General features: G+C 36.1%; 3 protein-coding genes across 5 annotated transcripts; 2 read left to right on the forward strand and 1 right to left on the reverse strand.

The window, feature by feature from the left end:
- Window positions 1–18136: 18136 nt before the first annotated feature.
- Window positions 18137–18720, forward strand: LOC147525206 (uncharacterized). The gene is made up of 2 exons (XM_086578627.1): window positions 18137–18222; window positions 18318–18720. Exons 1-2 carry the CDS (start codon window positions 18137–18139, stop codon window positions 18718–18720), a joined length of 489 nt encoding a protein of 162 aa, XP_086434753.1.
- A 515-nt stretch (window positions 18721–19235) lies between these two features.
- Window positions 19236–19775, forward strand: LOC147525207 (uncharacterized). Its single transcript, XM_086578631.1, has one exon. It carries the CDS (start codon window positions 19236–19238, stop codon window positions 19773–19775), a length of 540 nt encoding a protein of 179 aa, XP_086434757.1.
- Window positions 19776–28757: 8982 nt separating this feature from the next.
- On the reverse strand, window positions 28758–32934 carry LOC147525208 (uncharacterized). Of its 3 annotated transcripts, none has more exons than XM_086564646.1 (4): window positions 31846–32934; window positions 31621–31734; window positions 29933–30044; window positions 28758–29265 (listed from the first exon to the last, which is right to left on the reverse strand). In XM_086564646.1, the coding sequence occupies exons 1-3, from the start codon at window positions 32068–32070 to the stop codon at window positions 29982–29984; spliced, it is 402 nt and encodes a 133-aa protein (XP_086420772.1). In that variant the 5' UTR covers window positions 32071–32934; the 3' UTR covers window positions 28758–29265; window positions 29933–29981. The 3 variants fall into 3 exon arrangements, with proteins under 3 accessions (XP_086420772.1, XP_086420792.1, XP_086420782.1); XM_086564666.1 differs by having other exon boundaries at window positions 28959–29265; window positions 32522–32934; XM_086564656.1 differs by lacking the exon at window positions 28758–29265 and having other exon boundaries at window positions 29838–30044; window positions 32522–32745.
- Window positions 32935–72089: the final 39155 nt, after the last annotated feature.

Below are 72089 nucleotides of genomic sequence, written 5' to 3' on the forward strand. Positions count from 1 at the left end.
CACCCACTTTCTTCAAAAACAAAGTATGATCTGCATCACTTTGCAAGTACCCATACTTTTTCATAGAAAATTGAAATCTACGAAACCAGGCTCGCGGAGACTGCTTCAAAAATATAAGGTCTTCTTCAATCTACACACCATACTACTAGAATTATGAGGAGCATCATATCCTGGTGTTAATGACATATATGTCTCTTCTTTTAGATCTCCATGAAGAAAAGCATTCTTCACATCATACTGCTGTAAATGCCACTCAAAATTGGTAGCCAATGATAACATAACTCATATAGTATTGATTTTTGCCACAAGAGCAAAGGTTTCCGCATAATCAACACCATACGTCTGAGTAAACCCTTGAGATACAAGTTTTGCTTTGTACCTATTGACCGAACCATCTGGCTTTTGTTTAATGGTGTACACCCACCTACAACCAACAATTTTCTTCCCTTCTGGTAGTGATACTAGTTCCCATGTCTTATTCTTCTGAAGCGCTGCCATTTCTTCTTCCATAGCTGCAGCCCATTTCACATCCAGTAATGCCTCACTTACTTTACTGGGAATATGCATTGTAGACATATTGTTGACAAAGACTTTAGAAGACTCTGATAGTCTGTGAGTATACACATAATGAGCAATCAGATAGGTGGATTTCTTCACAGGTTTATTTATAAGTTTCGGTGAAACTTTCTCCGCTGGTACTCCATGAATACTCTGTGGTGGTACCTGATATTTGTCATCATCAATAGATTAAGAAATATTGTTAATCATAGATTCTCTACTTACCTCAAAAATATTAGTTTGAGGAGGATTGGATATGGGAACTATTGGTGATGAGAGAGAGGGTTCGTCAACAACATCAGTAACATCAACATCACTATTCTGGGTTGGCTCCACAATTTGTATTGATTCAAATGCTACTGGAAACAATTTAATCCAATTCACTTCTTCAACACTGTTACTCTCCCCTGGAAGATGTGAATTTGATATGGAAGGAGCATAAAACAGCTCGTGTTCAGAAAATGTAACATCCATGGAAACATAAAATTTACGGATAGTAGGGTGATAACAACGATATCCTTTCTGAAAAGGATGATAACCCACAAAGACACACTTCAAGGCACAGGGATCAAGCTTTGTATGCAAATGTTTTTGTAGGTTTACAAATGCTGCACATCCAGAAAAATGAGGAGGAATAGTAAGATGAGAGGGAATAGCCACATACGCTGCAAGTTTATCTAAAGGTGTTTAGAATTTTAGAACACTTGTAGGCACACGGTTGATGAGATAAACAACAGTAGTAATGGTTTTTTCCCACCAATGTGGCATCATACTTGCACCTATCAAATTGGCACGCATAATCTCAAGCAGCTGTCTATTTTTCCTTTCGGCCACACTGTTTTGTTATGGAGTATCAACACAGGTAGTCTTATGGAGAATGCCATGCTCCTTAAAATACCCCTGCAAATATTTGTTAACTAATTCTCTGCCATTATCAGATCGAAAGACTTGTAAGGAAGTCGAAAATTGTGTCTTAATAATATTGTGAAAATTGAGAAAACGGTTAACTACGTGCCTACATCACTCTTTTGTTTCATTAAATAAAGCTAAGTCATGCGGGTGCAATCATCAACAAATATAACAAACCATCGAAAACCCAAAGTAGTTGCAATTGGGGCTGGTCCCCAAACATCTGAATGAACTAATGAGAAAGGGACAAATATTTTTACTAGAACTTGGCGGATAATGGACACAGTGACTTTTTGCCAAAATGCAAGTTTCACATTGAAAATCTGAGGGTTTACATTTGGAAAATAAAGCAGGAAACAAATGTGCTAAGTAGCCGAAAGAGATATGACCTAACCGTCGATGCCACAACCAAACTTAATCTTGTCCAACACTAGACCTCTTGCACCAACATCATCAACATAGTACAAACCCTCTCTCTTAGTACCACGCCCAATTATCTCCCCGATGTTGATATATCCTGAAGAAGACATAAATTGGGATAGATTAATACTAAACAATTTAATTGTGATCTTACTTGCGGTATAGATAATAAATTATTAGAGAAAGCATGAATTAACAAAGTGTGTTCCAATAATAAAGATGGAGTCAGATCAACTCATCCCGCTCCAGTTACGGGATATAAAACACCATTAGCATTGACAATAGAAGAACATTTAGGCAAGCACTGATCACATAAAATGGATGCATTAAAAGTCATATGATTTGTGGGCACCGGAATCAAGAATCCAGCCATGATCACTTGTTGAATTAGTACCAATTAATGCTTTATCGATATTCCCTGATTGTTGTAGAAGAGTAGAGTCTACCACAGAGTGAGAGGGTGCTATTAGGTCTAGCACCGAAACAGAGGATGGTATCGAAGTACACACAGCCGCTTTGTCTTTGCTTCTTGCCTTTAATCGTTCTTTATGATCATTGCACCTTTCCCGATACCCATTTTTCTTAAAACATGATTCGTCAAGGTGTTTGTCACTTCCGCAATGAGAACATTGTCCACTAACTGTCTTTGTAGGACTATGTTGAGAAAAATAAGATGGAAAAAAATTTCTTAGCTGCCATAGCAACTTGGGATATATTTCCTTGATTCAAAATAGTATTCCGACGATGCTCTTCACGTCGCACGATTGAGAAAATGATTTCGGTACCAGGAAGTGGATCAATGTGGAGAATTTCCCCTACTACCCCGTAAGTGGTAGAAAATCCATTATACTTGAACCCATGTTGATACTGAAAAAAGAAGAAGAAGAGTAATTAGTAGTAGGAAAAATTATAAAAATAAAAATTAAATAAAAATTAAAAAATTAAAAAATTAAACTTACCATTGCACCATATACATTCACATAAAATTCGGAAATAATCACCGGATCATGGCTTCCACATCCTCGAAGATTACATTCGTGCGATTGAGAAAATGTGGTTTTGCCTTGCATGGACCACACTGGTCATAGAAATGCATGAGTGCATTTCTAATAAACCTAAATAAGCCACCGAAGCCATCTTGATATGAATTCCCTTCTACTAATAAAGATTGTAGATAGAAATCATTAAGGTAAGGTGGCATCTTAAGTGTACTAATCCAACCCTTATAGTTACTATTAAAAGCATTTGACCTTGATAAGTCTTTTGGGAGCTGAGGCACCTGTAGAGTGGGTAATGAACACTTAGTAAACCCTGACCAAAAGTGTCGATATCCGAATCAATCTAACATGAAGATCATGTAGCTTCAAGGAATTGCATCGCATCTATCAAGTACCTCAATGAAGTGTGATAGATAGAACCATAGAGAAGGATGATTCCTTAACTCATCAATGTGTCTACAGAAAAAACATTTAAGAAACTGTCAGTGATTATAAAAATTAAGTGCAAAATTATATCACTACATCATAAGTTATCACATCATACCTGTTTCCTCCCATAATGAGTATGAATTTTGTAACTTCAGATCGAAGAGAACTGTTCTTTTGGAATGAAACTTTCTATAATAATCTCTTGAAGAATGGTTCCTAAATTTGATAAGGAACTAGGGCAAAAAGTCTGCTTTCCTTTATTTCTTTCTATATTCTCAAGAGATGGAACTTTTCTTAATACAATTTCCGGATATTTGATAAGCGTATAAATGAATAGTTCTACTCACGAATAAATGATAAAATTCAAACGGAAGTAAAAATAAAAGTGAACTTGTACTTTATTTATCAAAGATTTATTCTACTCTTGAATCTATCGAAATAGAGTGGGGTAAAAGATCCGTTCCACTCCTAGTTCTTTAACATTCAATGTTTTCTAATATTATCATTCTAGCCAAAGTTAGTGAGAGTAATGGTGGGAATTTATACTACGATGTGAATTCAACTAACAAGATACGAATAACGAAATGACAAAAATACTAAGGTTTGAATCTAGATAAAGAATTAGGGGGGATTGAATCCACCTTGAATCCAACTTAATAAACTAGCATAAATTGTTGTAATCAAATTCTTACATTCTTACGATAAGAATTGGTTGTTCTAATCCCTAATCATTCATGGTAATCTCTACCAACTAATGACTAGTATGTGAGGAAGTTCTACCCATTCTCATGGCGAATCAACTACCTTCTAGAGTGGAATAAACTCTTACAACAATTCTACACTACACAATCAAGTTTTCATCAAGGCTTCATCAAACCCCTCAAATGGAGGTTTAGCCTTGATTCATAAAACTATCATTTCTCATGGAATTCAAACAAGACATCATATAAAGATTCTAACTTTACTAAATGGAACTAATCAATAATTCAAATCTAAATTAACAACTAAAAAATGATTAACAACTAAGAATCGAAATTATATATAAGTACTTAAATAAATCAAAACTGAAATTATGAAGAACTAACTATTTTTATTAATCTAAATAAGAATTAACAATCATTCAACAATCAAAATTAAAACAAGGTAATATAAAACTAATTAATTTAATGGAAAAACTAGATCTATAATTATGCTCTAATGGTTACTTGCTACCTAACCTAAGTATATTCTCTGAGTTCAGTCTTGTGTGTTGAAATGGAGGAGACCAGATCCACATTTTCGTGCATGGGCTGAGGAGCCATGTTTTGGGCCGGAAAATCGAGCCCAAAACCCAATCTCTTTAGTCCACAGGGCCCTTTTCAGTGGGATCTGACTTCAATAGGCTTATCGTCCACTTTTGCTCTTCTGATTGGGTCAAGGTTTAGACCATTGGAAAGCTCTTTCCGAGTCGGTCATTTTGACATAAGGTAGGTCCAATTCCAAGGCCTGAGTCCAAAGATACGGTCTTTGGAATTTCTGCTGGCTTTTGTGTGCTGTTTCTGCCCGCGTTGACTTTGATTTTTCATCTTTTGACTAGGCTTTACAAAGGCTTTTTCTCCTTAAATCTTGGCCTTTAATCATAGAACTTCTTAGCAACCAACCCTTGATCCTTTATCTCACCAAAGTGGCACATTTCTGCACATAATTGACTTCAATGCCTGAAATACATAAAAGCACGTAATCAGCATTAACTCTTATTTATTACTCGCATAATTGGTCTAAAAATATTATTGTTAAGGGGTTAAAACTATAGTTTTGGGCTCTTATCAAACCACCCCCAAACAGCATTTTTCTTGTCCTCAAGTAAATATGAGAAATTAGCATAAGTGACCAAAAATAGAGTTCTAACTAATCTCATTTCGCCGAGTGCGATTGCATTGACCATATGCAACAAAGCCTTAAACTACTAGGAATTCCCTATTGGACGAGTTATAGCCTCGTGAGAGTTTTCCAATGAAGGTACTCACAAACTTCATCTATACTACAACGACTAAGAAATAAAACTATTGTTTCCTTATTTATGCTCCCAATTATCTATATATCTCACTAGCAATGAATAAATAATAATCAAGTCGAAACCTAAGCTAATATATGCATAATAATCATCTACGAATAAACATATATACAATGAGTAATACTATGAAATGCACTAGCAGGTCCGTTTATGGAAACTCGGAATAGCGTCCTTAAGTAGGTCCTCACATAAATGTCAAGACAAAAACCACTTTGATTTTTCCGCTCAAGTTTTGCTACTCCAGTGTGTAGTGGGCACACATTACCTTACAATCTCAATGACACACAAGGAAGCCGGAGTCGATCAAACACATCTGCCACTAACTATCACACTAACCTATTCCTAATTAAGCTAGAGGTCTTTATTAGGTGTTGCGGGGATTAGGAGATGGTTTAAGAAGGATGGAAATTGATATTCAAAAAGGACAAGTCTAAGATAATAGAGTCTTTATATTATGTAACTAGAGAAAACCTTGTTCTTTACTTTTGCTTCTACACTTTGTTTCCATCCCTAGCCTTTTTATTTTGGCTTTTTGACTCATTTTATTCTATTTTTGGAGTTTTTATTTTGTTTCTATTTTTATTTTTCTTTTCTTTGGATGGAAACTTCTTTTCTTTTTCTTTTCTGAAGCAACTAACTAATTTTTGTTTACACAGGTTTTTCCTTTATATTTTATTCACTCATCCTATTCTTACACTTATTCTATAGTGGGTAGGTTGATTTTTTTATTTTGTTTAGTTTTTGTAACAGGGTAAAGGATTTGCGGTTTATGAAAGGCTAAAGAAAGGCTCAAAGGGGTGATTAGCAGAAAATAATTTCATAAGGTTTGAATTTCTGGCTATATCGATCCAAAGAGGGTCTAAATTCTCGCTTAGGATATGGTATAGTGATCAAGAAAGTGGACGTGTGATTTCTCTATCTGGATTTTACTTCTCCCTTGTGTCATTTCTCAAATGTTTCACTCATATAAGGCTTTAGGCTATATTCTCACAGGATTTGTAGAATAAGTACTCTAGCCTAGATTTCAGAAACTTACTGCCAACAATCATAGATACTCATGTAATATATTTATAGATAGATGGAAGGATTATTACCTACATATTAACCTAAATTTCTAAAAATTATTCTAATGCAAAAGTTACGTGAGACTTCTAGATTATTTAGAACATAGATAAAGAAAACAATACCAATATTCCTAAATGTATAGCATAACTTTTTATTTATTTTTTTCAAAATTTTTGAATTTTTAACTAGAAAACAAGTGCATATTATACATATCTATATCCTAACAGATGCCTTAATTACATGTGTTTCTATGCCCCCCCCCCCCAAATAAGAAACATGTTTTGTCCTCAAAGTATTTAAATAAAAAGGGTAGAGAAATACCATGGAAACGCGTGAAATTCTGGAACATATGCAAAACAAGGTTAAAACATACTAATATAGAAAATAAAAACTGACGCAACTCGATATGAGTTCCACCCGTTATGGGGTTAACAAGAATTAAATTGCTTGGGACATAAGCAGACACTAACTCAAATAAAAACTAACCTTAATTCCCGTTTAAGCCTCATCCTCCTCATCTTCCTCTCCAAAGAGATGAGGTTCCTTCGCATCCTGCCATGCTATGATAACTTGCCAAGCCCGCCGCCGTGTGTCATCAACTTATGCTAACCTGTCGAGTGTTACTATGTCTGATGGGGTGTAAGGAGCAACCAAATGAGGTTGCACCTTCCATCCCAGCCAAGTCATTACTCGGAATGAGCGAACCACCCAATTGGTGGGTCTCATGACTTCAACCCTTTTCCAATCTGTGAACTGGGTACAGAATTCAGGTAGACAACTGAGCATGATACGGCAAACCAAAATAGGCATAAGAAGATACTTATGCCTCATGCTTTGGGCTCTCTTAAGACTAGCCACTAATACTCGGGGAATGTCATATCGGGCGACGCCCCCGCTAAAAGCAAGGAAAACGTCACCAACGGTACTATTTGCAGAAGTAAACTGCCAATCCCCTAAAATATTCATCAGGATGAATAATATGGTGGTGCCTACATTGAGGGACAGGCTTCCAAGGGCTATGTTATAATTCCCTTGGTCCATTATACGAAACACCCCTCCCCTATAATACTCATGGAAATATATATAGTCATAGAGGTATGCATTATCGGTCATATATTTCCACGTGTGAATAGGGTCGGGTATTAGTATTCCCGAAACTAACGCTACCAAATACTTATTGAATTCTAGTGGCGTGTAATCAACCATGACGGAGAATTCTTGTTCTCCATCCTGGTTACAATAGAAACTAACATTTTTGTAAAAATATTCAGTAAGCTTAGGTGAATACGAGTCGTCTTCACTTACCAATAGATGCCTCCATCCTAACTGCAAGATCCTTTCGTGGAACCAATTTCCATAAGTCTCGCTTCCCAACAAGTGTTCGAAAGACTGTTCCGGTATCACTATAGGAGAAGTCATCACAAAACTACTCTCTAGAACAGCTGCAATGATCCTGGAACAACCCACAAAAAGTTGGATTTTTTCATGCCCACGGGTGCGGCGGGTGCGCTCAACCTATGCGGGTAGGGGCTGGGTGCGCTTTGGTAAAATTACGAGTTCAGTGTACTTAGGCGTGGTGCTCACTTTTTGCCTGAGATGGGTGGGGGTTGCGCTCAGGTAAAAACTCGAGTTCCAGGCACTTCAGCGCGGGGCGCACTCACTTGTAGTCTTGGTAGGGCACGGGTCGCGCTCTGAAGAAATTTTGACTAATAGTGCCTAGGGCGCAGGTGCGCTCTGAGGTGCTGAAATGCGGAAGTGAGAAGGAAAAAGAAGGAAAAGTTAGGAGTGAAAGGTGAGAGATGAATGTGAGAGATGTGAGTTTTGTGTGGATAATGAATAAAGTTTATATAGGTTTGAGTTTCCAAAACGAATCGAGAAGTTTCCAAAACGTTTTAAGGAAATTGCCAGAAACAGAAATTTCTAAAATTGAAAACGGAAACTACCTATATTCTTGATTCTAATACAAACCAAATATCTCTTAGGCTGAATTTAGAATAGTAACTTCTAAACTCTTATAGATTTCATCCTACCACCACATCTAATCCTAGGCATACCAATATCGGCAATATTCTCAACCATCACTCCAAAACAACTTCTAAAATAGAGGATCATTTAACAAATTATGCTAGAGTAAATAATACCACCCCCAAACAATTTGGGAAGGTGGGATTAACAATAAAAACAATGCACAATTTGAAAAGAACCATATTATATTAAAATTGAAATTCAAACAACATTTAACAACCAAATTCAAATTTAACTACGGAATTCAAAAATCAACATCCGAACTAAATAAAACAAATGCAAAAATAACATCAACGCATAATATCCCTAAAGAACGGGCTGCTGGTAGTGGATGGCACATGGGAAGGAGATGACTCCTGAGTTCCCGATTGGCCAGAGCCATCTGTCCTTCGGCGATGACGCTCATGCCTCACAAACACCTCCTCAGAAGAACCCCCGTGGGGTGGGAAGCGTGCAAGCATATCTTCTCGGAACTTGTGCTAAGCTTCCAGCTCGACCTTTATCTCTTCCCAAAGCTCATCCTCGCACTGGGCTCGAGTCTCGAAGTTATGATGCATGGTAGCCTGCCGAGTCTGGAGATCTTCGCAAATAGTATTGAGGGAATGCATGCCATGATGAAGCATCGACATGCGTTCTGCATCTAACCTACACCTCTCTAAGGTATCGACATCAAAACATGTCGTGTCCTCCTCATCCTCCGAGTCAGTCTTTTTCCCTACCCTGTCTTTAGGTAACCTCCAAACCTTCTGAACACAGTCTGTATATGCTACGACATTCATATGTATCTTAATCATAGTCCGCTCAGTTTTCGGAGTTGCTCTAAAACTCATCATGATCTTTGTTATCAAAATGAGGAGAGGTGCAATACTATTCCTAACTCCCCTAATCATACTAATCAAAAACTCCAGAATACATAATTCAAACTTCTGCTCCTGGAGTATCCATAACATGTGAAGACAGTTTAAATTGATGTCACTTACCTTCTCTTTTCCCGTGACATTCTTACCAATCCACTGAGCTACAACCAGCTGGTTGGTTTGCAGTGACGACTGGTGAACACAATGTGAGCTCGCATTGTAGTTTCCTTCCACAATCGTCACATTCATCAAAAGCTTGATCCTAGTAAATTGGGATTCCTATAATGTGGCATCGAGATGGCGTCTAGGCGGAATGCCTAAAATCTCAGCCAACAACCCTGTAGATACTTCTCTTCGCGTCCTGACCACTAAATCAGAGTTATAGAAATCATCTGTCGAGTACCACAACCTACTCCAATCCCTCCTAATCATCTTGTCACCGTAAAACGGTGCGAAGCGGTCGGTTGTAAACGATTGTTCCGGCAAAATTCTCCGTCTTTGAGCCATTGGAAGTTTGAACTGATTTGAGGGTTTGTAGAAGGTGTAGGAAACAATGTGAAACAACCTTACTTAAAAAAACGATGGTGGTGGCGCGGTGGTTGCGCGGCAGTTCAAATTTTTTTTGAATTTTTCTAATTTTCGGTGGTTGAAATTGTTGGGGATGGTGGTGGGAGAGGTTTGGAGAAGATTTGAAGTTGGGATTGTATTGTGGGTTTGGGTGTAGTTTTTTTTTTTTTTTTTTTTTTTTTTTTTTATTTTGGTTCTAGGGTTTAAAGCTTGTTAATGGCGGTGGTAAAAACAAACTCGCGACTGTTGGTTTGAAGATGGAGATGCACGTGAGTGGCACGTGCATACTATTTTGGGCCCAAGCCTAATTTGATTTTTCGAATTTTTTTCGATTTTTTGCGCAACTTCAAACTAAATTTGCCGTTTCGTTACCGGTCCGATTTATGCAAGTGAGATATGGAAATGATCAGGAGAGAATTTCCAATCCAATAATCCATAAAACACTCTATTCCAACCTTGGGTGACATATAAGAAGATGGAAAATGCCTCGGAGTACGTGCATGATGTAAGTTTTGTGAACGAATAAATCTAAATTTATAGATAATGTCAGCCCGAATCGGAATACGATTAAATGGCCTAAACAACACAAATAGAAAGTTAAACAATCAAGGACAGAAAAACGAACACCCTACCCCCAAACAAATTTTTGGCAACAGAGTTTAGAAAACTTGTTTTAAAAGTGGGTCTTTTAAAGTCAGATTCCCGAGACTTTATCTAACACATATGTATATAATGAACATGTAGTTTACCATATATCAATAACCTAAAGAGTTGTGGGTCTTTCCATAAATAAATAACATGGAATGCACCCCCAAATAGAATCAAGCACCAAGATTTTTGACAACGCAACTTAGTGAAATAAAAGCGAAGTCTGATAGATCTAGAATGTAACCGAGCATGCACCTTCTTTTTCCTCCAACGAAAAGGTGGCCAAGTGAATGAGTGTGAAAAAATGGACGGTTATGGAAGATATGGTGGATATGGATGAATTTTAGAGGTAAGGAATTGAAAAATATGAGAATGTGAGTTTAGCATAAAACTCATTTGTGGCATGGGTTGGTATTATCACACAACTGAAAATGAAGGTGTCAGGTGGCTCTTTAGGTAGTATTTTCTTAATAGGAGAGTTTAGAAAATCATGAAGCACAGGAAAAACAAGAGAATCAAGTGCAAACTTTAAGTTCCTTTGAAAGGGTGGAAGGAGGGGAATTGAGGCGGTTAGTGCGCAAGATAGTTCTTAATAGGGTGAATCATCACCTGCTCTAAAAAACTCGTCAAGTTCCTCATCTAGCTTGGTCACATCCACATTACTATGGTATTCTTCTGTATCTTTGAGAAAGTCCTCAATCTTATCCTCATCTATAAGATGGGTATCGACTAGTGTAGGGACAAAAACGTCGTTGTCTGAACTTCCAAAGGAAAGAAATTTGGGCATCTGATTATCAGGAAACGTGCTGTCAAAATAATCTCGAGCGAAGCTCTTGATCATGCTAACCTATCCATCGACAGTTGTATCTGGGTACTGATGAATCGTCTTAAAAACATTTACCTCAATAGAAAGATGGCCAAAGGATAAGGACATCGAACCATCGTGGTAGTTTATGAGCGCGTTGACAGTAGCCAAGAAGGGACGCCATAAATGATAGGAACAGAGTCGTTAGCGACTTCTGTGTCGAGGATAATGAAGTCGGCTGGGTAGTAAAAATTTTGAACTTAAACTAGCACGTTTTCAACCACACCCTTAGGATACTTAATAGAACGATCTGGTAATTTCAACATCATTTTCGTTGGTTGCATCTCTTGTAGACCGATTTGTTTATATAAATAATAAGGGAGTAAGTTAACACTTGCCCCCAGGTCTAATAAAGTAGTGGTGGTTTGATTATCCCCCAAGGTGCATTGTACAGTAAGACGACCAAAGTCCTTGTACTTAACGATTCCATTATTTTCAGAAAGAGTTGGGAACTGTTCAGTTAAAAAGGCATCTTTAGAAATATTTGTCTTACGCCTAGTAGTGCACAACTCTTTAAGAAACTTAGCATGGTGAGGTAACTTTTTTATCGCTTCAAGAAAAAGAAGGTTTATCGTTAGATTTTTGAAAACTTCCCTAATCTCATTGAAATTCGTATCCTTGGTTAACATTGCTAATCTTTGGGGAAACGGTGGTTTCTCTCTATATTTAGCATAAGGGTCAACAGGATGTTTAACCTTGGCTTTTTGTTTCTTAGGTTGTGGTTTAACTGGTACCTCTACAAGGGTAGTCTCTTCAGTTTCTATTTCGGTATCTAGTTCAATCTCCGGTGTAGGGACTACTTGTGGGGTAACTATAGGCATAGTTACATTGTTATCAACCACTCTCCCAGAACGGAGAGTGGTAATGGCATTTAACTCACCTACGTTTCCATTTCCATTAATAGTATTACTGATTTCCTCAAAGGCTGTGTTTGGTGTTTTAGGATTAAGTAACGCTTGATCTGGAAACACGCCTTTTTGTTAGGCTTTCTCTTAGGCTAACTGTTGGGTTAAATGATTAATAGATTGTAAAACCTGTTGGTTAGATTGAGCCATGGATTAGAAAAGTTGTTGGTTAGATTGAGCCATATATTGTTTGGAAAAGTTGTTGGCTAACCTGTATGAAAGCGCCAATACGATCCGATTGTGTAGGTGTAGTGGTTACAGGTGATGTGACTGGAACTATCTCACGTTGATTATTTATAGGTGGGTTGTGATAGTTATTATTAACCGGAACGATACCTCTATTAGTATTATAATTATTATTGTTATAATTATTATAATTACCTTGTCCTTGTCCTTGTCTCTGGGGAGCTTGGTTGTAATTGGGTGCTGGCCTAACATTTCGATTATTATACCCTGGAGGTGTAACTTGTTGATTATTTCACCAACCGAAATTGGGGTTTTGTCTCCAAGGTGTGTTAGGTTCACTATTAATGGAACAAACATTATCTTGTTGTGATTGTTATTGTTCATAAGCGAGAAGACAATAAGAGTTGGGATGCTCTGGACTCAAACAGAAATTACATGGATTGGAGTTGACATTCATGATGGGAATAGGCTTTTGTTGAATAGAAATAGCGTCTACCTTTTTAGTGAGAGATTCAATTAAATTTTAAGTTCAGGATCGGGTTCCATCTCAAACATGCCGACGGCCTTAACTATTGTAGAAGAACTAGCGGAATGGGAGATATCGTCACTACCCCCCCAGTTATTATTACGCTTAGTTTGAGCTTCTAAAAATTTATAAGCCTCTGAGACTCCTTTAGTTAGGAAACTACCCCCATTCATTATGTCAAGGACTTTTTTATGCTGGTGTAAAATTACCTTGAAAAAGGCACGAACTAACGTGTCTTTCGCGAGGTTATGGTGTGGACACTCTATAAGAAGATCGGTGAAATGATTCCAAGCCTCTGAAAATGATTCATAAGGATTCTGTCAAAAGAAATGAATCTAGAAAGCATTTCATCGATCTTCAGTGGTGGGTAAAAATGTTCTATTAATAGTTGAACAAGTTTAGCCCATGAGTCCACAGAATTAGGTGCTTGGGCAGTTAACCAAGACCCTGCCTTATCGGCTAAGGTGAAAGGAAACACCCTTAGTTTAATTTGTTCAGCACCAACCGTAAGATGGTGGAATGTAGTAAGGACTTGGTCAATCCTACGCATGTGCTGAGAAGGTTTTTTATGGTCTAACCCATGAAAAATGGGTAACAAATTAAATATATTTGGGGGGATTCGGAAATCCCCCACTGGATCTGATAGAACGATGCAAGATTTAGGGCTATCGTTCAAGGCTTTGTAAAAGTCAGAGAGAGGGTACTCTTTTTCTTTAGTCATTATTTCAGGTGTGGTGTGTAGTATATTAGCTAGAGGTGTAGTGAGTGGTATACTAGAAAGGCGTGTTTGTTGACATTGGCGGTTAATTACGTTAGGCGTTTTTCTTCTGCCTGACCTTAATCTCATGCAAGGCTAAGACCAATCTTAACTAAAGACGACAATACTCCAAACAATCCTGATATGCTAGTATGAACCTCTAACAGGAGATGCGAAGTGTGGAAGAAAGAAGTACCTGAATGCCTCCTTGCTTCGCTTATGAATAACGTCTTGAATACGCGTGCTCAGTGTGTATAATGAGTTAGAAACACTGAATAACTTGAAGTAATGGAAGTTTGAACTAACCTGTGGAAATCGGGCAGTTCAGAGTAGAGGGCGCAGGTCGCTCTCAGAATCAACCTAGGTAGGGCGTGGGTCACGCTCAAGTCCAACTTGAGCTCCAGGCGTTTAGGCGCAGGTGGCACTCGAACTTTTTTTCCTTGTTAGGGTGCGGGTGGGCCTTCGGTAAAACTCAAGTTCCAAGCGCTTTAGTATGGGGGTGCTCAAGTTTTGCCTTGGCAACACGCGGGTCGAGCTCAGCTAAAAACTGGAGTTCCAGGCGTTTGGGCACGGGTGGTGCTCCAATTTAGCCTGCCTAGGGCGCGGGTCGCGATCCGTGTAATTCTGCGAGGAAAATTTTATTGCTGAAACGGACAACCATAGTTAGAATAAAAAAAGGGTGGGTGGGTTATGGGACTTTGGAAGACTAACAATTCTAAAGAAAACAATACTAAAGGGAACTAAGATGGCAGCGGCGCCATTTGATAAAGGTAAAATGATTAGTTCTACTCACGAATAAAAGATTGAACTCTAAACGCAAGTAAAACTAAAACTCTTTTGACTAAGTGTTTATCAAAGATTTTTCTACTCTCGAATCTATTGAAATAGAGTGGAGTAAAAGACTCGTTCCACTCCTAGCTCTTTAGCATTCAATGTTTTCTAATATTATCGGTCTTATCCAAAGTTAGTGAGAGTAATAGTGGGAATTTATACTACGATGTGAATTCAACTAACAAGATACGAATAACGAAATGACAAAAATACTAAGGTTTGAATCTAGATAAAGAATTAGGGGGGATTGAATCCACCTTGAATCCAACTTAATAAACTAGCATAGATTGTTGTAATCAAATTATTACATTCTTACGATAAGAATTGGTTGTTCTAATCCCTAATCATTCATGACAATCTCTACCAACTAATGACTAGCATGTGAGGAAGTTCTACCCATTCTCATGGCGAATCAACTACCTTCTAGAGTGGAATAGACTTTTACAACGATTCTACACTACATAATCAAGTTTTCATCAAGGCTTCATCAAACCCCTCAAATGGAGGTTTAGCCTTGATTCATAAAACTATCATTTCTCATGAAATTCAAACAAGACATCATATAAAGATTATAACTTTACTAAATTGAACTAATCAATAATTTAAAGCTAAATTAACAACTAAGAAATGATTAACAACTAAGAATCGAAATTAGATCTAAGTACTTAAATAAATCAAAACTAAAATTATGAAGAACTAACTATTTTTATTAATCTAAATAAGAATTACCAATCATTCAATAATCTAAATTAAAACAAGATAATAGAAAATGAATTAATTCAATGTAAAAACTAGATCTAGAATTATGCTCTAATGGCTACTTGCTACCTAACCTAAGTATATTCTCTGAGTTCAGTCTTGTGTGTTGAAATGGAGGAGACCAGATCCATATTTTCGTGCATGGGCTGAGAAGCCATGTTTTGAGCCGGAAAATCGAGCCCAAAACGTAATCTCTTTAGTCCACAGTGCCCTTTTCAGCTAGATCTGACTTCAGTAGGCTTTTCATCCGCTTTTGCTCTTCTGATTAGGTCAAAGTTTAGATCATTGGAAATCTCTTTCCAAGATGGTCGTTTTGACATAAGGTATGCCTAATTCCGAGGCCTGAGTCCAAAAATACAGTCTTTGGAAGTTCTGTTGACTTTTGTGTGCTGTTTTTGCCGCGTTGACTTTGACTTTTCAGCTTTTGACCGGGCTTTACAAAGGCTTTTTCACCTTAAATCTTTGCCTTTAATCACAGAACTTCTTAGCAACCAACCCTTGCTCCTTTATCTCGCCAAAGTGACACATTTCTACACATAATTGACTTCAATGCCTGAAATACATAAAAGCACGTTATTAGCATTAACTCTTATTTATTACTCGCATAATTGGTCTAAAAGTATTATTGTTAAGGGGTTAAAACAACAGTTTTGGGCTCTTATCAATATTCAAAATTGCGGTCTTAACAAAAAAAATACTATTGTTGTTACCAAGATATTGCAAAATTGCAGTCTTAATACTATATTTTTTGATGTTGCGAGATATTGTAGAAAAATTCATCTTGTAAAAGAAAATAAAATGTGATGAGAAGTTTTTGGATAATCTCCTTCAGAAGAGAAGAAAAAACATAAACATATTTTGGCTCACCATTTAACCAGACTTCAACTCTCTCAAAAAAACTCACTTCTCAAACTTTTTTCTGCCACTAATTTTGCCAAATTCATGGTTACTGGGTTTGTTTCGAATTGGCGTACAAAAGACTTATCATTGTTGGAACCTTTCGGGCTCTAAAATATGCATCACAAAAATCTTGAATGTAATCCTCTGGTATTGGAATATTAATGACGTCTTCAACATGAGGATCATTCTCGTCATTGGTTAAAGAAATCTTCGCCGCACTTTCGTCATACCTTACCAATAAGTTTTGGATGGGTTTGCGCTTTGTCTCGAACTAGTCAAACCAACTAGACGACATTTTTTTGTGAAAGAAGAAAAGAAGAAGACGAAGTAAGAGAGAGAGAGAGAGAGAGAGAGTAGAACGAGGAGTGAAAAGTTAATTGGTTTTCCTTGTTACTCTTATGTTGTATCCACATACTTTTAGCCATAACCATGTTGTACATCCTCTCTCCTAATTACTCTTACCTAACTATGGCAGTATAGCAAGTACTAGGGAAAATAGTAAGCGTAGAATAGGCAAACAAAAACTACACAAGGGCCGGTGAACTTCATTAGTTTTACTTGTTACTCTAATGTTGTATGCATACTTTTAAGGGTCTTTTAGGTTTTGGTCCTCCTAAATAATTGGGATTTGGTCTGCACTAATTGCTTTATTAGGTTTTGGTCCTCCTGACTAAGTTAACTGTTTGTTGGATGTTGGTATTTTATAAATACCCATCATACCCTTACGTGTGTGAGGCACGTGACTGTTAGTCAGGAGGATCAAAGCTTAATAATCCTAATAATCCGATTAGTGTGGACCAAACCACAAATACCAATTATTTAGGACAACCAAAACCTAAAAGACCCAAAAAAAAGATAAACACGTGTCAAGATCTCTTTACTTCAAACTAATGGTTGTTGTGATACTAATAAGTTGATTAGTGATGCAAACCAAACCCCAAATATTGATTATTTAGGAGGACCAAAACCTAAAATACTTGAAAGAAATAAGTGTAAAAGTTTAGTTTAGTTTCCCACTTTTTTCCTGCCGTACTTTTAAGATTGTGATAATACACGTGTCTGTATAACAATATATGGTTTAGATCAAGTTAATTTATGCAATATGGCTATCAGGTTCCACTATGTAAAGAAATCATGAAGTGTGATTAGATTCTAAAAAACAATAACACATAAATTTCTTAACACACACTCAAAAGCTTGTAAGAAATAATATTCACCATTGATGTAGAAAGATAACTGCATAACTAGCCTTCACAAAATACCTATAACTAGTGTAGTCAAGGCGTTAAAGCGCACCTAAGGCGCAACACCCTCTTTGTGCCTTAGGCACAAGACGCGAGGCGTGGCACACGCCTGATTAAAGTGAGGTGCGTAGTAATAAAAAAAAATAGATATATCAAATAAAAAATAAAATAAATATTAAATATGACATGAATTATCATTGATTTGCTTAGCCAAACATTAAAATTAATTATATGTGAAACCGTTGTAGTCATTTAAACTCTTTTAGCAAGTGTTCGGGGCTAGAGGCTAATATGTAGAAAAGTCAGTTGTTCTGCACTGGGGTGACTGAGCACATATTTGAAGAAGTGAGACATACTCTAGAGTTTCCACAAGGGACATTACCAATTAAGTACTTGGGTGTGCCCCTCATTACTACAAGATTGTCCTTTTTATATTGTATGCCTTTAATGACAAAGGTAACAAATAGAATACAAAGCTGGAGGAGCAAGTTTCTATCCTATGCAGGAAGGCTTAAGTTATTCAAAGCTGTGATTAACAATCTCAGTGTCTATTGGTTATCTATTTTTGTTCTTCCTAATAGGGCTATTTAAGAGATAGATTGGTTATGTAGAAACTTTCTGTGGACAGGACCAGATGGGGGAACCTCACATGCCCTACTTAGTTGGGATGATATATGTTGTCCGTTCAATGAAGGAGGGCTTGGGATCAGATCTTTGGAGGTTACAAACCTTGCATCAAACTAGAGGCACATATGGAATATTATCAGTAATAAGGATACTATATGGGTGCGGTGGGTTCAAAAGAATTTGACCAGAGGAAGGAATTTCTGGGATTTGAAAATACCGAATGACTACTCTTGGTGTTGGCGGAATGCACTCAAGGACAGAGATGAGGCCAAGGGTATAACATTGCACTTGATTGGTAATGGGAAGAACACGAGTTTATGGAGTGATCCGTGGCACCCAACTAGCATTTTAAAGGAATTGTTTCCACTGAATTTCACTTATGGGTCAGCTTGTAATAGGAATACAAAGGTGGATAACCTTATAGAGAATGGTCTGTGGCAATTACCTCAAACATTTCAGAGACATTATCCTGATCTGGTGCAAGGTATAGATGAAGAGGTGAAGCTGCTTACAGGAGATGATGAGGTAATATGGTCTGTCACTTTGCGAGGAGATTATGGGCTAAAAGAAACATATGAGAGTATGAGGTAGACGTGACAAAAAATTAATTGGCACAACATTGTTTGGTTTGTGAATAGGATTCCAAGATTCTCCTTTATTAGTTGGTTGTGATTAAGTGAGGGAATGAAGACAAGACAAAGAATGAAAGAATGGGGCAAAGTGGAGTCAGACTCATGTGTGTTGTGCAATAGTGGCATCGAAATAGAAGAACGCTTGTTCTTTTACTGTAGCTATGGTCAAGACATATGGATGGGGTTACTTGCTAAGGCTGGTTATAACAGAGTGCGAGCAGTGACATGGTAGCAAGAGGTGGACTGGATAAGAGAAAAAAGCATGGAAAAGGGTGGGTTTCAGGATGCGATATGCTTAGTGTTCACAGGATTCATATATTGGACTTGGTGGGAAAGAAATTAGAGAATTTTTTAGCATCAGCATTCTAGTGCAGGCCAAGTACAAGAGATGATTATCAAGGATGTCAAAACTAAACTTTAACCAGTCAAGGTATGCATCGAAGAGGGCCCAGCTCGAGAGAGATTCAAGATGATATGGAACAAGAACTTGAATTAGTTCGATACAGAGAGATTAGGTGCAAATGGAGGAAGCTAGACCATGAAAATAACTTACTAAACACAGATAGGAGTGTACAAGGCAATAAAGTTCAATGGGCAGCAGTGATAAGAGACAACACAGGGATAGTTCTAGCAGCAACGCATGGTATCTCGGATTACACAGCCATAACACTAGTGGAATTACAAGGCCTTGATCAAGGAATCAGCTTGGCTCTAAGGCATGGAATGAACAAGATTGAGGCACAAACGGACTCAGAGAATGTGGTGGCATTCATGAGCAAACAGAAGTACCCATGGCGAGCAAAGAAGATGATGAAGAGTATACAAGATATGCAAGCAAAATTGGCTTATTTTTCTTTAGTACATGTCTATAGGGAAACAAATAAACTAGCAGATGCACTAGCTGCTAATGTACCTAATGTAATATTTATTGAAATGGTACCTAGTTCATTTGCGGAGGATGTAAGAAAGATTGCATATGATGATGCAATGGGGAAAGAATATCTGAGAATGTAAGGACAAGTTTTATTAATCAAAAGGGGTAGGGGACCTCTCTAACATCCTCGCTTACTGATAAAAAAAAATTTGTAGTCATTTAAAAAAAAATCTTAAGCAATAAGTAAATAGCAAAATAAAACTTGTATCTCTCAATACAATCTAGCTCAACTTAAATTAACTAAAATAGTGAACCAATCAAATTGAGCCAAATGAGTTCTTCATGAAATAGAACACGTGATTCAAATTTTGGAATCCTGTAAAACTTCATTTAATCTATCTTTGTGTCTTCTCTCAATCCATACAACTTAACAAATACTAGTCAAAATTAAGATTAGAGTGTACTCTAAACTGAAACTTACTAAATTTGTACAATTTCTTGTACCATACAACAATTGGATTGAGTGTAAATGTGTCACGTATAGCAAACATTGTAAAAAAAATTAAAAAACTATAAAAGTTGACAAAGCGCGCCCCTTGTGTGCCTCAACAAAAGGTATGCGCTTTATGTTAGCTCTAGTGCCTTGGTCAAGGCGAGGCACTACAGTGAACCTCTCTGCACCTCGTGCCTTAGGCGTGCACCTCTTTGCGCTTTGACTACACTGCTTGTAACATCACCTGTGAGTCATTGTAATAATTGATTCCGCATAAAGAGAATTGTCCCAAATTTAAGGGTCTTTTAGGTTTTATTCCTCCTAAATAATTGGTATTTGAGGTTTGGTCTACATTGATCGACTTATTAGTATCACAATAATTGTTAAGGAGATCTTGACACGCGTTTTTTTTTTGGGTCTTTTAGGTTTTGGTCATCCTAAATAATTAGTATTTGTGGTTTGGTCCGCACTAATTGGATTATTAGGTTTTGGTCATCCTGACAAATAGTCACGTGCCTCACGCACGTAAGGATATGATGGGTATTTACAAAATACCAACGGCCAACAAACAATCAACTTGGTTGACTGTTAGTCAGAAGGACCAAAACCTAATAAGCAAATTAGTGCGGACCAAACCCCAAATACCAATTATTTAGGAGGACCAAAACCTAAGAGACCCAAAAAAAAAGAGCACGTGTCAAGATTAGGGATGTCAACGGGCCAGACTTGAACAGGACTCACCTATGTCCACATCCTGTTCAAATTATATTTACATTTAGAAGGTCCAAGTCCCGGTCTAGGCCCTGTTGGACATGATCGGATTCGGGCCTAGCCTAGGTCCAATAAGATTACATGGAAATAGTGTATTTTTTTTTTATTATTATTTCTCTAAAAAAAACTGAAATAGAGTGTAGTAAGACTCGAACCCAAGCCCTATATGTGGTACTACAACACTAATCCATCAAGCCTCTTAACATTTTATGTATATTAGTAGTTACAAATTTAATAATACTTATTTGAAAAACTAAAAAAATAACCTTATTTTTCTGGCCGAGCCGTTATCGGGTCGGATGGGGGTATGTCCATAACTAGCCCAATAGTCTTATCAGACAACATTTAAGTTCTAAGTCCCTATCTTATCGGTTTGGATTCAATCGGGCTTCAGGCCTGGCCCAGCCAATTGACAGCCCTAGTCAAGATCTCCTTACTTCAAATTAATTAACAGTTATTGTGATACTAATAAGCCAATCAATGTGGAGCGAACCCTAAATACCAATTATTTAGGAGGACCAAAACCTAAAAGACCCCTAAAAGTATGCATACAACATAAGAGTAACAAGTAAACTAAAGCTTTATATAGTGGTAGTAACTTCAAAAGAGTTTGTTTTTAGAAGTGAGGTTCATTCTAAATTATTTAGAGTTTGAGTGAAGGAGATGTGAAGAAGAACGGTAGACTATTCTATGGATTAGAATGGTTATAAGCTAATGAAAACTTAAAAGCTTTGATTGTTTGTATTGAAATGACTTGAAAACATTGAAGAAAGATTGAAACAACTTGAAATAAGAACAATAAGAAGAAAGGAAGATTGAATTAAGAACAAGTAAATAACAAGTTGATTGAAATAAGAACAAGTAAATAACAAGTTGATAGAAAATAAATATAACAACAAGAAAACAAAAATATGAATTGAAAAACTAGACAAGAAATTAAACAAATTAAAGAGGGGAGTAGTCTATATTTGTTTAGCTTTAACCCTTTTTATATAGGAGAGGGTTAGGTTTACAATTTAGTGCATGAGCTTTTAGGCTAGGTTATGGACCCATAAATCAAGTCTATAACCTAATTGGTTGAATCCAAGACTTCCAATTCTGGCCGTGTTACTGTAGCACACATTTTCACTAACTTATACTGCTCTGATTGAGTCAACACCTTGACCATTGGAAAGGTTTTCCTGAGACGATCATTTTGATATAAAATGGGCCCAAATCTGAGGCCTGAGTCCGAAGATATGGCCTTTTGAAGTTCTGTTAACTTTTCTTCATCTCTCTAATCCGGTTTGACTTTCACTTAACAGTGTTGACTTGAGTTTTTTAAGGGCTTTTTCTCTATTAAACTTGGGCTTTCTTCATGGAACTTCTCTAGCAATCACTTTAGCTCCTTTTAGCGCCTAATTAGTAACGAATTGACATTTATTCAACTCCAAAGCCTGAAATACTCAAAAACACATAATTAGTGATAAACCTATATTATTAATAACATAATTGGCTAAATAGAAATACAATTAAAGAGTTTAAACTATAATTTTAGGCTCTTATCACATATTGATAAGACATGAATGCTCAATCAATGATGATGCACAAACAGTAGAAATTTTTTTTTTGAATTTTTAAAAACTTTGTTTTGGTCTATAATTTACTATGCCCTGTTTAGAGGAACAATTGAGCGCGAGACTAGGATGGCTTCTCTCCAAGTATGAGTTAGTTTCCAGTGCTATAGAAGTGTAATCGCTTGCTTCCATCTTGCTCTTAACACCCATGGTATAACATCACAATTGAAGCCCTTAACAGCAGCTTCTGAGTTGGCCTCAATCCAAATGTTATTCCAATTCATTTCCCCAGCTTTCTTGACTGCCAATACAATGGCAATGCATTCTGCCTCAAAACTGGTAACTTAGCCTAGTCCTGCTACAAGAACTCCCACTACTACTAAGTCTTTGTTTCTGCAAACAATCCCAACCCCTCTTCTACTTGGAGTTCCTTGTGCTAAACCATTCGTGTTGCACTTTATGACATTCCCCTGAGGAGCCTCCCAATGTACCTCATGGATTTTTTGGGCTGGAGCACTCTTTGGTTGTACATTGAGCCTTTTTAGAATTCAAAACTCTTTCATGTCATTTCGCTTCCTTCCATGCGAGAGCAAACCCGAGACTTTCATGCCCCTTAGAATCTCTCGCTTCATGTTTCCCATGTGAATGGGTTGTCCTCGAAGTGCTCTTTGTTTCTAGTCTTCCATACTTGGACCATGATGTGTATTCTAGCTGCATTCCACAGCTCTTGAATGATGGGGCTGCTATTTTCAGTCGCCTTGATCAGTGCCATGAAGTTAAACTCTGAGAGGGTTACTTCAAACATTTGTGCTGCCAAAGTCCAAACCTCTCGAACTTTGGTGCAATCCCATAGAAGATGTTGTACGGATTCTTCCTCTTGATGGCAGAAAAGGCATCGAGAAGCCAGCTGTACCCCAACCTTTTTCACGCGATCATCAGTTGGCATTCTTTTTAATAAAATTTCCTTACTTGTGTGCAAAAAAAAAAGAGAGAGACTAGGATGGCTCTACTACATGTCTCAGAAAAGTAGGTAGTCACTTCACCAAGTGGTGTGTTACCAAGAATCTCACTCATGATGAATCTGGGGGAGGGAAGTGAGGAAGGTAGTTGGTCCACCGGAATCTGGTATCTGATTACTCTAAATCCTCGTGGCTATATTTTTGTCCTTTTCTGGAGGAGCGTGACTACTTTGGGCTCTAGTTGATTGGTTTTAAATCATTTTTTTGTTCTAAAGCTTCAAGAATCAAGCAACGTCCAATTTACCTACATTGGGTAATGACTTCCCAATGGTTGTTATGTGGCTCGGGTTCAGCCTTATGCGCGAATGTAAATTGCAGTGCGGAAATTAAATTTCAAACAATCATGTAAGCATGCTTGAACACACAAGTATCCTCTTCCTTGGGCTTCGAGGAGGTTTAGAATTTACCTCTCAAGCCATGCTTACACGCTGCTTGAGGAGAAGGCGATATCGGTTGGCGTGTTATCTAAGAATCATGCCCAACCTTTCAAGCTTTACCCTGTTTTAAGTTACAATAAATGCCCATTTAAAAAGCCTACAAGTTGGTTTTTGACAATTTATACAACTTTGTCTTCAAGGGCCAAAGTTTAAAACTAACTAATATTATACTAATCTACAACTTGCCTCACACACTTGAATTTCCCAAGGCAATTAAAACTCTAATCTCTTGGTAAGTATATAACTTAAACCAACTTTAACTCATGTTCATCATAAGAAATCAATTAAAAACTAATTTTTTCTAATTTTTTTGTTTTTCTTTTTATCTCTAACTATTACAATCAAGTTTCACTATTTTATCCTACTCTATTACAAAATTTGGGCTCGGAGTGCCACTGTTCATCAAAAACCAACTGAGCTACAAAAAAACTAGACACACTTCTCTAGAGGTGAACTCTCAATCGCCCCCTTCCAAGCTCGCGGTCGCCCGCCGACGTCGGTGAACGTGGGTCGTTCTTTTGTTGTGTCTTCAGCTCCTTTCCAGCTTTGTTGTCCCGCAACCTGAATTGTAAAAAAGTAGATCAGTACTGAGATACTGAGAAAAATAAAATAAAATGACAAAAAATTGAAAAAAAATAGAAATGGAGAGATGAGAATGATGCTCCATTCTTAGGTTCTCAACCAATCACTTTTACTCCTTCAATCCATGACGGCGGCGCCATTTAAAGCTTTAGATAGTGGTAATAACTTCAAAATAGTTTGTTTTTAGAAGTGAGGTTCATCCTAAATTGTTTAGAGTTTGAGTGAGGGAGATGTGAAGAAGAAAATTAGACTATTCTATGGATTAGAATTGTTCTAAGCTAATGAAAACTTGAAAGCTTTGATTGTTTGTATTGAAATGACTTGAAACTATTGAAGAAAGATTGAAACAACTTGAAATAAGAACAACAAGATGAAAGGAAGATTTCAATAAGAATAAGTAAATAACAAGTTGATTGAAATAAGAATAAGTAAATAACAAGTTGATTAAAAATAAATAAAATAACAAGAAAATAAAAACATGAATTGAAAAACTAGACAAAAATTAAACAAACTAAATGGTTTGGATCCTAAGACAATGGATGGTTTATCTCTCCCTTGCTTTTAGCTTATATACCCCTACTTTTGCCTTTTACAAATTTACCCTTCTCTATTACAAACTAGACACCTCACACTTCACTTTTACTTTTGGTTTTGTTTTTGCTTTTTGGTTTCTTCTTGACCAAGGTAGATTTAAGGAGAAAGTCATCATATTTTGAGATAAGAGCCTCCATCTCTGGTCTTCTGATTTGAGGGCTTTGACTTTTGACTTTGACCGATTAACTTTGACTTTTTCAGCACTTTTCCATAGTGGATACTAGTTTTCATAATAAGTATGATTAAGACTCATTTTGGTGCTAAAATACAGCTTTTATGATAAGTGGTCTGAAATACTTCTTAACCTGAAAAAGACAATAAAAACTATGAGTTGTCTTTTCGTTAAGTATAAAAGAGACTGTAATGCAGCAATATATGAGTAATAAAATACACATTTGGGAGCTGATCATAAACCAACTACTTAATTGGCACGTGTCTACACCACGTGTGCGGTCAGTTGGTTTGGGTCAGGCAGCACAAAAATTTAACTTTCGGTTAGTGGCAATCTCATAATTGTTTGTAAAATTGGGGGCAATGTGATAAATCAAGAGAGACACGTCTGAATTTCACTGGACAAATGGACGATTTTACCCCTCCTTCACATATATTATTACACAATTATCTTTTGAACAATTATAGTAATATTTGAAACCGAATGGGGGTATAATGGAAAATGAATACTGTTCACAAAACCATTCTCTTTAAAGTAGTTAGATGAAGTTCTCCTGCCTTGGCCAGGTGGCCCTTGTGTAGTTTTTATTTGCCTATTCTACGCTTACTATTTCCCAGCTGTCATCCAAAAATCTAGTAAGAGGTTGTGCATCATGGTTATGGCTAACTTTCAACGGAAGAGTACAAGGAAAACCAATTAAGTTCTCCAGCCTTGGCCACGTGGCCCTTGTGTAGTTATTGTTTGCCTATTATACGCCTACCATTTCCCAGCTATCATCTAAAAATCTGAGAGGATCACCTGGTACTTGGCTATACTGCCCTAGTTAGGTCTCTGTATTATTAGCCGTTCACAACTTAGTGAACCTAGTCAACTACCAAGGACTGCTATTACAAATTTACAACACATCTAAAAACCTAGTAGTAAATTAGTAGTTGAACCATTTCTCTGTAGTCTGAATATATCGGTGTACCCAAAACCGATATATATCGGATATTCGGATATTTGCGTCAAATTATTTAAAATATGTTGTCCGGAAACGGATATATTTATTATTGGAAATAATTTATATTTTAAAATTGTCAACCGATATATAAATACCATCTTACAAATATTACATTCGGTGGATGGTAACGATGTTTCGAACAAATCATATCGGATATATCGGCGATATATTTTGGTCCACATTAGACATTTGTGCGTCTATGTTGTCCAACATTTATTAGCAATTATTAATTGTCAAATACCATCTTACAAAGTTACAATGGTAACGATGTTTCGAACAAATCATATCTCACAGGACATTCAATAATTACCATAAGATCTCTTGTTATAGTTTAGCACGTTAGCTATTTAATACACTAGTTTGATTTCTTTATTGCCTTTAACCTCGTACATGTATGACGTATGAGCAGCATGGAGATAAAACAATGAAGCTTAGAGGGAATGAATTCAAATCATTTTATAATTGATTCACAGATATTTTATAGTACACATGAGAGAGTAGGATGGTTAAATACAACATCATCAGTGGATCATTATCACTAGGTTACAAGTACACAAAAAAATATTAATACTATAGTACTTTAAGAAAGAATCAAGCTTGATAATATTGGAGGCAAACATCACCATTAATCTACAGATTTAGCAATCATATTTCCATCTTGAGGCTGTTAGCAGCTGGGTTGCTACAAGATCATGTAGGAGTATTAGCGAATAATTTCCAACCGGGTGACATAATTTACAAAAGTACAAAACAACCACTAATAGACAGTGAAAGAGGGATTAAAAGCTGCATAGGATGTCATGGAAGTAACAAATCCTCAGTTGAATTATGGCCTCATCTTGAAAATCCTACTTGAACACTAGTATATTAGTATATGTATATTGCCACATAGGAGTAATAGGACATCTATTGCAAAGTATCGATTGGTGAAGGCGTATGAAGCAATATCAAAGATGGGATTATGTAATCACTGTATTCTTAGTTGTCTATGTACACGCCACGTGAAGGCGTGAAGCAATATCAAAGATGGGATTATGGAATCACTATATTCTTAGTTGTCTCTGTACATGCCACGATTATGGGAGCAAATGCATGTCCTAATGCATATGGACCAGCGAACTAGTATAGGGAGGGAGCAGTGTCATTGGGAAAATGATGTTTTTGATCAATTAAGAGGGAGACGTTAGGTTTGGCGCAGATCTCACAATCTATGAAAGTACTAATAAGGCCTGCAGTAGCAGAGAAGCTATCATTTCTCTAGTTCCTGGGTGTGACAGGTAGATAGGGTGCCTAATTGAGCTCTTACGTATAGTTCTACATATTATTACAAATATTATTCCAAATATATATCTATTGAAAATTATCAAGAATAGTTTATTACACATATTATTATGGGTCGCGATATTGACATCCTTCCATTAATCACATAAAAAAAACTCACGACAAGAAATTGCTACGAGATTGCACAATCCACGGCATTGGGTTGCCGCGAGATCCCATATCCCAGGGATGGTTGTTGTCGTGGATCCTTTTTTGTTTTAAAAAAAAAGTTAGTTGCCGCAAGATGGTTGTGTTCACTAAAATGGAGTCTTTGCTTGTGTTAATTATAAAAACTCTTCTTCATTAATTTGATCACAAGTTTTTCTTATAGCATATGAAAAGATTTGTCGCAAGATAACAAAATTATGTCTCGATTATATATATTATATTTTTTTTATGATTTTGGTGTTGTTCTTAGAGTGTATAAATAAACTCTAAAGAATAAAATCAAGTATTCATATGTTGTGTGTGCTTAATATGCAAAATTTGAAGTGAAAAAAAAAAAAAAACAAAAAAATCATCCGCGACAACTCCCTACCGTGGGATATGGGATCTCGCGGCAACTGCCTACCGTGAAATATAGGATCTCGTGGCAATCCAATGCCGTAGAACTATTGGGCATGTAGAGGTGTAAAATGACATATAAGGAATAACTATTATTGTTTTACTTTTTGCCAAAAGGTGCCAATCCAATCAAATGAGGTGTCAATACCGCGCCCCTTTTTCTATATATGTATGAAGATTGGGTTTTGTTTTGTTTTTGTTTATCTACTAGTTAATGCCCATACCTTCGGCACAGATTTCATAAAAAAACATCTTAAATAAGTATAAAATTACACATGCATTTATTGTAATGGAAAAAAAAAATCGAAAAGTAGGCAACTCGGAAATAATAATGTGCTAGAAACCAATAACTTATTTAGTGACGAAAAATAGTTTACTTTTAAAAATAATGTCACTAATTCATTGAAAGCATTCTAAAAATAGGTAAATAACATAAAACATTTTGATTAAAGAAAACATAACAATTACAAAATTATGTTATTGAAACAAAGTTATTTACATTTGACATGAACTCGATGTATAAGTCAATTTGTATAAATCTTCGGTTCACAGAGGACTTGGCACAGATGTTGTATTCTTCAAATTTTGTTAGTATATGTAGCAAAATTGAGGAGTCTCAATATTAAGTAAATGCAAAATGCACCCACGATTGGACCAAATATTACATTACTTTTTTGTTTGATACCTAAAACCAAAACCATCACAACCACACTATTCAAAACTATAACAAAGTAGCAAACTATACAACCTAACCTGTTCAAACATCCGAGGATGACCGTTGTTCAAGTTTATCACTAAACCTTGCATTGCAATTTCAACACAAATTAATGAACTCTTCATCACAGCAACTTCCATAAAGTGAACATCTCTAATGGACACACATCATGGAAAACTTGAACATCCAAGATCCAAGATTTGTATAGCTCTTTCACAAAATATGCACTTCGTATCACTGGATAATTAATAATTGTTCATAAAACCATGTGTGGTAAGTGTCATTAAAAACTATAGTTGTCACAATATAATATATCATTGACTTTTTCTTCACCACCATTTTCTTCCATACTTTGCTTGGCAATTTTTTGTAGTACTCCAACTCCTTCCAAAAAGGCAGCGCACCTGAAAGTTGAATGCCAAATGCAACAAAATAAATCATATCATACAGTGCATTCTATACGCTCGTATGTAACACATGTTAAATAAGTAAAATTTTATACTTAAAAATGATCACAACTCTTACAACTGACTTGGCTTGCAACTACAACTACTATACCCCCATATATATATAGTCACTACTACACATAAGGCTTTGAAGGCTTTGATAGCACTCAAACAATGCTATAAAAAAATATTCAATAGCGTTTTCTCAAACGTTATATATGGCCATGCTATGCTTTTAAAGATAGCGTTTGTGTCCAAAAACGCTATCAAAATAAATAGCGTTTGTCCAAAAACACTATAAAAAATAATAACATTTTTAGATACAAACACGCATTGATTCCATAGCGTTTGTATACAGGTTGATAGCGTTTATTTCAAGCTATTAAACTTCTATAGCATTCAAAAAATGTTATTCTTTTTGTTTATATAAAATCTGAACAATGAAAATAAATAAATTATGAAATTAATAAATAAATTGGAATTGAACCCAGATGGATTCGAACCATCCACCTCTCAATTATTTGAGCGCTGTGCCATTTTGAGCTTATGGTTCTATTATCACACATGCATATATTTGTAACAACCAGTACACATACAAGAGTAACATCTAGGAATTATTACTTGCCTTCAAATATATCTCTACCAACAAGGCACAAATATGAAGTATTCTTCCATTAACACATCTTGGAATCCTTAAGATCCTCTACCAGTTCAGTTATTATGTGCATCTTCTTCACCTGCAACAACTCAACACATTGAGAGCTTGTGGAAGAAACCATGTCAGCTCACACTTGATAGCAAACTGCTAACCATTAGTTCCAAAATGCACTCTAAAAGTCTTTTTGAGTTCCAATCATTTCCATAAGACATTGGGAAGCAAATAATTCTTTTAATGAAGTTGGAAAATCAATTAATGTTAACAAGACTAAAAACAAGAGTTAAGTTATAAACAAACTATCATCTAGGTAAGTTCATTTTCATTGTCCAAGGTACAAGTAGAGTTCAATATGATAAACAAGAGTACACAAATATTTAAGCAAACAAAAACAAAAGAATAAAAAAAGAAGTTTGTTCATATGCATAAATTGCAATAGATTCAAAATATCTAACACATGGTAATAGCATATTGAAATATTTGTATGGTCTAACATGATACACAAGTACTCAGATTGGTACAAGGTCTGCCACCAGTGTAAAATCCTATGTGGCATACTGATTAAATCAAACTGCTTATAGTTCTACAAAACAACCACGAAACTATGTTAACATACACTAGCCATATTAAAAAGAAAAGTGCAAATATGTACCTGATTTTTTTTTTGGTGGTGGGGTGGGGTGGGGTTAGCATTTGGAAGCCATATTTGTCATGGACAAAAACTTGTAAGATTTACTAGTAAGGCATCATACTAAAAAGGTTATTTATAATAATAAAAGGCACAACCACCTGAAATAGCCCCCTTAATTCCAACTCACAGAGCACACTCAACACAACCAACTGAAACAGACCCCCCCTTCTAAACCTCACAATCACACACCCCAATCCTGTGGCAAGACAAGGCAGCCCCCCCGATCTGCATAGGTACAGGTGCCCCCATAAATTCGGGTAACTCACTGGGGAAGTTCCAAGGTCTATCAGAAGTTTGTACATTTTAAATATATAAAATGAGATACATATTCCTAATCTTTGACATCTACCAAATTCAAGTCAGAATCATATACCTCACATCAATTATCTCTTGGTACTTGTTTCCAAGAACCAATTAGAGCAATTCACAATTACTGTTATATGTCCCAAAATATAACAGTGATCATAAAGCCAAAAATTATTACAAGAAACCATAACATATAGAGTAGTGTTCTAGCAAACATGAATCTTGGAAGTTGTCTTGGGCCTAGATAACAAACCATCACCCCACCCATCCATTCACACTGAACTTCAATTCAACTTAGCTTAATTATCTTACATTACCACTACATTCTTCATACCACAAAACTTCATATTAGTCCAACCTTAATTACTATAACTCTGGAAGTTACCTCATTTACATTAATAAAAAAAAAAGTAAACCAAACTTAAACATTTTCTATGAGACACAGTTCTCATTATATACCTCGTGAACATAGTCTGCCTATATATCACAAAACAAGGACAATCAAAGAAAAACGATATACCTTTAAAGATAAACACCAATCAAATCCAGGCACGTTAATATAATAGTCAATGGTTTGGACTAAAATAAGTATATGTACTAGGGTTTTCAGTAAATTAAAACAAAAAGCAAATTTAATGTCAAAAACTTTGAAACCCCATACCTGGTAGTAACCAACAGAGGGATTATGCCATGCATAAGCTGTAAGTAAACGCCTCAAGGCATTCCTACCATCCTCATCGAGAGTAGGATGTCCAAGGAAAGTTCGAAGCAAATCCTGCAAAAAAGAAGTAAATTGAAACTTTAACAGCATAATGCAGTACACCTGGCAGAACCTATGAACTGGAAAAGGTGAACTAAAATATTCAAAGTTGATGCCTCTATGGACCTTCTCAATCTGCCCTTTCCACTTTTCAGATGTTTGTCCAGGCTCTGTAGATGACTCGCTATTTGTAGTTTCAGATATTGAATTGTCACACTTCTCACCGTAATAGCCATTTTGATTAGAAGCTAGTAGTTCCTGATAATATGTGTTTACACGACAATCTTGTACACCGACAAAGGCTTGCCACAGTTGGGGAAAGAAAAAAGGAGGAACAAGACATGAATCCATTGTGCCAACAAGAATACAAGAAACAAAGTTTATAGTGTCAGTCCCACCTCTCCCCTTAGAGACATTGGTACTCCCTTACATTTTTCTGATATCTCCTTATCATTTTTACGTATACAGGCAATTTTATTGCTTATAATTTACTTTTATAAGCAATAAAAAGCTTATAGATCCATTATAAGCCTGAATGCACTTAAATTTCGGGAAAAAAAAATTAGTTAAACTTCAAAGTGAATGAATGGGTTAGTTACCAAAAAAAATTAATGGGTTCTCTTCCTCCAATAAATAGAACCTATAATTGGTCATGATTGAGGCCTACCTTGAAATTGTACGAACTCTGATTTGATTAGAAATCCAAACCAACTTATACAAGAAGAAATAGAAAGAGAAATGAAGAGGAAGACAAATAAGAAAACAAAATTAAGCTGGAAGGTACAGAGTGTACAAAACAAACCTGAATTGCCACCCGTTTCCTTGTTGGGCAAGTTGTGATTTGAGGACTTGAAGCATGTTTTAGAACAAACATTATCATACCATAAACAACTCCAAATCAAAGGAAAAAAAAACCGTAGAAACTACTTGAATCTGTGCAAATATATACATGAATGAGTGCAAAGAACTAACAATGTCGATGCCAGGCCAAACCAAAAATAATTAAGCCAAAATCCAACAATTGAAGACCTAAAACACAAATTGAACCAAAACCAGTTGAGCCCCAAAACCCAAAGTCAAGCTTTGCTGATGGTGGTGGAGGATTAACCCAAAACCAAAACCGAAATTAAAGCTTTAAACTTTAATACAGAGAGAGAGCTTGCCAAAGCTTGGTGGTGGAGGAAGGAGGATACGATTGCGAAATTTTAATACAATAAATGAAAAGAAAATAGGGGTGACTGGAGGAAGTATTTTCTTTTGTTGATGTCACGTGTTAACACCGGCAGTCGCATGTTGAAGTTGTAGTATTTGTGGAAGTCTTCAAAAAAAATTAGAAGTGAGATTCCCAATAGATTGTTTGGAGTTAAATGATTGGGATTTTTATAAGAAAGGAAAGTAGTTTCTTTTTAGGACTTGTTTAGTTTCTAGTTGAATGAAGAACATAAAAAAAAAAACGTGTTGAATAAAAGATGTAAACACAAACATTGAGGTAATGGAAAGATTGATTGAAAGAAATAACAACAAAAAAGGAAGATTGATTGAATAACAAAGAAAAATAACAAGATTGAAATGAAGAACAATAAAGTAAAATGACTTGAATGAAAAAAAGACTAGAAAAATAAATCCTACATGACACTAGATTAAGTCTAGCTTCATTCTCTCTCCCTAACGTTTAGTTTATATACCCATATTTTATGTTTTTTTATTGATTTGCCCTTCTCCATTACATTTGAGACACCTCACTCTTTACTTTATGCTTTTGCTTTTTGATTTCTTCTTGATCAAGATAGGTTTTGGAGAATGCCATATTTTGTGGTAAGGATCTCCACCTCTGGTCTTCTGAGTTGAGGGCTTTGACTTTTGACCTTGACCTTTGATTTTAACCTTTGACTTTGGCTTTGACTTGTTGAAGCTTTAGTATTGTAATGAGTATACTTCAAAAGAGTTTAGAAGTTGAGATTCATCCTAAATTGTTTAGAGTTTGAGTGGGGGAGATAGAAGAAGAAAGATAAACTCTTGAATCTTAGAATGATTCTAAGCTAATAAACTTGAAATCTTTGATTATAGATTAAAATGATTTGAAAATATGAAAGGAAGATTGATTAAAACATTGAAATAAAGATTGATTAAAATATTGAAATGAAACAAGCAAACAAGATGAAGATTGAAACAAAGAGCAATAACAAGTTGATTGAAATAAAGGAAATGAAATAAAAAGATAATTGAAATAAATGAATTGAAATAACAAGAAATTAAAAACATAAATTGAAAAACAAGATAAGAAAATAAACAAACCAAATGGTTTGGATCCTAAGACAATGTATGAGTTCTCTTTCCTTTGCTTTTTGTTTATATACCCCTTACTTTTGCCATTTACATATTTGCCTTCATCCATTCTAAACAAGACACCTCACCCCTTTAACTTTTGCTTTTCCTTTATGGGTGCATTCTTGACCAAGATAGGTCTAGGGATAAGTCTTCATAATTTGAAATAAGGGCCTCCATCTTTGGTTTTCTGATTTGATTCCTTTGACTGTTAACTTTGACCGGTTGACTTAACTTTTTTTAGCACTTTTCCATAGCAACTAATGGGCTTCATAATAAGCGTGACTAAGGCTCGCTTTGGTGTTAATACGCAGCTTTTATGATAAGTGGTACGGAATACTCCTTAACCTAAAAAAGGCAGTAAAAGCTATGCGTTGTCTTTTCGTTAAGCGTAAGAGGGACTGTAATGCATCAATATACGGGTAATAAAATACACATTTGGGAGCTGATCACCACCCCCAAATAGCATCTTGCTTGTCCTCAAGCAAGGATGAGAGAAAAAACTAAGATCACAAATGAGTGATTTATTATCAGTTATACTAATCTCGTTTCTAGCGCAGAGTGTGATTGTATTGACCATATACAACATGGCCTTAAACCACTAGGACTTCCCTAGTGGATGAGCTTTAAGCCTCGTGAGATTTTTCTAGTGAAGGTACTCACAAACTTCTTCTATTTAGTACAAAGGGTGTTGTTTCCTTATTTATTCTCAGAAGTTCATACATCTCATTAGCGGTGAATAACGATAAGCTATCTTGAACTCAGAATAAAATATATACAGTAATTTAAGCATCTAAAGATAATTGTACAAAACATAATCAATGAAATACAAAAGTAGAGTTGTTTCTGAGGCTTTTGGAGAGATTCCTTAAGTTGGGTTCTCACAGGGGTGTTGAAATCACAACTCTTTGATAGATTCACTCAAGGTTTGTTCTCTCAAGTGCAGTGAACACTTATATTCTTCGCATACTCAAATGACGTCCAAAGAAATTGGGGTCGATTGATCACACTTGTCACTTACGATCACACCATCATATTCCAAATCGAGCTAGCGACCTTTCATTAGAAGTTACGTGGCTAGGGTGATGGTTTAGAAAGAAACAGGAAGGGAAAATAAAAATCTGATAAGATGAGAAACTGGTTCTTCATGATACTTGTACCCAGAGAAGAACCTCGTTTGTTCTTTTGCTTTTGAATTGTGATATACTCTTTTAGCTCTGTGACTTTGTGACTCCATATGATTTTGAATTTTGGGAGTTCTAACTTTGCTTTTGTTTCTTTTTGTTTCTTATATCGTCTCCTTTTGATTTTCAACTTTTGGGAGATTCGATTGTTTTGACTCCTTTGATTTTTTTGGAGTTTTGGTTTTTGATGGGTCCTTCTTTTCTTTTCTTTTTGAAGCAATAACTGTTCGGTTTTTGTACAAGGTATTTTTTTTTTCTGATATCCATCCACTTCTCAACTCATCATCTGGGTAAGCTTTTTATTGTGTGTTGTAATGGGTTAGGAATTATTGGTGAAGAATACAAAGGCTTTTAGAAAGGGTGAAGGTTCTAGAGGGGTAACTAGAGGAAAACTATCTTTTTTGGGGTTTTAACGTTTATTTGGCTATATCGATCCAAAAAGGGCCTAAATTCCCTTATAGGATATGGCGTGGTGATCAAGCAAGTGGATGTGTGGTCTTTATATCCGGACATCTTTTGTGTCATCACTTAATAATCATTCAGATGAGGCTTTTGGCTAGATTCCCATAGGATATGGAACTTAATTGTTCTAACCTGGGCTTCAGAAACTCACTACTATATACACACAAATGCTGATGCATGCCATTCATGGAAAGATGCAGAAACTATTGTACATATATTAGTCTAAGTATGAAGAAAAAGTCCTTACTTTATTGCTATAACGAGACTTCTAAACTTTTTTTTTTTATCATAGAAAAAGGAAAGAAGACTTTTTAATACTAAACGGAAAAATATTTTTGGTCTTTTTTTTGAAAAAATTTTTTTGAAAGAAAGAAATATACTAATATATATACTATATAGAAAATGCCTAGTTTTTGCAAAATGTTACTATACCAGCTCTATGATAGAATTATGCTTGTCTTCAAATTATGAAGAGATAAGAAAAGAGATTACCATAGAAACATGAGCAAAAACGGCGGTAGACCTATATTCTGTTCTTCATGATGAAAATACGCTAACCCCAAATAAGTTTGGGGGGTGGGTTGTTTGATATAGAACGAGAAATATATAGTTTATTATACTAGGGATATCTACTATAAAATCTTTTTGGGTTTCTATATTTTTGAGAACATGTATGAAATGTAGAAAATCTAACATGCATGCATGATTATACTAGAAGTTTTTTTTAAAAAAAATAAAAAGATGGGAAATGCAAGTATGTAAACAACTATCTATACAGACACATGAAATATGTGTGTGTGTGTGTGTGTGTGTGTGTATTTTATTTATTTATTTATTTATTATTTTTATTTTTTTAGTAATTGTTTATCTCAATCTAAAGGTATCTCTAACCATATAGAGGTTTTGATAAGAAGATAAAATTATACGTTGATCCAGTATCATTTTGGTTACTCTGGGGCGTATAATCTTAATTTTGATATCCTCTAGTTTTGAAAACTATGGAGAGATGTTTTAAGAAACTCGTACTCAAAAATTATGATTCTTAATACTAAATTTTTAAAGCACCATAACAGGTGATCTTAGGTAACTTTCGTGTCGGCTCTTTATTGAACCCAATCCAATCAGACTCTGGCTTCAATTATGTGTGTCAGGGTTTACTGCATAAGTCATAATGGAAGGGTTTAGCTGGTTGGACGTGGTGGAACTAGGTCTCTTTGGAGGATTTTGGTAGTTCTGGTTAAAATGGGATGGAACTAATGCTCTGTTATGATAGTTGTAGGTACCTTGTCCTTGTCTGAATGTATTTGATGGTTGACGAACCTTGGAGGTGGTTGGGTTTGTGGCTTTGGGTATTGCCTCCATGATGCATTTGGTACATTGAACGCACATACTTCTTCTGTTGGAAGTTATGACATGATGGTGAGCAAAGGACAATTGGTATCTGGTTTAAGTTGAGATAGAAAGTGCATGGTGATGTGGGCGACCCTTAGTAACACATAACTGATCCTCAAACCTCTCTTAGAAGAATGGAGATTGCGTACTTCTAAGGGTTGTTCTATATGGAATCCATTGCCCGTTTTTGAAAAATCACATAACTATTGATGTATCGAGAACCTTCTATTATGAAAACAGAGAAAAACAACTATTTTGAAAAAAAAATGTAAAATAAAGAAATAAAAATTGTATACTTACTCTATAGAATCACACTTACTCAAACAACGAGTAAAAATTATTTTATAAAGAATACGCGAGATAAACGTAGACTAAGGTTCCAGCACTTACAACTACACACTCCAAGTGGAGTGGTTCAGTTACCTTAAGGATGCACTCCCATGGAATGCATCAAGAAAACACGATGTGTCTTTTATAGTCAAGACTATATCAAGACTATATGCATATGATGGATGATATGTTATTAGCTATATACTAATAATTTAAATAGTTGGGGATCTTTATAGAAAAACATGTAAAAGCATACACCCCCAAACAGAATGAAATGATGCATTAGGAGTGTAAGATACAGAATGATAAGAGATAGTTTATGCAACTTATCATGGGACTTATGCAATAACCCGTCATGTTTGAATTGTCCAAAAGAGTGTGAGGTTGGTAGTGGATGTTCTTCAAGAAGCTCATATGATGCGGAATATGATATACTAGGCTTTTGAACTACTTGAATGATGGGTTCATCATTGCATGCTTTCAAGAACTCTTCATCTAGCTTGGGTGTATCTACAAAATCGGGGTCAGTGTCGGCATATTTAAGAAAATCATCGATTTCGTCCATCTTTATGTCCACAATGACCACGCTAGATTGGGATCCACATTCCACCATATATTTTGTTTCCTCAGTTTCTTGCATTTCAATCAAAGCGGAGTTCTCATCAACTGGAATGATAGGCTCGTGAGTATGTATGTGGAACAAAGTCTCTTTATTGGGAAGATTTAGAAAGTTATGAAGGATCTCAAAGGCAATTGGCTTAAGTGCAAATTTGAGGTTTCTTTGAAATGGTTTAGTAGTGCAGTCCTCAGAAATTGGTGGATTTTTTTATGAATGGAGGTTGGATTTCAAGAGGTGTTAAATTGGGATGGTGATGGTTGGGTGGTGGTTCTTCACATGATCTCGAGGACTCAAAGATTTCTTCATCTAGTTTTGGCATTTCCACAAGATTGTGGTTCATATCTGCAATAGTAAGGATGTCACAAATTTGTTCTATCAATAAGTTTTAACAACCAAACTAAATTGAAATCCACTTTTACTCCCTCTTTTCCAAGCACTTCATTTTCTTTGTCATCTCTGCCTAGATCTTTATAAATTTTCTTAATGCCATTTTCCAAATGTGTCAAGTCCAATACATGCTCTTGAGTTTCTTCGGCCAGAGTTTTCTCATTTATGGGTGATGATGTATTAAGGCATGTGAGGGAAACTGTGACTTTAAGCAAATAGTCATCGTCATTGGAATTCACACGGTAGTTAGGTGGATGGTGATGGGATTTTAATTGGTCATTAATATCAGGATGGGCTTTAGCAATGGGCATTGTTATAGTAACACCTTGTTTCTTTTGTTGGATAGGTTCTGGACTGGGTGGAAGGATATTAGTCTCAGATGTGGACTCTTTTGAATTGGATTGGAGAAAACATAAGGTAGTTGCTATTTGTTGAGTAAGTATTGTTTGCTTGGCCATTTCCTGGTAGAGTTGGTCTGTGATGGATGGTGGAGTGGAATATGAATTTGATATGAATGGTGATGTGAATGGTAATGGTTTTTGGATGAAACCGCACTCTGACTGACCATATGGATATATTAATGGTGGTTGACTATTTGTGGTGGAACTCCATGAATTGTTATCATGATTAAAAACTCTTGAGTATATGGGGTACTAGGAAAGTTTGAAAATTGAGGTTCATAAACATAAGGATTTCCCGTAGTAGACTCGAATTTGGTATATGATGGACAATGAGATAACCAGTGATAAGGACTACCGCAAAAAAAAAAACAAGGTTATGTGTTTGCATTGTAATTCCATGATGGTTATGATGCATATTGATAAGACATGAATGCTCAATCAATGATGATGCACAAACAGTAGAAATTCATTTTTTTGGATTTTTTTTAAAATATTTGCTTTGGTTTATAATTTAGTATCTCCTGTTTAAGATAACAATTGGGCGTGAGACTAGGATTGCTCTACTACACGTCTCAGAAGAGTAGGCAACCACTTCACCAAGTGGTGGGCTACAAAGAATCTTACTCACGATGAATCTGGGGGAGGGGAGTGAGGAAGGTAGTTGGTCCACCGGAATCTGGTAACTGATTACTCAAAATCCTCGTGGCTATATTTTTGTCCTTTTCTGGACGAGCGTAACTACTTGGGCTCTAGTTGATTGATTTTAATTAATTTTTTGGTCTAGGGCCTTCAAGAATCAAGCAACGTCCAAGTTATCTACATTGGGTAATGACTTCCCAATGGTTGTTATGGCTCGGGTTCAGCTTTATGCGCGAATGTAAATTGTAGTGCGGAAAGTAAATTTCAAACAATCACGTAAGCATGCTTGAACACACAAGTATCCTCTTACTTGGACTTCGAGGAGGTTTAGAAATTACCTCTCAAGCCGTGCTTACACACTGCTTGAGGAGAAGGCGACTTTGGTTGGCGCTTGATCTGAGAATCAGGCCTAACTTTTCGAGCTTTACCCCGTTTTAAGTTACAAATAATGGCCCACTTAAAAAGCCCACAAGTTGGGTTTTTGACAATTTATACAACTTTATCTTCAAAGGCTCAAACTTAAACTAAACAAAGATTATACTAATCTAATTAACTAGTTTTAAATTAATCACCTAGATTAACTAGAGTCAATTGGACTTAGAGTGTTGATTACCAAGTCGATTCAAAGTGTGCGAGCTATGATCCACAACTTGCCTCACACACTTGAACTTTCCAAGGAAATTAAAACTATAATCCCTTGGTAAGTATTAAAGTTAAACCAAGTTTAACTCAAGTTTAATCCCTTGGTAAGTAATAAAATGACAAAAAATAAAAAAATAAAATAGAAATGGAGAGGTGAAAATGATGCTCCCTTCTTAGATTCTCAACCAATCGCTCTTACTCTTTCAATTCATGATGGTGGTGCAATTTGAAGCTTTAATCCTCGGCAGCGGTGCCATTTGAAGCTTTAGTATTATAATGGGTATACTTCAAAAGAGTTTAGAAGTTGAGGTTCATCCTAAATTGTTTAGAGTTTGAGTGAGGGAGATAGAAGAAGGAAGGTAGACTCTTGAATCTTAGAATAGTTCTAAGCTAATGAACTTGAAAGCTTTGATTGTAGATTAAAATGACTTGAAAACATGAAAGGAAGATTGATTAAAACATTGAAGTGAATATCGATTAAAACATTGAAATGAAACATGCAAACAAAATGAAGATTGAAACAATGAACAATAACAAGTTGATTGAAATAAAGGAAATGAAATAACAAGTTAATTGAAATAACAAGAAATTAAAAACATAAATTGAAAAACAAGACAAGAAAATAAACAAACCAAATGGTTTGGATTCTAAGATAATGGATGAGTTCTCTCTCCATTGCTTTTTGTTTATATACCCTTATTTTTCCCATTTACAAATTTACCCTCATCCATTCTAAACAAGACACCCCACCCTTTAACTTTTTCTTTGCTTTATGGGTACCTTCTTAACCAAGATAGGTTTAGGGATAAGTCTTCATAATTAGAAATAAGGGCCTCTATCTTTGGTCTTTTGATTTGAGTCCTTTGATTATTGACTTTGACTTTTTCAGCAATTTTCCATAGCAGCTATTGGTCTTCATAATAAGAATGATTAAGACTCTTTTTGGTGTTAAGACTCAACTTTTCTGATAAGTGGTCTGAAATACTCCTTAACCTGAGAAAGGTAGTAAATGCTATGAGTTATCTTTTCGTTAAGCGTAAAAGGGACTGTAATGCTTCAATATACGGGTAATAAAATACACATTTGGGAGCTGATCACTTGTTCAACACTTTTTCATAGCAGCTTCTGGTCTTCATAATAAGCGTGATTAATGCTCCTTTTGGTGCTAAGACGCAGCTTGTATGATAAGTGGCCTGAATTTCTCTATAACCTGAAAAAGGCAATAAAAGCTATGAGTTGTTTTTTCATTAAACGTAAGAAGGGCTATAATGCAATATTGTAATGGTAATAAAATGCACATTTAGGTGCTGATCAGCACCCCTAAATAGCATCTTGCTTGTCCTCAAGCAAGGATGAGAGAAAAAACTAAGATCACAAATAAGTGATTTATTATAAGTTATACTAATCTCGTTTCGTAGAGTGAGATTGCATTAACCATATACAACAAGGCCTTAAACTACTAGAAATTCTCTAGTGGATGAGCTTTGAGCCTCATGAGAGTTTTCCAGTAAAGGTACTCACAAACTTCTTTTATTTAGTACAAAGGGTCTTGTTTCCTTATTTATTCTCAGAAGTCCATACATCTCATTAGCGGAGAATAAAGACAAACTCCTTTAAACTTAGAATAACATATGTATACTAATTTAATCACCTAAAGATAAAGGTGCAAAACATGAGTAATGAAATGCAAAAGAAGAGTTGTTTCCGAGACTTTTGGAAAGCGTCCTAAAGGTGGGTTCTCATAGGGGTGTGTTACAATCACAACACTCTAATAGATACACTCTAGGTTCATTCTCTCAAGTGCAGCGTGCACTTATATTCCTCACATACTCAAATGACGTCCGAAGAAATCGGAGTCGATTGATCACACTTGCCACTTACTATCACACCATCATATTCATAATTGAGCTAGATGTTTTTTATTAGGAGTTACGGGGCTAGGGTGATGGGTTAGAAAGAAAAAGGAAGGGAAAAACAAAATCTGACAAGTTGAGAACTGGGTCTTCAAGATACTTCTAACCAGAGAAGAACCTTGTTTTGTTATTTTGCTTCCGAATTATGATACATTCTTTTAGCCTAATTTTGGGGGTTCTAACTTTGCTTTTGTTTCTTTTTGTTTTTGTTTATGATATCATCTCCTTTTCATTTTGAACTTTTGGGTGATTCGATTTTTGACTCATTTAATTTTTTTTTTGAGTTTTGGTTTTTGATGGGTATTTTTTTTCTTTTCTTTTCGAAGCAACTAACTAATCTATTTTTGTATAAGGTTTTCTCTTCTCTTTTTCTGATATTCATTCAATTCTAAACTCGTCAGCTGGGTAAGCTTTTTTTTTTGTTTGTTGTAATGGGTCAGGAATTTTTGGTGAAGAATAAAAAAACTTTTAGAAAATGGTGAAGGCTCAAGGGGGGTAATTAGAGGAAAAACTATCTTTTTGGGTTTTTAACGTTTATTTGGCTGTATCAATCTAAAAAGGGCCAAATTCTCTCCTAGGATTTGGCGTGTTGATAAAGTAAGTAGACATGTGGTCTTTCTATCTGAACATCCTTTGTGTCATCACTCAATAATCACTTAGATGAGACTTTTTGGCTATATTCTCACAGGATATAAAACTTATTTGTTCTAACCTTGGTCTCAGAAACTCACTGCTATATACAAACAAATGTTGATGCATGTTAATAAGTAAGGTTTGATAGATGTAAAAACAGTGTTTCTACAGTACTAAATCATGTTAATCAATTTATATAATACTCTCTAAACATATTAGTAAGAGGAGAGTAATCGATTTTGATCCACTCTTACTTGCACGTACTTGACACGAATTTAGACTAAACAACTATTTAATACTTAGAGAGCAATTTATAATATGAAAATAGTAGATAAAAGATATGAAACAGTAGATTTAAATGAGAGAAAGATATAGAGAGAGGTAATCCATCACGTGATTCGATTAGCTATTAATTTAGTCATCGAATCGCTTTTCTTTGATCCCTAGTAAGCAACGTACATCTCTATAGTTATTGTTTGACTAGCATGAGAGATTAGCATCCCATCAAATCTCTTTGTTGGGGTTTCGAATCTTTAGTTCTATGTTATGAGCTCTAATAGATGTAAAAACAAGCTTTTAGTCCTACTTAACTAATTAAACTCGGCAAAAGTAAAAACTTGAATTAACACTTGTTGTTATCAAAGTTCTACTCTCGATTATCTTATAATAAAACTGGAGTCAGAATTCGTTCTACTCCTAGTTACTTAAACATAAGAATTTCTTTAACTTAAACAATTATACAATATCAATGAGAGCAATGATTTAATTATACAAATATGGTGAAAATAACTAATTAATATATGTTAAATTATACAATGGAAATTTCACTACAACAAATATGACATATGACATCACTAATTTTAGATCACTTTCAGTGAAGTGATGTCATATGAATAATTATGACATCACTTTTCTCAACATGTGATGTAATAATTATTACAATCTTTTTTTAACATCACTTATTTAAAAGACTGATTTAGTAGAGTTGTACAACATCATTTTAATAAGTGATGTCATGATAGTGATATAGTAACACTTTTTTTCGTCCTTTCGCCATTATCACTTATAAAGTGATGTAATATCTATGTATTCAACATCACTTTAAAAGTGTTGTTACTCACCGTGTCACTTATAAAGTGATGTAATATCTATGTATTCAACATCACTTTAAGAGTGATTTTGCCAAGTTTTTTGAAATCACTTGTGATGTGACTTCGAAGTGTTATTAATGATATACCTATTAATTATTAAGTTAATTAGTTAGAAAAACAATGAAAAAAAAAAAAATTAGGTTAAATAGAAATGAAATAGGCGTGATTGGTTTGCTAGACCAAGGTCCAAAATATTGAATTCGGTGAATATTTCGATGTACCCTAAAAATCGATATATATCGAATATATCGAAATATCGAGAGATATCTATTTTTTGTTGACCGGTCAAAATTTTGTTTTGTATGTTGATATATCGAAAATATAAATCGATTATATCGAAATACCGTCACAATATATCGGTCAAAGTCAATACTTTATATCGGAAATATCATTATATATCGGTCGATATATATCATTATATCGGAAATTGCTATATATATTGGGAAAAAATAATTCAATATTAGGTTGAGATATATCGAATATTTCTATATCGGTGTACCAAAAAAACGAGATATATCGGAGATATATGGGCGATATTTTGGGCATTGTCCTAGCCGAGAAATAAAAAAAATAAAGAGACCGCGGTTTTTCTAGTTAATATATTTTGGTTTCCCTTTTGAATAGAAAAACCATCGAAAAATTAGTTTAAATAGAAATTAAACGACCAATTTGGTTTGCTCGACTACCCTTAAACCAAAATTAGATATAAAAACCGCCAATTCGATCTTGAAAATTTTGGTTTGGCTAGAATTTGGTATAAGTTATACTTAGGGCAAACTATTATGGGAAAAATCGAGAAAAGTATTTGAAAATTATTGCGAAGCGAGGTTTGTTTCTTCCTCCTTTCTTCCTCCCTCTTGATTTTCTTCTCATATACCGGTTTGAAATTAACTAATTTATACCTTGTTTTCATGATTTCTTCAAAAAAGAATCTTCTTTTCAGTTACACGTGAGCGAAGGAAGAAACATAAAGCGAGGTTCCTATTTTTTCTCCCTCTCTCCATACTCGATTTCCGATATTTTTGTGTCATTAAGTAGTTTTTTTGTGTGTGTGGAATTGGGCATGATGATCTGCAATGGTGATACTTGATGTCTAGATGGTAGTCATGGAATCGGTTTTACAAGTTACAAGATAACTCATGGTGTGTATTCAAAAGGCCTACATGTAACTAAACTTACGGACATAAGTCATTATAATGTCTTACTACATTAGTGAGGCAAGTATTTATTGATTTTTAATCTTTGAATGCAAAGGTAGTTTAAGCCTTTAAAGTGATCTCTTTGAAATCACCATTCCTTTCATGTCGAGTCGAGTTTCTTTTCTTCTCTAGTAACAAGTTTTGGAGCAAATCCCCCTCGTTATATAGTTCGGAGAAAAGGTTGCTTGTACATTTTGGCTTCAGATTTTTCTTGTTGTTTGAAGTTCAATATTCCGCAAGTCACGGGACCGGGCTACATAAAAACAGTTTTTGTATTACATATCATCATTAGAAACTTAAGGTTGTCATAGGATGCATCTATTATTTTGTCTCTTGTAAATTATTCGGATAAAATAGCTGATTTAGTACAATTTCCTTATGGGTCTTTGGAGCGTTATAATTTGTAATCTTGAGATGTATCTTCATTGGGTGTTAAGCCATCCGTAATTTGAGTAAGTTGTGGCTGTATGTTTGGAAAATGTTGATAGCACTATCCATGGTCTTTGTTTTTGAATATTTTATACTATGAGATGGGGGTAGTAGAGCAAGTTCGACATTCGAAGCGGGATTAGTTGGAATTGAATGGAAAAGCAACTCCATTTCTCTGGCCTAAACTTTGGAATAAACGATTGTGACCTTGTGATAATTGCATATACTACGGTTTATGGCTTAGTGCGGTTGATGATATCTGCTCTAGTGTTAATTACACGACCTCGACTATCAACTACTGAGAGGTCATTTTGGAGGAGAAACCATGCACTTTTGGGATCTCCATTTCCTTGGTTTGAACCTTTAAGCTCTTATTGATGTGGCCACACTTTGGAATAAGAGAATGTGACCTTGTGAAGGTCTTAATTACATATACTACGGTTTTATGGTGGGTTAGCGGTTGATGATATCTGCCCCAAGTGTTAATTACCACGACTATGACGTTCAACTACTGAGAGGTCATTTTTGGAGGAGAAACTATGTGTTTTGGGATCTCCGTCTCCTTGGTTAGAACCTTTAAACTCTTATTTATGTGGCGGACTTTGGAATAAGAGAATGTGACCTTGTGAAAGTCTTAATTGCATATCTTGTGGTTTATGGTGGGTTAAGCTTTGGTTGATGATATCTGCCCAAGTGTTAATTACACGACTATGACGTTCTACTGCAGAGGTCATTTTTGGAGGAGAAACTATGCGTTTTTGGGATCTCCGTGCTCCTTTGTTAGAACCTTTATGCCCTTATTTATGTTCTTAGCTTAATTTAACAACATGTAAATCCCCGGTTCGGTAGGGAAAAAGGGCTAAGTGGCAATTGAAGTGAGTGAGCTAATGCCTACTTCACATATCTCACGGGGAAATGCCTCGATAGACATCTTGTTTTCGCCTCACGATCATCTCAAACACCACAATCAAAAGCATGTCCGGTGCAATGTGAAATTTCAGCTCTATGGTTGGGCATACATGCTTGGGTATATTTGTTTTACACTACAAAAGATAAGTTTGTTTGCTTTCTTTCGGTTTTGTGTTGGTTCGGTTTATTTTCAGCACCGTAATCTATTTACGTGAAGATGCGGTGGTGCGGCGGACTTCAGTGCCCTTTTGGGTAATTAGCTAAGTGGTTAGATGGGCTACTTCAAATTCAATAATGGGACTTTATGCTAAGCGGTATGTGGCAACATTTTGATGAAGACATTTAACTTACGTGCCTATGGCTCTGTATTAAGGTGCGGGCAAATGTTTTGAATGTCGGACATCATAAAGAGCTTTTCAAGTAGTTACTAGTGATCTTCCGTTGGTAATTAAGTGCTTTCGGGTTAGGTTGAATTCTTTAGTGAGGCTGATATATTCATCATGCCCATTTGCTTTGTGCTTATTATAATTGGCTTGAGGGATTATAATGGTGAAGCAAATGCAATCCATTATAAATTGCAGTTGGGATGAAAAGCTATTTTTTAATGGAGTGCAACCTGAAATCATGGGTATCCTAATTCCTATCGAAACAACGGCAAATTTGCTAATAGAAATGCCAAAGATGATTTTGTCGGACCACGGTTTTACGGTCCACCCGCCCGGTGTTATTGGTAGCCTTGTTACGGTTAATTCACCTCATTATAATGCTGAGAACATCAAATGCCATTAATTTTGGCTCATTTGGTTAATTAAAACTGACTATCTTGACATTTACGTAGCAAAATTTCTGAACCGGGGAAGCCTATTGTCTCTCTGAATGCCTTCTTGGATTGGCTTTTTGTGTCCAGGTTCTACCTTGGCGCACGAGGACTGGTATGATACATTTTACTTGATGGGGGCATTGAGAGCCTATTGTGTGAAGTTGTGTTAGTATATTTAGAGTCCTAACGAAGTCACTTTCCTTTGTTAAGGCACTTTCTACATCTTTGGTTACTTCTTTTGTAGCGCCTTGGCTCTTCACTCTCCTCTCAAGAAAACTTAACCAAAATTTGGACTCTTGAGGAATTTGTTCGATGGCGAAAGCTTTGGGTTAGCCCTCTCTTGCATAGAAGGTTCTTGCTAAAATAGGTAGATCCATATTGATTTCTCATCAAAACAAAGTACATCTTTGTCGGTCTTCTTGTAATGACCGAATTTTACCCTACGGGTAAACTAGTCATTTTACATGTTAGTTGAGTGCCACTCTAGGTAATTACATTATATGGAGAGGTTTAACATTTATCTTTTGGCGGGCTTGATTAATTGATATGGGGGTTTTTCATTGGGTTAATTTTATTTTGGGCACGGTTATTGTATTGGGCTTGTTATTACGTTGGCCGTTATATAATTATTGGGCCACTTCTTAAGCCTTGTTTTATATTGGGCCTGCTTCTAGTATGGGCGGTTTGAATGGGCTATTGAAAAAAAAAAAAAAAAGAACACCGGACCCGGATGGGTGACGGGGAATTGGGATAGGAAGTCCTTTTGATATTTTCAACACGGAGTTAAGAGAAAAAAAAAAAAGAAGGAAAACAAGCTTTGGTGTCTTATGGCTATAATCAATAACCGAAATGAAACTAAAGACAGTCCATCAAGTTAGAAAGATAGAGTGTTATAATTGCAAATATTGGGTTTGGTGTTGCTGAAATTGAAGGATTAATCCACTCAAGTTCTTTTGGGTAGTTAGGCGACCACTTTTACATGTCTAGCTAACTAGTAATTAGGAGAAAACCGGTGTTTATTCATTTAAGTTGTTTTGTAATAATTTAGTATTTCTTTATTGTCTTTAATAATGAATCCATATTAGGATGCATCAATTAGTTAGAAACTATGACATGGATTAAGCGTCAATTGTGAAAGACCGATATGAGGAATGAGATTTGTTTCAATTTGCAGTAAAGAACTTGATTTAAGCGGCATTGTCGAGATGGTTAAGTAGCGGTGCCACGAATCAATATCTTTAGTAGTTGGGTTTCTGGTTGAGGTCTTAATATGATAAATGAAAGTGTGTTATTTGATTTTTCAGGTTAGGACGGGTTGTAAATTTATGAAATGTTAGAAATCTGAGGAAATTTGCCAAATTTTTGTTAGAGCGGGATGTTCATGGGGGTTTATATTTTAGTTTAGTTTGGACTCGTGTGAGTCAAAACCCATGATCTTGGTTTATTAGATAGTTGAATATTTGGATTGAGCTCTTTTATCCGAATATTCAATTGTCTGAAAATCGGGGACGTAACACTTCTTTAATTTGGAATAAGTTACAATGCAGGATTTGTTACTCATTAGTTCTAACTACTACTTGATAATTTTTAGGAATTCATCGCATAAAGGTGCTTACTCTTCTTGGAGATGGGGAGATCATGGATATGATGGAGGTTGCAAATCCGATGTTGTTCATCTTTGTCGACTCTTTCATCGGGGAAACTTCCAAGCCGAAATGAAAGCTGAATTTCTTAGCATGATATGACATCTTCAAATATAAATATATGTTAAATCAAAATAGTATTTGCTTTTATTGTTTTATTCTCTATTCATTTGGTTTTCCTCGCTTCATTTAAGCATCACATGTTCTAGGTCGAAAATAATAGGAGTATTGAGCCTTACATCTTTGACCATGCTAATATCTCGGGCGTGCTTTGAAGAATATTTCTCTTGGTGACTCTCCAAGGGTTTTGTTTGTGTAAGATGGATGCAAGAAAACTTGTTATGCTATCAAGTACATTATCATTTACTTTGGTTTTGTTCCTTGTATAGCCTATCTTGCTTCTCATGAAGATCCGGACATTGTCAAACTATTCTTGCATGAGTACAAGTCTGCATTGATTTTCTAGTACAATGTTTTGATCTTGTAAAAAAAAACAGAGTGGTCTGTTAGGCTATGATAGGTTCTTGGATTAAATTGATTGCATCAAGTCAGGTTGTGATAGGTTCTTGGTTGGGTGATTGTGTTCTCTTTGGCTCGGTTGATCAGATTAGATTTTGTTGGTATATGTTGGCTCGTTACAATTTTTTGTATTTAGTGTAATATTTGTAATTGGAGATGGTATTTGTGTGATGAATGTGATTTTAAGATACGTTTCATCTTTATTTGATGATAAATGACTAAGAAAATGGTATTATATTGGGATGATATTAGCAATTTTATTTTATTTTTATTATTTTTTTTAATTTTTTTTTAATTATTTTGATAAATGAGACATCACTTTTAAAGTGATGTATAGAGTTATTTCACATCACTTTACAAGTAATTTAGAATCTGAATGAGGCGTCACTTCCTAAGTGATGTTAATCGGCCTTATTGATTTCACTTAAAAGTGATGTTAAGCGTTATGACATCACTTGTGGACATCAATTAAAAAGTGATGTAACGTTATAACATCACTTGTGGACATCGATTAAAAGTGATACAAAGTTATAACATCACTTGTGGACATCAATTAAAAGTGATGTGAAGTAACATCACTTGTGGACATCGTTTAAAAAGTGATGCAAAGTTATAACATCACTTGTGGACATCAATTAAAAAGTGATGTGAAGTAACATCACTTGTGGACATCGTTTAAAAAGTGATGTGGAAAACCCTGACTTTTCACGTCGCCACCAGTTACATCACTTGCAAAAGTGACGTCGTATATTTTTGACATCACTTATGGAGTGATTTTAAATGTCTTTTCTGTTGTAGTGTTTAATGAGAAGATGTGAATGAGAAGAAGAGATTAGGGGGATTTGATTCCATTTTGATTAATTCTTAATATGCTAGTGTAGATTTTGTTGAAACCCTAATCTTTATGTTTTCATATAAAGGTTAGGTCTTTTTATTCCTAATTATTCATGTCATCTCTACCAACTAATAATTAGAATGTGAGGCAATTGAAACCCATTCTCATGGTGAATTAACTACCTTCTAGAGTGGAATATCTTACTACAACTATTCTATACTAACACATTAAGTCTTCATCAAGCTTTAATCAAACCCCTTTAATGGAGTTTAGCTATGATTCATTAAACTATCATAAACAAAATAATAAGTAGAAGAAGACATAATGAAGAACTACTTTTTTAAAGATAACTTGACTTGAATTAATGGTGGCTAGGCTAATAAAATAATAACTAAAGAAGAAAACTAATTTATTATCTAATGGGTTATATTAAATAACTAAGCCTTAGTCCTCTTTATATAGGAGAGTACTAGGTTTACAATTTTGTGCATAGGCTTTGGAGCCAAGTTTTGGGCCATTAAATGAAACCCAGAACCTAATTACTTAAGTCCAAAAAGGGTTTTCATATTGGAAATTACTGCAACAGAATTTTCGTCCACTTTTACTCTTCTTATTGGATCAATGCCTAGACTATTAGAAAGCTCTTTCCGAGCCGGTCGTTTTGACATATAGTAGGCTCAATTTTGAGGTCTGAGTCCAAAGATATGGCTTGTAGAAGTTCAATTGATTTTTATGCTCTACTTCTGCCCTCGTTGAGTTTGACTTTTCAGCTTTGATTGGGCTTTAAAAAGGCTTTTTCTCCTTGAAACTTGGGCTTTGATTAAAGAAATTCTTAGCAACCAACCTTTGCTCCTTTCTCTTACAAAAGTGACATATTTCTTCACATATTTGACTCCAATACCTGAAATACACAAAAGCACGTAAACAATACTAACTCTTATTTATTATAAACATAATTGGTCTAAATATAACATTATTAAGGGGTTAAAACTACAGTTTTGGGCTCTTATCAAACCACCCCTAAACTGCATTTTGTTTGTCCTCAAGCAAATATAAGAAATTAAAATAAGTGACCAAAAATAGAGTTCTAACTAATCTCGTTTCGCCAAGTGCGATTGCATTGACCATATGCAATAAGGCCTTAAACCACTAGGAATTCCCTAGTAGACGAGTTATAGCCTTATGAGAGTTTTTCAAAAAGGTACTCACAAACTTCATCTATACTACAACGACTAAGAAATAAAAATTACTATTTCCTTATTTATTCTCAGATATCTATACATCTCACTAGCAATGAATACAAAATAATCAATTCGAAATCTAAGCTAATACGTGCAAAATAATCAATCATCTACGGATAAACATATATATAATGAACTATGCTATGAAATGAGATAACAGTTCCATTTCTAAAACTTTGGAATAGTGTCCTTAAGTAGGTCCTCACAAATATGTCAAGACAAAAACAATCTGATTTTTCCACTCAAGTTTCGCTCAATCCATTGCACAGTGGGCACACTTTACCTTACAAACTCAATGACGTACAAGGAAGCCAAAGTCGATCAAACACATATGGCACTTACTATCACACTAACCTATTCCTAATTGAGCTAGATGTCTTTATTAGGTGTTGCGGGGATTAGGTGATTGTTTTACTTTGCTTCTACACTTTGTTTCCATCCTTTTCCATTTTTTTCTTTTGGCTTTTGACTCCTTTGATTCTATTTTTGGAGTTCTAACTTTTTATTTTATTTATTTATTTATTTTTTCTTTGGATGGAAACTTTCTTTTCTTTTCTTATTTGAAGCAACTAACAAATTCTTGGTGTTCCACATGTATTTCGCTTTTCTTTTCTTCATTTCATCTCTATTCTCAAACTCATTCAAAAATAGGTAGGCTATTTTTTTTTTTTTTTTATTTTTATAAAAGGGTAAAGGATTTGTGGTTTATGAAAAAGGCTAAAGAAAGGCTCAGAGGGTTGTGATAAACGATAAATTTGAATATTTTTACCTACGAAATAAAGCGATGAACTCTAAACGCAAGTAAAACTAAACTTGATCTTATGGGTCTATGTTTATCAAAGATTCTCCTCTCAAGTCTATGAGATATAGTGGAGTAGAGTGATTCGTTCCACTCCTAGTCCTTCTGCATGCTGTGTTCTCACGTGTAAGTAATCTAAACTTAAAGTCTAATGAGAGATTTACGAAAAAGGCAACTAGACTACGATGCAACTACCCACGAAATGCAACTAGTCGACGATGGGAATAACTAAGGGAATGTTACGTTGATTCGATGATAAGGAGTTAGAGGGGAATTGATTCCACCTTAACTTCGACTTAATCCTATTAACTACAAATCATTAAGTAATCGAATTGAAGCGCTTTCGAGTGACAATTGGTTCTTCCTAATCCCTAATTACACATGGCATTTCTACCAATTAATAACTAGCATGTGAACGATTAAACCCATTCTCATGGTGAACTAAACGTTTCTAGAGTGGAAAGGAAATTACGACGAATCTACATTAATCGGAATCAAGCTTTCATCAAGGCTTCTCAACCCCCTCTAATGGAGGTTTAGCCGAGAATCATTACGCAATCATTTCCGATTAAATTTAAACTAAACATGATATAAAGAATTGAAATTTACTTAATTAAACAATAATGAAATCTAATTTAATGACTAAAATGCAATAAGGACAAGAATTGAAATTGGATCTAGAAATGGAAATGACAAAAATCGAAGTTGATAGAAATACTACTTTATTGACCTAATCAAAATGAAGAACAAGATTCCAAGGTTTAATCTAATACAATAATTGGATTTGAAACTACACTTAATCAAAAACAATTAAATAAAACTAGATCTAGAAGCTATTTTAATGGCTACTTTCTATTCTAAGCTCCTTTTATTTTCTAACCTAAAAATCTACCCTTAACAAATAATTAAGCTTTTGTTTTTATACTTTCAGATCCAAAATATCGTGCATGGGCTTGGAGCCATGTTTTGGGCCAGAGAATCAGGCCCAAAACCCAATTCTTTCAGTCCAGAAAGGCCTCTTCAGCTGCAGTTGGCTTCAACAGACTTTCCATCCACTTCTGCTCATCTGATTGGGTCAAGGCTTAGACCATTGGAAAGCTCTTTCCGAGCCGGTCATTGTGACATAAGGTAGGCCCCATTCCGAGGTCTGAGTCCAAAGATATGTCCTTCGAAAGTTCTGCTGACTTTGTGTGCTGTTTTTGCCCGCGTCGACTTTTCAGCTTTTGACCTGGCTTTTAGAAAGGCTTTGTCTTCTTGAAACTTGGCCTTTAATCACGAAACTCCTTAGTAACCGACCTTTGCTCCTTTATCTCGCTAAAGTGGCACATTTCTGCACATAATGGACTTTGAAGCCTGAAATGCATAAAAACACGTAATCAGTGTTAACTCTTAATTATTACTCACATAATTGGTCTAAAAGTATGACTGTTAAAGGGTTAAAACTACAGTTTTGGGCTCTTATCAAACCACCCCCAAACAGCATTTTGCTTGTCCTCAAGCAAAGATGAGAAATTAAATGTAAGTGACAAAAATGGAGTTCTATCTACTTACCGTTTGCCGAAAGTGCGATTGCATTGACCATATGCAACAAGGCCTTAAACCACTAGGAATTCCCTAGTGGACGAGTTATAGCCTCGTGAGAGTTTTCCAGTGAAGGTACTCACAAACTTCATCTATACTACAACGACTAAGAAATAAAACTATTGTTTCCTTATTCATGCTCCAAACTATCTATGCATCTCACTAGCTATAAACAAGAATAACCAAGTCAAAAACCTAAGCTAATATATGCATAATAATCAATCATCTATAACAAATATATATACAATGAGTAATACTATGAAATGCAATAGCAGGTCCGTTTCTGAAACTTGGAATAGCGCCCTTAAGTAGGTTCTCACAATAATAGTCAAGATACAACACTCTGATTTTTCCACTCAAGTTTCTACTCTACTCTAATGCAAGTGGGCACACTTTACCTTACAATCTCAATGACAACAAGGAAGCCGGAGTCGATCAAACACATCTGCCACTTACTATCACACTAACCTATTCCTAATTGAGCTAGAGGTCTTTATTAGGTGTTACGGGGATTAGGAGATGGTTTAAGAAGGAAGGAAATGGATATTCAAAAGGACAAGTCCGAGATAATAGAGTCTTCATATTATGTAACTAGAAAACCTTGTTATTTACTTTTGCTTCTACACTTTGTTTCCATCCTTAGCCATATTTTTTTTTTTTTTTTTCTTTTTTTTTTTTTTCCCTTTTATTTTATTCTATTTTGGAGTTTTTATTTTATTTCTATTTTATTTTTCTTTTCCTTGGATGGAAACTTCTTTTCTTTATTTTCTCAAGCAATTAACTAACTTTTTGTTTACACAGGGTTTTCTCTTCTTCTTTTCTTCCTCATTCTATTCTCGGACTTATTCTAAATTGGGTGGGTTGAATTTTTTTTATTTTGTTTTGTTTTTGTAACAGGTAAAGGATTTGTGGTTTATGGAAGGCTAAAGAAAGGCTCGAGAGGCGACTAGCGGAAAATAATTCATAGGTTTGAATTTCGGCTATATCGATCCAAAAGAGGGCCTAAATTCTCGCTTAGGATATGGCATAGTGATCAAGCAAGTGGGCGTGTGATATCTCTATCCGGATTTTACTTCTCCCTTGTGTCATTTCTCAAATGTTTAGCTCATATAAGGCTTTAGGCTATATTCTCACGAGGATTTGTAGAATAAGTACTCTAGCCTAGATTTGAAACTTATCTTGCTAACAATCATAGATACTCATGTAATATATTTATAGATAGATGCAAAGATTATTACCTATATATTAACCTAAGTTTCTAACAATTATTACGATGTAATGACTCATTGAGACTTCTAGATTGCTAAGAGCATGGAGAAAGAAACAATACCAATATTCCTAAGTGTATAGCATAACTTATTTATTTATATTTTTGAATTTTTGAAATTTTAACTAGAAAACAAATGGATATTATACATATCTATATCCTAACAGATGCCTTAATTACACGTGTTTCTATGCCCCCCCCAAACAAAAAACATGCTTTGTCCTCAAAGCAATTAAATAAAGAGGGTAGGAAAAATACCATTGAAGCGCGTGAAATTCAGGAGCATCTGTAAAACAAGGTTAGAATGTACTAATATAGGAAATAAAAACTGACGCAACTCTCTACGAGTTCTACCCATTATGGGGTTAACAAGAATGAAATTGCTTGGGACATAAGCAGACACTAACTAGAATGAAAACTTACCTTATCTCCCGCATTACTCATCATCTTACTCATCCTCTTCTTCCATAAAGAAGTGAGGTTCCTTTGCGTCCTGCCATGCCATGATAATTTGCCAGGCTTCCCGCCATTTATCATCTATGATTGCTAACCTATTAAGAGCCACTTGGTCTGACGGGGTGTAGGGTGCAACCTGATGAGGTTGTATCCGCCACCCTTGCCAAGTCATTGCACGGAAAGATCGAATGATACTATTGGTGGGTCGGACAGTGTCGACCGTAATCCAATCCGTGAAGCGTGTACAAAAAATAGGAAAGAAACATAGCATAATACGGGAAACTAGAACGGGCATAAGGAGGTACTTATGCCTCATGCTATGGGATCGAGCTAAACTAGACATCAAGGTTGGGGAAGGTCATGACACATACGTTCCCGTGGCTAGAGCAAGGAAGACGCTGCAAGTGGCATCATTCACGTAAGAAAACGCCATTCCCTAAAATGTTTAGCATGATCCAAAACATACAGTTCCTATGTTCATGGGACAGGGCTACCAAAGCGGCGTTATATTCCCCTTGGTCCTCGATACGGAAAATGCCCGCGCCATACAACTCATGCAAAAACTCGTAAGTGTAGACATACATATTGTCTTCCCAATAGCACCATGGGTCTTGTATTTCAGCGGGCATAGAAAGTCCAAGAACAAATGTTAGCAAGAACCTGGTAATTTCCATTGGTTCATTATCAATGTTGATGGAGAACACTTGTTCTCCATCTGGTCTTTCAAAGAAAATGCAGTTATCGTAAAAATAAGATGCTAGAGTCGGAGAATAAAGTGCATCGGATCTTACCATAAAAGCGGCTCCGGCCAACGAATGTGATAAACCCATAAAACCAAGCACCATAAGTAGTGCTTTGGAACAAATCTTGAAAAGACTATTCGGTATCAATGTTGGAGATGTCATCTCAAATTACGCTTTGGAATAGCTGCGAATGATCCGGATACTATCGCGAAAAATTGGAAATTTCACGGTCCACGAAGTCGTAGCGAAAGTGCGCTCGATAGAGCTGATCGCTCTGAAGAAATTAAAATTTCTAGTGTTTGGCTGGTCAGCTTGACTGAAGCCTTGGCATGGCTCGACAAAAAACTCAGAAAAAAATATACTGAGCACGAGTGCTTCGGAGTTGCGAGAAACTTCGGAAAATGAGCCGAAACGAGGGAATCGCGGGAGTGAAAGGTGAGTGATGGAGTTTAGGTGTAGTGTGAGTTGTGAGGATAGATTGTATCAAGTTTATATAGGTTTAAAGTTGCTAAAATGGATCGGGAAGTTGCCCAAAACTAATTACGGCGGTTTAGGAAATCCTAAAATTTCCAAACAAAGCGGAAACAACTCATTTCCTTGATTCTAATTCAAACCCAGTATCTTTTAGGTTGATTTTATGATAGAATGTACCTATTTAATCTAGATTTCATCCTACCATGATACTTATTCATATATATGCCTAAACAGCCATATTTTCACCTTGACTCCGCAATAAATTCTAACACGAGGGTTATATAAAAATCATGCTGGAATAGATAAAACCACCCCCAAACAAGTTGGGAAGGTGGGGTCAATATTAAACAACCACGCATAATGAAAATAACCCATTATATTAAAAATAATTCATGCGGAGTACATTTCACTACAAAATTCAACTTACGGAAAGAAACTTACATAAAAATAAATGACAAGATAATGAAACTACAAATAAAACATAAAACATCAAACTATACTATCCCTAGCTACTCGGGCGGTGGCGGAAGGCACACGCCTGGAGATCGCTCCCGAGCTCGATGGGACCGGCACCATTCGTCTTTTCGCGACGGTGCTTGTGTCGGAGGGTGTATCCTCGAAGGAGAGTCCCGTGAGGTGGGAATCGTGTCGATCTCGCCCCGAACTGGGGCGAAGCTTCTAGCTCGGTCCTCATCTGTTCCCACCTCGTCCTCGGGCGGAGATGCGAGCTCGGTTATGATGCATCGTTGCTGTCGAGTCGGAGGTCTTCACAGATAGTGTTGAGTTGACGCGATGCCACGATGGATCACAGCCATGCGTTTTGTATCGACCGGCACCTCTCCAAGGCATCCTCGTCAAAAACTTCAAGTCCTCCTCATCCTCCGAGGCATCCCGATTCCCCGGCCTCCTCTTCATTCATTCAGCTCCACCATCCTCTTCTTCTTCTTCTCTATCCTCGGCCAATCTCCAAACCCGTTGGACACACTCCTTATAGATGAGGAGGGTTACGGTGGAGGCTAATGTATGTCCGTCCGATCGCCTCGAAGCCGCTCCTCAACTTCAAAGATGATCTTTGTTATCAACACGGGGAGAGGGCAACATACTTCCCTACTCCCCTAATCATGCTTTCGATAAAACTCTAAGATCACGAGAACTCATACTTCCGCTCCCCGAGTATCCATAAGATGTGGAGGCGATTCAGCCGATGTCGCTGACCTTCCCTTCCCCTAGATGTTCCGAATTAATCCATCCGAAGTCAGCGGTTTGGTTGGTCCTAAGGAAGTTGTCGAACACAACGCGATCTCGCATTGTAGTCAGCCTCCAATAACTGTCTCGTGCATCAATGGCTCTACCCCATTATGTTGGGACTCCTGCAGGTTGACATCAGATGGATTCTAGGCGGAATGCCTAGAATCTCACCTAACAAACCGGTCGTCACCTCCTTCCTCCTCTTTGCCACAACAAACAAAATCCTCGTCCCCTTCCAACTCCCGCCAGATCGTAGAACCGTTCGGACTAAATCCTCGTGGTAATAGACTTCAGTCGAAAGTACCACAAGCTATTCCGATCTCGACCGATCATCTCGTCACCCCTAGAAGCAAGGTAGCGAAGTGGTCGGCGATAAAAAAGCTTGCTCGGTAAAATTCGGCGTTGTTGAGCCATTGGAAGTTTGGAATGTAGTGGGGGTTTAAATGTGATGTGGTGGTGGGATTTTAATAGACCGGTTGATGCAAACCGTGGTGGTGGTGGAGTGGTGGCGCGGCAGCACCAAAATTTGATATTTTGGTGGATTTTTGGTTATGTAATTTGGTGGTAATGGTGGTCGGTGGTGTTTGGAGTCGATTTGGGTTGGTTTTTTATTTTGGGCATGGTTTAATTTAGTTTTTTTTTTTTTTTTTTTTTAGGTTTGTTTGAGCTTTTGGGCGTTAATGGCGGATGGAGAAGAAGATCGCGACTGTTGGCTAAGGTAAGGGCGCGGTCGCGCTGTCGGTGGGCGCGGGTTGGGCCCAAGCCCAAAATTGAAATTTGTGATTTTTTCCGATTTTTCGCGAAACTTCAAATCAAAATTGCCGCTTCGTTACCGGTCCGATTTTTGCGAATGAGATATGGAAATGATCAGGAGAGAATTTCCAATCCAATGATCTATAAAACACTCTATTCCGACCGTGGATGACATATAAGATAGTGGAAAACGCCTCGAAATATGTGCATGACGTACGTTATGCGAACAATTGAACTCTAAATTCATGGATTATGTCAACCTGAATCGTAATACAATAAAACGGCCTAAGCAACTCTAATGGGACATAAATATTTAGTATGGAAACACGAACACCCCACCCCCAAACAAATTTTTACAACGAAGCTTAGAAAATTTGTTTTTAGCAGTGGGTCTTTTAAAGTCAGATTCCCGAGACTTCCTAGGTTACTATGCTTATTATTATTATTATTTTTTTTTATATATATATATATATATATATATATATATATATATTTTTTTTTAATTTTAAAAAGAAAAACAATAAACAATAAAGACATAATTCACCCATAGAGAAACATGACTCAAAAAATCCGAGAAAACATGCAATAGTGGAAAACGTGAATTATGTTTAAACTTGGACTTAGGATCCGGTACTTACAGCCACACACTCCATAGGGAGGGCCCGGTTACCTTAATGGTGCACTCACCAATATATGGAAATGAAAGGAAATGCACCAAACACAAAAGTTGAGTCGTTTATAGTCAGATACTCGAGACTTTATCTAGACGTATGTATGAACATGCAGTTTATCATATATCAACAACCGAAATAATTGTGGATCATTCCATAAATAAATATCACAGAAAACATATCCAAACACAATCAAGCACCAAGATTTCCTATGACTCAACCTAGTGAAATGAAAGCGAAGTCGGATAACCCTATTATGTAACCTATCATGCACCTTATTTTTCATTTTTGAATGAGTGGGTGTTCTAGTAAATAAGTGTGGAAAAGTGAATGGTTGTGAAGAATATGGTGGATATGGATAAGTTGTAGAGGGAAAGCATGGAAAAAATGAGGATGTGGGTTTAGCACAAAACTCATTCATAGTGTAGGTAGGGATTTGTCTCCTCAAGTCCGAAAATGAAGGTGTCACACGCTTTTGTGTTACGAAGTATTTGTTTACTAGGTGAATTTAAAAATTATGAATGAAGAAGAAACAACAGGATCGAGTGCAAACTCGAGATTCCTTTGAAAGGGCGGAAGGAGGGGAGTCGAGGTGGATGTTGTGCAAAGTAGTTCTTGATAGGGTGAATCATCACCTGCTCTAAGAAACTCATTGAATTGCTCATCTAGATTAGTCATATCCACGTTACTATGATAGTCCTCTATATCTTTGAGAAAATCATCTATCTCCTCCTCATCCGTAATATGTGTATCGACTAGTGTAGGAATGAAAATGTTGGAGTCTGATCTTCCAAAGGAAAGAAATTTGGGCATATGATTATCAGGGAACGTGTTGTTGAAATAATCTCGAACAAAGCTCTCGATCATGCTAACCTCTCCATCCATAGACGAATCGGGTGGCGTGTCTTTGTTTTAAAAACATTGACTTCAACAACAAGATGGCCAAAAGACATGGACATTGAACCATCGCGGCAATTAATGAGCACATTGGCAGTTGCCAGAAAAGGTCGCCCTAAGATGATCGGGACAGAGTCGTTAACGACTTCTGTATCGAGGATGACAAAATCAGCCGGATAGTAAAAATCCTGAATTGTTACCAGAACATTTTGACGACACCCTTAGGATACTTAATAAACCGATCTGCTAATTGCAACATCATTTTAGTGGGTTGCATCTCGTCTAGACCTATTTGTCTATACAAATAAAACGGGAGTAAGTTTACACTAGCCCCCAAGTCTAATAACGATGTGGAAGTATAGGAATCTCCTAAGGTGCATTATCTGATGGGCGACCGGGGTCCTTGACTTAACAATTCCATTATGTTGGATAGAGTTGGGAATTGTTTACGTTAAAAGGCGTCTTTTGGTATATTGGTCTTACGCCTAGTAGTACATAATTCCTTAAGAAACTTAGCATGGTGTGGTAGCTTTTTTATAGCTTCGAGGAAGGGAAGGTTTATAGTTAGATTCTTAAAAGCATCCCTAATCTCCTCGTAATTTGTATTCCTAGTTAACACGGCTAATTTTTTTGGAAACGGCGGTTTCTGTTTATATTTAGCAATGGTATTACCTGGGTGTTTAACCGTGGCTTCCTGTTTCTTAGGTTGTGTTGTAACTGGTACCTCTACAGTGGTAAGCTCTTCAGTTTCTATTTCGGTATCTAGTAATATAGCAGGTGTAGGGGCTACTAGTGGGGTAACTATAGGCATAGTTACTTTGTTATCAACCACTCTACCAGAACGGAGAGTGGTGATGGCCTTTAGCTCACCTACATTTTCATATTCGTTACTAGTATTATTGGTTACCTCAAAGGCTATATTTGTTGTTTTAGGATTAGGTATTTCGTGACACGGAAACCGCCTTTGGGTTGGGCTTTATCTTGAGCCAATTTGTTTGGTTAAATTATTAACGCAATTGTAGAAATTTGTTGGTTAGATTGAGCCATGGTTTGGAAAAGTTTTTTGGCTCACTTGTATGAAGGTGTCAAAACGATCGGTTGTGTGGGTGTAGTAGTAGTCCGCGGGTGGTGGATTTGGAACTATTTCCCGTGAATTATTTATGGGTGGATTTTGGTAGTTATTATTTACTAGGAACGATACCTCTATTAGCATTATAATTATTATAACTACTTTGACCTTGTGCTTGACCTTGTCGAGGTTGCACTTGGTTGTTATAATTATTAAAATTCCCCGACCACTCGCCCTTGTCGTAGTGGGGCTTGGTTAAAGGCGTCGCGTGAGTCCTAACATATTGGTTATTGTACTTGAGGTGTGACGCGTTTTGGTTATTTCTCCAACCGAAGTTGGGATTTTGTCTCCAAGGGGCGTTAGGTTCACTATTAATGGAACAAGTCTGTTCATAGGCAATAGGACAGTGTGAGTCGGGATGCTCAGGGCTCCAATAGAAACTACATGGATTTGAATTTACATTCATGACGGGGATTGGCTTTTGTTGTACATAAATGGCCTCTACCTTTTTTGTGAGGGATTCAATTAGAGTTTTAAGCTCAGGATCTGATTTAACCTCAAACATACTGGTAGCCTTAACTGTTGAAGAAGAACTAGCGGAGCGGGAGTAATCGTTACTACCCCCCCAGTTGTTATTTCGCTTAGTTTGGTCCTCTAAAAATTTATAAGCCTCCGAAGCTCCTTTGCTTAAGAAACTACCGCCATTCATTATGTCAAGGACTTCTTTATGGTGGTGTAGAAGTCCTTTGAAAAAGGCACGAACTAGCGTGTCTTTTGCTAAGTTATGATGTGGACACTCTATAAGGAGATCGGTGAAATGATTCCAAGCCTCTGAAAATGATTCATGAGGATTTTGTCGAAAAGAAATGGATCTTGGAAAGCATCTCATCCGTCTTTAGGGGTGGGTAAAATGTTCCATAAATAGTGAACAAGTTTAGCCCACGAGTCCACGTAATTAGCAGGCGATTAACCAAGACGCCGCCTTATCGGCTAAGGTGAAAGGGAATACCCTTAATTTAATTTGTTCCGTACCAACCGTAGGATGGTGGAATGTTGTTAGGACTTGTTCAATCCTACGCATGTGCTGATAAGGTTTTAAATTGGTCTAATCCATGAAAAACGGGTAACAAATTAAAAATATTTGGAGGGATTCGGAAATCCCCCACTGGGTCTGCTAGAACGATGCAAGATTTGGGGCTATCGCTCAAGGCTTTGTAGAAGTCAGAGAGAGGAGTCTCTCTTTCTTCCGCCATTATATCAGGTGGTGTGTGTGAAATAGTAGCTAGAGGTGTAGTGGGTGGTATACTAGATAGACTTGATTGTTGATGTTGTTGTGTATTTATGTTCGGTGTTTTGTTCGCCGGACCTTAACCTCATACAAGGCTAAGACCAACTTAGCTAAACACGTCAACACTCCAAACAATTTTGATATACTAGTATAAACCTCTAACAGGAGATGCGAGGTGTGGAAGAAAGGAATACCTGATTGCGTCCTTGCTTCGCTTATGAATAGCGTCTTGTTTACGCTTGTTTAGTGTATATAACAGGTTAGAACACTGAAAAATATGAAAGATCAAAGTTCGAATCAAAACTGTCGAAATCCGAAAAAATTTGATAAGGGCGCGGGTCGCGCTCGCATAGGGCGCGGTCGCGCTCAGTGTATCTTAGAATTCCAGAGTTTAAGGCGCTGGTCGCTCGTGGTCCGATGAGTTAGTATGGTCGCTCAAGGAAGGCAGCACGGCATCGGTGTAATTCGACCGAAAATTTTCAACTCTGAAATGGACAACCACAGTATGAATCAAACAAGGGTGGGTGGGTGAAATGGGACTTTAAGAACAGTACTAACACTACGAAAACAATACGAAAGTGAAACTAAGATGGCAACGGCGCCATTTGATAACGATAAAATTGAATAGTCTTACCTACGAAATAAAGAGATGAACTCTAAACGCAAGTAAAACTAAACTTGATCTTATGGAACTATGTTTATCAAAGATTCTACTCTCAAGTCTATGAGATATAGTGGAGTAGAGTGATTCGTTCCTCTCCTAGTCCTTCCGCATGCTGTGTTCTCACGTGTAAGTAATCTAAACTTAAAGTCTAATGAGAGATTTACGAAAAAGGCAACTATACTATGATGCAACTACCCACAAAATGCAACTAGTCGACGATGGGAATAACTAAGGGAATGCTACGTTGATTCGATGATAAGGAGTTAAAGGGGAATTGATTCCACCTTAACTTCGACTTAATCCTATTAACTACAAATCGTTAAGTAATCGAATTGAACTGCCCATGAGAACAATTGGTTCTTCCTAATCCCTAATTACACATGGCATTTCTATCAATTAATAACTAGCATGTGAGCGATTAAACCCATTCTCATGGTGAACTAAACGTTTCTAGAGTGGAAAGGAAATTACGGCGAATCTACGTTAATCGGAATCAAGCTTTCATCAAGGCTTCTCAACCCCCTCTAATGGAGGTTTAGCCGAGAATCATTACGCAATCATTTCCGATTAAATTTAAACTAAACATGATATAAAGAATTGAAATTTACTTAATTAAACAATAATGAAATCTAATTTAATGACTAAAATGCAATAAGGACAGGAATTGAAATTGGATCTAGAAATGGAAATGACAAAAATCGAAGTTGATAGAAATACTACTTTATTGACCTAATCAAAATGAAGAACAAGATTCCAAGGTTTAATCTAATACAATAATTGGATTTGAAACTACACTTAATAAAAAACAATTAAATAAAACTAGATCTAGAAGCTATTTTAATGGCTACTTTCTATTCTAAGCTCCTTTTATTTTCTAACCTAAAAATCTACCCTTAACAAAGAATTAAGCTTTTGTTTTTATACTTTCAGATCCAAAAAATCGTGCATGGGCTTGGAGCCATGTTTTGGGCCAGAGAAGCCCAAAACCCAATTCTTTCAGTCCAGAAAGGCCTCTTCAGCTGCAGTTGGCTTCAACAGACTTTCTGTCCACTTCTGCTCCTCTGATTGGGTCAATTCTTAGACCATTGGAAAGATCTTTCCGAGCCGGTCGTTTTGACATAAGGTAGGCCCCATTCCGAGGCCTGAGTCCAAAGATATGTCCTTCGGAAGTTCTGCTGACTTTGTGTCTTTGTTTTTCCCGTCGACTTTTCAGCTTTTGACCGGGCTTTTAGAAAGGCTTTGTCTTCTCGAAACTTGGCCTTTAATCACGGAACTCCTTAGTAACCGACCTTTGCTCCTTTATCTCGCTAAAGTGGCACATTTCTGCACATAATGGACTTTGAAGCCTGGAATGCATAAAAACACGTAATCAGTGTTAACTCTTAATTATTACTCACATAATTGGTCTAAAAGTATGACTGTTAAAGGGTTAAAACTACAGTTTTGGGCTCTTATCAGGTCGACTAGCAAAAAATAATTTCATATAGGTTTGAATTTCTGGTTATATCGATCCAAAAATGGCCTAAATTCTCGCTTAAGATATGGTATATTGATCAAGCAAGCGGACGTGTGATTTCTCTATTCGGAATTTACTTCTCCCTTGTGTCATTATTCAGATATTTCACTCATAAGGCTTTTAGGCTATATTCTCTCAAGATTTGTAGAATAAGTATACTAGCCTAGATTTCAGAAACTTACTGCTAATACAAACATAGATGCTCATGCAATATATTTAAGGAAAGATGCAATGACTATTACCTACATATTAACCTAAATTTCTAAAAACTATTCTAATTTGAGAGCTAAAGTGAAACTTCTAGACTACTATCATCACAGAAAAAGAAACAATACCAATATTCCTAAGTGTATAATATAAATAATTTTTATTATTTTTTTTTAATTTTTACTAGAAAACAAGTGCATATTATATATATATATATATATATATATATATAATATATAAAAATATATATATATATATATATATATATATTTTATATATATATTATTTATATATATATATATATATAGAAATATATTATATATATTTCTATATATATAATATATTTCTATATATTATATATATATATATATATATATATATATATATATATATATATATATATATATATATATATATATATATATATTATTTCTATACTTTGAGCACAAAGCATGTTTTGTTTGGGGTGGCATAGAAATGGCGTAATTTAAGGCACCTATTAGGATATATATATATATCCTAATAGGTGCCTTAAATTACGCGTGTTTCTATGCCACCCCCAAACAAAAACATGCTTTGTGCTCAAAGTATAGAAATAAGAAGGATAGAAAATACCATGGAAACGCGTGAAAATTTTAGAACACCTGCAAAACAAATTTAGAACATACTAATATAGGTAAAGAAAAACAAACACAACTCTATATGAGTTCCACCCTTTATGGAAATAACAAACAATTAAATTGCTTGGGACATAAGCAGACACTAACAAAAAGTAAAACTTACCTAATATCCATCATTTAAGCATTGTCCTCCTCTTCTATAAAGAAATGAGATTCCTTTGTATCCTGCCAAGCCATGATAATTTGCCAGGCCTCACGCCATTTATCATCAACTTGTGCTAACTTGTTAAGCGTTACTCGGCCTGATGGGGTGTAAGGGGCAACCCAATGAGGTTGTAGCCTCCACCCCGGCCAAGTCATAGCACGAAAAAAACATATAACGCAATTTGTGGGTCGCATAATGTCAACCCCAACCAAGACATGAGGTAAACCAAGACAGGCATAAGAATGTATTTATGCTTCATACTATATGGTAATGCTAAACTGGATACTAAGGTCTAGGGAATGTCATATAGCATACGTCCCTTAGCTAAAGCAAGAAACACGTCACCAGCGGCGTTATTCGCAGAAGAAAACTGTCATTCCTCTAAGATATTTAGCAAGATAAAGAACATGATAGTGCCTACGTTAAAGGACATGCTACCAAGGGCTACATTAAAATGCCCTTGGTCCTCTACACGAAAAATCCCCACCCCATAAGTATCACGGAAATACTCATAGTTATATAGGTATATATTATCAGACATATAACCCCATGAGTTTTGGGGAGCAAGCATATGCATCCCAACATCAAAGACTACGAAAAACTTGCTGAAATCCATTGTTATATCATCAATGGTGACAGAGAACACTTGTTCCTCATCTGGTCGATAAAAGAACTTACAATTATCATAGAAATAAGTGGTAAGTTCAGGAGAATAAGATTCATCGGCACTTACCAGTAGAGTCTACCATCCTGACTGCACAATCCTGTCGTGGAACCAATATCCATAAGTGTCACTCTCGAGTAATTTTTCAAAGGACTACTTCAGTATGATTTGAGGAGATTTCATAGCAACAAATACACTACTGAACTCCTTGAAGTGAGTGTGGAAAACCCCAGAAAATTAAAAAACTAGAGGTCTTGTTAAGGTAAGGGCGCGGGTGCACTCATAATGGTCTATGGAAGGGCGTGTGCGTGCTCAACTCTGACTCTGCGCATTCCAAGTCCTTGGGCATGGGCGCGCTCTGTTATAAGGCAACAGAGAGGGCGTGTGCGCTCCGAGTGCTGTATGTGGTATAAAGTGAGAGGTAAATTTGAGAGGTGCTATGTGAAGTTTAGAGCATCCCATGTATTTATATAACCTAAGTTTCTTAAGGGTCCCTAATTGATATGAAAAGAGATGGAATAAGAAAATGCTTCTAAAACCAAAATAGAAATAGGCTCCAAAATCAAACTTATAGCTTTTAGGGTGGAATTAAAAATAGCAATCATCCAAATTTCTAATCCTTGAGGTTGCACAAACCAAGAATAGTTAATTCTAGCTACACCATATTAGTAACATGCTCACATAAACCATATTCTCAAAACCTTACAATATTAAATTCCAAATATTGGTGGATAGGGTAAAATACAATGCTAAACAAATAATACCACCCTCAAACAAGTCAGGAAGGTGGGATTCATGAAAAATAGATAGCATGCTCGGACAAATTTTAAACTAACTTGAAATTCAAATAACAACTAAATACATAATCCAAAATTAACTACTTAACTCAAAAACTAGAAATAAAAAATTATTCTACTAAAAATAGGGAAATTTTCTAAAACAACAATAATACAATAAACGAACTAGCCACGAGATGAGGATGGGCTAGAACCATCCGTCCTACGTCTACAACGCTCATGCCTTCCAGAGTCTGCAGAAGGAGAACTCTCATGAGGTGGCAGGCGTCGTAGAACTTCTACTTGAAACATGCAATGTTGCTCCATAAAAACATCCATGGCTTCCCAACGCGCATTATTACTCTGGACGAGAGTCTCCATGTTAGCCTGGAAGTTTGCTTGGCTACGGACAATAGTACCCTGCCTAGTCTGAATAGCCTCACAGAGGTCACTCAGAGAATGTTGGCCTGTACGAATCGTCTCATACTCGTTATGGAGAGTTCGCAGGCCATGATGAAGTAATGAGACGTGGTCTATATCCGTAGTAGCCCTTTCCAAAACATCTGCATCAAAACATGTCATGTCTTCCTCATCCTCCTCATCCGATACCATCTCAGTACCCAAAACCTTAGGCAAATGCCAATCCCTTTGAATACACTCCCGATAAATACGTGCATTTTCATGCAACTTCAACTTAACCTGACTAGTCATCGGAACACATCCCCAATACAATATAACCTTCGTAATCAGTGTAGGTTGTGGTCAATTTACCAACTACCTTAATCTCATTTAACAAAAATTCAAGGATGCAAAACCCATACCTCCTATTTTGAAAGGTCCAGAGAATGTGCAGACAACTCAAACTGATATCATTGGCTTTCATGGTGGCAATAACATTCCTACCAACCCACTAAACCATAGCCAGCTGGTTTCTTCTCAGAGATGTCTGACGAACATAGTGCGAGCTCGGATTGTAAATTCCTTCCCAATACAAACACTCGATTAAAATTTGGACTGAGTTTGTGTGGAGGTTAGGGCGCGTGGTTTTTCTTTGGTTGGTGTGGAGGCGGAGATGAAGTAGAACGCGTGGGTTTATTTTTTTACTTTTTTTAGGAGTCATGTGACCGCGTAGGGTTTAATTCGTTTGGGCCCAAGCCCAAAACAAATCCTATAATGCCCATCCTGTCCTATGCCTCGTAAAATTTAAAACTAAAATTCCCGATTCGTTAACGGTCCAATTTTGGTGAATGAGCTATGAAAACAATCAGCAGAGAAATTACAATCCAATGATCTATTGAAAACTCAAATCTAATAGTGGTTGACATATAATAAGATAAAAAATGCCTCGAAACGCGTGAATAACATAAGTTATGTGATCAAAAAAATCTATATTCATAGATAGTGTCAATCCAAATCAAAGTATGACTAAACGGCATAAACAACAGGAATAGGAAGTTGAGTGATCAAGAATAAAAGACCAAACACCCTACCCCCAAACAAATTTTTGAAAATAGGGTTCAGAAAATTTGTTTTAAAATGTGGGTATTTTAAAGTCAGATTCCCGAGACTTGTTAGATTACTGTTTATAGGGTTTTAATATATATATATATAAACACTTGATTAAACTGAACTTTTATTTATAAGATTGTTTATATTACAAGGGGGAAAAGAGTCACTCTTATCACACTTAAACAAAGAGAAAATTGAAAGGTAAAATGGAAGATCTTCCTCAACAAGGGTGAGGTATCCCTTTTATACTAGTCGGATTTCAAAATGTAATTTGGAGTCCGCACAGGAAGTGGCTACGTGTGCTAAAAGAGTCGCAGTCGACTGGGCCAATTTGACAAGACATACTTATCTTTTACTTCTGTCCTTCAAGGATAAGAATCCTTATAATGCTTAACTTTTAACTTTAAGAAAAGCAAAAGGTAAAACATCCCATTCAAGGGTCCCATTAAAGCATTGTGATTCCAGCTGTAAGGATAACAAAGCAAAAATAATGCTAGTTCTGTTTTTGGTCCTTATCTTGGGCCATAATGTCTTCTCTTTATGGAGAATAATGTCGTTTGATGTCTTCTTCGAAATCTTTTAACTCTCTAGAAGACTTGTTGTAGAAACTTAAACTTCTCTATTTAGAAAAAGTGGGCTTGGGCTCCTGTTTAGCATTAAGAGCTTCTTTGAACTTGGCCCAAATGTCAATAGGTTCTACTGGAGATTTAGAACTCGGATATATCTGAGTTAAAGCTTATGTAAGATCAAAATTGTCACCCAATTCCTCCTCTGGCTGACCTTCTCCTGCTAAGCAAGCAAATTGATTTGCTTCTTCTTGACTATTAATTGATGTCATAGAAACATCATCATGCTGAGAAGAGACCATTGCATTTTCTGAAGATGAAATCTCCTTAGTACCAGGGGATGCTATAGCTGGTAACTTAAAGGAATTCAAAAAATGACTTTTAAGCTTCTCCATGGATAAGTCATTGATTTGAGTTTCTGAGAAACCAGGATTATGAAATTTGATAAGATTCTTCATCATATCAAAAGGGTTCCCTGTATCCACCTCTTCGGCAGGATTAATTCTGGGAGTCTGTTCAATGAATGACTTCAAATCATTCTCAATGCTGATAATGGCTTCTTATGTTGGAAAAGTAATCCACCATCTTGAATAAAACTTTCTTTTGAGAACTGGAATTTTAAGGTGATTATATTCACATTTAAAATCCCACTTGAAAATCCATGGTATACCATATATGGTAAAAAAGGTTAAAGATGATAACCCTCTTGGCATTTTATCATCACCTTTTAGTTGAGGATGATAGTCCGTCCATTTTAGAAAAATGTCTAAAAGGTTCTCAGGAAGAATTTCCAATTCTGGACCAAAATATTCCCACCACTGGAAAATCCAATATGGATAATCAGTCTTGATAGACTGGGGACATAGTTTAATGAACCATGAATGTTTCCTGTAGGAATTCTGATAGAAAAACACATTAGTAAAAGCTGAGATATAGTCCCAGTAATTATAAAGGATATTTGTCGAACTTAATTTTCGACACTTGTTGGGATCCAAACCCCACTCATTGTAAGAGATAATTCTCTTAAATATTGCCTTGCTGTAAGAGATCGGACTATATTCCGAATCAGGCTTTTGTAATGTATGGTTAATATCCATACTGGAAGTAGCCGGAGCTAAAATTTCTTCATAGATATATCTATGTTTTCCGTTAACAACAGGATACTGTTGTGTGTCAAAATATCTTCTTTGAATTTCCTAAGGATCAGGCATCCACTGCTCATCACCTGGTTGAAGATAAATGACTGTCTGATCAGCCCTTTTATTATGGACATAAGGAGTCAGAGGAGTAAGAACTCCCTTTTTCATTGACTTTCCTTTCTGCAGTGATAATGGAGGAAATTGCTCCGTATTGTCAAGGAAATTATATTTTCCTTTGCCTTTTCCTCGGCCTTTAGTGGTATAACCATTGCCCTGCCTCTTTGGGAGGTGCTCATAATCCCTGCAAAAATTCTCTAGTTAGAAAATCAAGCAAAGAATTGGAATCACCCTTGATATACTCAATATCAAAATCAAAGGCAGAAAGATCCGCTTGCCATCCTGCAAAAATCTGTTTAGAAGCAATATTCTTGATATCTTTCTGTAATACCTGTTTAGCAGCACTACAATCAATTCTTACCAAGAACTTCTGATTTAATAAATCATCCTAGAATTTATGAATACATTTTACCAGGGAAAGAATCTCCTGTTTTATAGTAGAATAATTAATCTGTGCTTTCTTCCAAGTTCCAGAAGTAAAACGAATTAATTCTTCTTTACTAGAAATAGGATTCTTCTGTTTTAAGATACCACCATAACTAATATTGGAAGCATCTGTTTCAACGATTTTAAACCATTCAAAATTAGGCAAAGATAAGCAAGGTAATTGCTTTGCATTAAGCTTAATTTTTTATACTGCAAGAGTATGGGCTGTACTCCAAGCTGTTGGGACCTTAGCTAGTCTGGAGTATATAATTGAGGTATCCTTTGAAAGATTCTAATAATAGTCTACCAAATAATTAAGACTACCAAGAAATCTCTGTAATTGAGTTTTATCTAAAATTTCATCAAGAAATTTAGATGCAAACTCAATACTTCTGTCAATAATAATTATTTTTCCTTCAGTAATGTTATGATAAAGAAAATGAACAGTTGTTTGAAACGAACAGGTGCAGACACTACTAAACTATTCCGTTTAATAAGCTCTTTAAAAATCTTTAAATGCTTAATATGTTGTTCTAGAGATTTAGAATAAATTAGAATATCATCAATATAAACAATAGAAAAATCCGAATAAGGATTACAAATATCGTTCATAATATTCTAAAACTCAGAAGGAGCACTTTTCAATCCAAATGGCATTACAGTCCATTCATAATGTCCAAAGGGTACAGTAAAAGTAGTTTTATACTTGTCTTCAGGGGCAATTTGGACTTGCCAATATCCTGACTTTAGGTCAAACTTCGAGAAGATGATTGCCATGGATAAGCGATCTAATAAATCCTTTTTATTAGGAATAGGATATCTAATCCATTGTAAGGCATTATTAAGAGGTTTGAAATTAATAACCAGTCTAGGAACACCTCTTTCTTTCTTAGCTGCTTTGTTAACATAAAATGTTGTACAACTCCAAGGAGATTTACTTAGAGTAATCAACTTCTTATCCAGAAGACTCTGGATCTCTTTTTGACACAAAGCCAAATAATCTGATTTCATTTGACTAGGTCTAGGATTAGTGGGAATAAAC

Source organism: Coptis chinensis, chromosome 1 (genome assembly GCF_015680905.1).
Source record: "Coptis chinensis isolate HL-2020 chromosome 1, ASM1568090v1, whole genome shotgun sequence".
NCBI lineage: Eukaryota > Viridiplantae > Streptophyta > Magnoliopsida > Ranunculales > Ranunculaceae > Coptis > Coptis chinensis.

Bases quoted from the DNA above. Each gene is read 5' to 3' on its own strand.
- LOC147525208 (XM_086564646.1), bottom strand. From the start codon at position 32,070: ATGGATTCATGTCTTGTTCCTCCTTTTTTCTTTCCCCAACTGTGGCAA. The intron at 31,735-31,845 runs GTCCATAGAGGC...TCTTTTTTGCAG, and splicing joins GGAAAGGGCAGATTGAGAAG to GATTTGCTTCGAACTTTCCT. The intron at 30,045-31,620 runs GTATGGGGTTTC...GAGTTGTTGCAG, and splicing joins CCTCTGTTGGTTACTACCAG to GTGAAGAAGATGCACATAAT.
- LOC147525207 (XM_086578631.1), top strand. From the start codon at position 19,236: ATGGAACAAGAACTTGAATTAGTTCGATACAGAGAGATTAGGTGCAAA.
- LOC147525206 (XM_086578627.1), top strand. From the start codon at position 18,137: ATGGGGGAACCTCACATGCCCTACTTAGTTGGGATGATATATGTTGTC. The intron at 18,223-18,317 runs GTTACAAACCTT...GAATTTGACCAG, and splicing joins TTGGGATCAGATCTTTGGAG to AGGAAGGAATTTCTGGGATT.